Source organism: Stylophora pistillata, chromosome 3 (assembly GCF_964205215.1).
Source record: "Stylophora pistillata chromosome 3, jaStyPist1.2, whole genome shotgun sequence".
In the NCBI taxonomy this organism is placed as follows: Eukaryota; Metazoa; Cnidaria; class Anthozoa; order Scleractinia; family Pocilloporidae; genus Stylophora; species Stylophora pistillata.
In genome coordinates this window covers 29,697,155-29,767,595 of record NC_142521.1, presented here as the reverse complement: position 1 = coordinate 29,767,595, position 70,441 = coordinate 29,697,155, and the positions used below count along the sequence as shown (strand labels likewise).

At 38.0% G+C, this 70,441-nt stretch overlaps 4 protein-coding genes, 1 non-coding gene and 1 pseudogene across 12 annotated transcripts in view; 4 read left to right on the top strand and 2 right to left on the bottom strand.

Annotated features, from left to right (window-relative positions):
• The window catches only part of LOC148735514 (uncharacterized), a 13,408-nt pseudogene extending 5,464 nt beyond the window's left edge, over nt 1–7,944 (top strand). Inside the window, exon 2 of the transcript XR_015998242.1 lies at nt 2,428–7,944. The product of XR_015998242.1 is annotated as an uncharacterized LOC148735514 (transcript). The remainder of the gene's footprint in view (nt 1–2,427) is intronic.
• A 6,013-nt stretch (nt 7,945–13,957) lies between these two features.
• Nucleotides 13,958–23,932, top strand: LOC111343125 (uncharacterized). 4 transcript variants are annotated; one of them, XM_088751500.1, is made up of 8 exons: nt 13,958–14,062; nt 15,549–15,636; nt 17,288–17,963; nt 18,300–18,485; nt 18,856–18,924; nt 19,114–19,182; nt 19,349–19,417; nt 19,688–23,932. In XM_088751500.1, the coding sequence occupies exons 3-8, from the start codon at nt 17,303–17,305 to the stop codon at nt 23,791–23,793; spliced, it is 5,160 nt and encodes a 1,719-aa protein (XP_088607626.1). In that variant the 5' UTR covers nt 13,958–14,062; nt 15,549–15,636; nt 17,288–17,302; the 3' UTR covers nt 23,794–23,932. The 4 variants fall into 4 exon arrangements, with proteins under 4 accessions (XP_088607626.1, XP_088607627.1, XP_088607628.1 ...); XM_088751501.1 differs by lacking the exon at nt 18,856–18,924; XM_088751502.1 differs by lacking the exon at nt 19,349–19,417.
• A 3,616-nt stretch (nt 23,933–27,548) lies between these two features.
• Nucleotides 27,549–43,154, top strand: LOC111343121 (ubiquitin carboxyl-terminal hydrolase 39). Its single transcript, XM_088751523.1, has 22 exons — nt 27,549–27,688; nt 28,181–28,232; nt 28,850–28,944; nt 29,027–29,106; nt 30,856–30,912; nt 31,389–31,485; nt 32,357–32,412; nt 33,257–33,353; nt 33,889–33,971; nt 35,209–35,254; nt 35,672–35,749; nt 36,275–36,339; nt 36,693–36,738; nt 37,270–37,334; nt 37,536–37,565; nt 38,676–38,723; nt 38,802–38,882; nt 39,094–39,155; nt 39,866–39,978; nt 40,570–40,604; nt 40,704–40,790; nt 42,649–43,154. Exons 1-22 carry the CDS (start codon nt 27,589–27,591, stop codon nt 42,691–42,693), a joined length of 1,518 nt encoding a protein of 505 aa, XP_088607649.1. The 5' UTR covers nt 27,549–27,588; the 3' UTR covers nt 42,694–43,154.
• Nucleotides 34,613–34,685, bottom strand: Trnat-ggu (transfer RNA threonine (anticodon GGU)). The gene has a single exon. It is a non-coding gene; the product is annotated as a tRNA-Thr (tRNA).
• An 894-nt stretch (nt 43,155–44,048) lies between the features above and the next one.
• LOC111343129 (UPF0561 protein C2orf68 homolog) lies at nt 44,049–47,565 on the bottom strand. Of its 4 annotated transcripts, none has more exons than XM_022950277.2 (3): nt 47,255–47,565; nt 45,324–45,433; nt 44,049–44,826 (listed from the first exon to the last, which is right to left on the bottom strand). In XM_022950277.2, the coding sequence occupies exons 1-3, from the start codon at nt 47,523–47,525 to the stop codon at nt 44,710–44,712; spliced, it is 498 nt and encodes a 165-aa protein (XP_022806012.2). In that variant the 5' UTR covers nt 47,526–47,565; the 3' UTR covers nt 44,049–44,709. The 4 variants fall into 4 exon arrangements, with proteins under 4 accessions (XP_022806012.2, XP_022806010.2, XP_022806013.2 ...); XM_022950275.2 differs by having other exon boundaries at nt 47,228–47,564; XM_022950278.2 differs by having other exon boundaries at nt 45,324–45,430; nt 47,255–47,564.
• A 126-nt stretch (nt 47,566–47,691) lies between these two features.
• On the top strand, nt 47,692–69,350 carry LOC111343124 (piwi-like protein 1). The gene is made up of 27 exons (XM_022950268.2): nt 47,692–47,872; nt 48,864–48,911; nt 49,936–50,368; nt 51,042–51,161; nt 51,506–51,690; nt 51,786–51,838; nt 54,850–54,882; nt 57,787–57,861; nt 58,040–58,160; nt 58,483–58,598; nt 58,881–59,008; nt 59,086–59,152; nt 59,311–59,391; nt 59,672–59,779; nt 60,480–60,558; nt 60,857–60,949; nt 61,136–61,222; nt 61,512–61,565; nt 62,015–62,233; nt 63,164–63,343; nt 63,704–63,820; nt 65,027–65,221; nt 65,339–65,530; nt 65,921–65,997; nt 66,320–66,427; nt 67,095–67,164; nt 67,919–69,350. Exons 1-27 carry the CDS (start codon nt 47,834–47,836, stop codon nt 68,003–68,005), a joined length of 3,165 nt encoding a protein of 1,054 aa, XP_022806003.2. The 5' UTR covers nt 47,692–47,833; the 3' UTR covers nt 68,006–69,350.
• The last annotated feature ends 1,091 nt before the right edge of the window (nt 69,351–70,441 follow it).

Below are 70,441 nucleotides of genomic sequence, written 5' to 3'. Positions count from 1 at the left end.
ATGAAAGAATAGGTGTATAGACAAATGTGCTAAACTTTCTTCTCTGGTTCCTTGAGCTTTTCGAACTTTGTATTGGTATTCTGCCCAATTCACAATCACATCTATATACACAACAAGATTTACATTTATGCTTCTCTCGCTGTCTCTTGATGTTTCTCGATGAAAGGTTCACTCATGAATGTTTGCTTGTAGAGAGACATCCTAAAGCTTCATGGACTGACCCATTCCAAAAATGCTCCACATCTTCAAGCGTGGGATTACCGCAAACACTGTCCATATTTTGTATACATTTTGAGTGTACTATACACAGAATCTGAGCAGATTTTTCACTGCAAAAACTTATCCTCTTCTGTCAATTACACAATGCCATATGCTCATTGGTCAAAATGTCACACATGCATTAGGGTCAAAATGTTGCGCATGCATGTTAAGAACTTCACTGCAGTTTCTAACTAAACAAAAAAAAATAATTAAGCAGGAATTTCAATTTAGACATTTCCTTTGGGAAGCTAGAGGAACTATGATAGTGTTAAAAACAATTCTTTGAACTGGTATTGATATTGCAGGATTAATAAATTAACAGCTTAATCCAGATGATAAACAACGTATGGAACAAGTTCTAGAATTGTGTTGATTGTTTATTGTTTCATTAAGTGCTAGTGGGGAGGAGGTAAGTGAATATGGTTACTCAGGTTTAATTTTGCTGTGCATTCTAGCTCACAGACGTGGATAACTTACTTGCTCGTGATTCCTGCTTTTGTGACACACTCCAGTATAATTATCATTTTAATACAGTTTTCAGTTTGGAATAAAGGCTGATAGTTTCGAAAGAAACTGTTTGGGGCTGCATCGGCGGGAGTAACGAAATAATTTGGATATATCAACAAAGTTGAAATGGTAAATTGGCCACCGTAACGATTACAAAAGCTGACGTTTCGAACGTTAGCCCTTCGTCGGAGCCCTTCGTCATTCGCTCCGACGAAGAGCTAACGCTCGAAACGTCAGCTTGTGTAATCGTTACGGTGGCCAATTTACCATTTCGACTTTGTTGATATATCCAAATTATTCAGTTTGGAATGTCTTCTTAGTCTTGTGATCAAAGAGAAAAAAATTTTTATTTGGAATTATCACACACTTTAAATGACAGTAAACTTCAGGGATTGAAAACTGTGGAAGTCTAAAATCTGGAGGTGACTGATTTGGATCGTATTCCACAATTGGTTACCTTAATTTTTTATGCTGGTCAAAACATTATATTGCCATAGTTCTGCATTCTATGTTGATATAAAAGTAACGGGAGTCGAAAGGGCGACAGCATCCCTCTTCCCTTCTCCTCAGTAAGAGTTGTGATTGTTGTCATTTGATATATAAGGGAATGGGTTAGCAGTGCTTGAAATAACAGTTGATCAATAGACAATGTACATTCGGAAATAGGTTTTGTTCACTGAAATCCTTAGATGGCAGATTTCATCGTGTTATGTGTCACACGATGAGTGGGTCGGTGGTGTCAACTCTTTGAAAAAGCCTTCTGTTAACCAGTGATGGAATTTCAGCCAGCTTCAGCAGGCCGTCATAAGAGAGTGATTTATCGTTGAAAACTGCTCTCAAGGCCCTCTCCTGTAGTCTTTCAGCTTTACGTTTGTCTGAGGCTCTTCAGAAATGCCAGATGATACTGCAGTAGGTCAAGTGAGGTAAAATGGCGGCTTTATAAAGTTGTAGTTTAGCGTAAGTGGGTATTAGTTTTCTTAGACGACTTAAAACTCCTATCTGTTGACTTGCCTTCATTTGAAGGAAGGTTGACTACGGGTAAAGGAATCCTCAACGGCATATTATCAAGAGACAGCTTTGTGTCTGGCTTTGGGTACCAAGGCTTTCGACTGGTGTAATAATATGCAGCCCAGCTTGCAGCACAGGGTGGCAGGTATTATATTTTTCTAGTCCGGTAATTTCTTATATCAATTTTCTTCATTTCTCTTAAGATATTTTTATCTTCCTCCAGCGCTCTTTTCAATTCTTACTTGGTATCCAACAGATATTTGTAAAGTTTTTTTACTGATTACTACAGTTTGATTTTATTTTCCCTTTACAAACAATGTAGCCAGACAGGGGAGTGGTAACAGTGGTGATTCTTCTAACTATAAACGAAAAACAGTGGCAGGTAGTTTTTTTTCTATTACAGTGATTACCTATTTCCATTTTTTTTTCATGGTTCTTCATTTCAGAACATGGGTCGTCGGTGATACTGTCGATTGCATGTACCCTTTCACGCTTGTGATGAAAAACGTATTCTGTTGGCCTATCAAACTTCAGGGCTTCATTCAATGTTTTGACAAGTTCATTTGTCCCAAATTGCACTCGAAATCATGTGATTACCTATACAAATGCGGGCGAAACTGAAATTTCGGCTTTTTTGGTGTGTCTTAACAGAATATTCTCCTGAAGAAACCTTTGATGTAAAAACCTGTCGAGGTAAACTTGGAGAGCATTATAAAAGAACCGCCACGGTGCCCACTTCTGTGTGGTCCAAAGTTTGTCCCGTGAAGATTGACCAAATTTACACAAGGCTATCCGTGGTGAAAGAGGAACAAACCCCGTCTGGGTCATCACATTCAGAGCTAAATCATTACACTGAGGTTTTCATTGATGGCGAAGGAAACGCACAAAAGAGAATACTTGTTCAAGGGCAGACTGGAATTGGAAAGACCACCTTTGTGAAGAAAGTTGCTGTGGACTGGGCAGAACTTAATGACGAGAACACTGAACACGACATGAAGCTTGCAAAGAATCAAAATTATGAAGTGGAGTCAAATGACGGATCAGTTGAAGGCTTAGACGAAATTCAGAAGCAAGTCTTGAAAAAATTCGAACTTGTTCTTGTGGTTAATCTAAAGGAAGCTTCCAAATGCCAAACCCTCAGAGAAGTTATATGCCATTTCAATATTTTTCCTGAAGAAGACTCAGCTTTAGTGGATGAGATGCTAAGTTATATCGCGAAAAATCAAGAGAAAGTTTTGCTGGTGTTTGATAGCTACGACGAGTATGGTTGTGGACTCAACTCCGAAATTTACGACATATTTAGAAGAAAGAAACTGAGAAGTTGTTGCGTCTTGATAACAACTAGAATTTCCAAAGCGGACGAGCTTCGAGAGTTTAAGGATGTTCATGCCGAGATCACCGGATTCAGCAAATGGGATAGATTTTCTTTTATGTGCCCATTGCTTGGCAGTGAAACAGAAGCAAATGAGCTGGGAGTTCACCTATTTAAAGAGAATTTGCTAGGTTTAGCAAAAATTCCCCTCTTACTCCTCTTCTTTTGCACTTTGTGGAAGAAAGGAAAAGTGAAGACCTTCCCTGACACCAAAACGAACCTGTACCTGGAAATTGTCCAATGCATTGTGACTTATACTCAAGGAAAAAGTTCTCCTGCCCAGTTCAGCAAAGTAGAAGACTTTAAAGATATCCTAGCTGAGATAGGAAAGGTGGCGTTGGAGTGCCTCCTAAAGGACGACCATGCATTTGAGTATGATCAACTCTCCGTCGCCATCCGTTGTGAAGAAAGTCGCGGCATTGGTTTGCTTCAAGTTACCGAGTACGCAGAGAACCTTCGACCAGCTGGAATGGTGTCCTTTATCCACAAGAGTATACAAGAGTTTCTAGGAGCGTGGTATATCACCTACAGATGTATCCCTGAAAAATGTCTAGGGGGAATGGAGAAACATGCCCTCACTTTGGAGAGTTGTGCCACTTGGGAGAATGTTTTTCAGTTCATTTGCGGCTTGTCTAATGATGGAGTAGTCGTAGTCCTTGACCATTTCACCTCTGTCAGAATCGCTACACCAGATCTGGATTTATCGAAGACGGTTTTAGATATAGACAGCAATACAGACCCACCGTTTAATGACTTAACTTACAGGCAAGTCATGTTCAATAACCTGGTTTTTAATTCTCTTCAAGAGGTTCAGTCAAAAGGTGAACTCTTACAACGCTGTTCTTATTGTTTCGGGAGTGTCATCTTGGTTACCACATCACTTTCTCGCCTTCTACAAAAGATGGAAAGGGAGACTGTCGGAAGAGTTACAAATTTCACTGTTTTCGTTTACGAATCTTCCCTCCGGGTCCCAGTGTGGGCGCTTTATCAGTTGGTAAAAATTCTCCGTTGTCCGCAAAGTTTTGAGCTTCTGACAGTTGAAAACTTTTTACAAAAGTTAACAGAGGATCGAGATACAGTTACCTGCAGTAATTTCCGTTGTGAGCTTTTGTTCCGTAATGACGAGCTTCAGTTTTACTTAACGAGATTGACTGTAAAATGTAATGAGTTTGTAGAACTGTTCAATGCAAGTTTTGGGGCGTCTGCCTCATCTGGCTCGGAAGATACTGGTATAGAAAATTCAGTTGTGAAGTTTTTAAGATCCTTTCAGTGTAGCTGCATTCTGGAGGAGAAAGCAAGGGAGGCGCCGGGGCTGATAATCAGACACTGCAAAAGCTTGAAAAAGATTGGATTCGGAGGAAATGGATACCATGTCAGCGAAATTTTAAAACAGGTGCCAAACCCCAGTGAGTGTTTTGTGCAACTCGGCGCTACTCTTGATCCGTTCTTGGACGAACTGCAGTTGTCGACGGCAGAAATAGAAGAGCTTGCTAAGTTATTGCCAAGATTCCACAACATCATTACTCTTTGTGTGAAGTTTTTTCCATGGACTACAAAAGCAATAGACACATTAGTCACCAGTTTAACGCATCATTCTTTTGTAGTACTTATATTGAGAGGAATACAGCTGAGTTCTGCAGTGGTTAGAGCTCTCGGCCGGTCGCTTCTAGACATGTCATCCTTACAAGTTTTAGAACTAACCGGGTCGGGTCAAAGAATGTCGGAAGAGGAGGACATGGAGAGGTTGTTCGGTGGATTTTACAAAACGATGCCTTTGCGCATGTTCGCTTTTACTGGTTTTAGTATCGAAACCTGTATTGTCTCGATCAGCAAATGCTTCAGCTTCTTCCCTTTTTTGACGAGGCTGGACCTGGGAAATTTTTCTGATTTCAATCACGATGACTTTCAGCTTCTTCTATGGAACTTACGATGCAGTTCTGAACTAGAGAATGTGAGAGTACGCGTCCAACCACAGGATCCGCCTCACTGTTGGAAAGCAAAATTCAACAAAGGTGGTACTTTAGCACACAAAAATCTACGCGCACTGACATTAGAAGGAATGAGACTTACTCCTACAGCAGCTGCGATACTTGATCGGTCACTTTCAGAAATGCCGTTGTTGGAAGAATTAGAGATAACTTGTGGGGTGAATGAAGAAATTCTACAAGAGGAAGACATCGAGGCGCTTTTTGGTGGATTTAACAAGCCGGCACTACCTTTGCTGAAGCTTACTCTGAGTGGTTTCGAAGTGAGTTGTCTTCATCCACTTACCAAACGTTTCAAGTTCTTACCCAACATGGAAAAGATACACCTTGAAAAGGTAAACATGGATGAACGTGATTTAAGTTGTCTGCTTGAAAGCTTGAAGCTCAAAATTGATGTATTAAGTATTCAGGGCAACTCTCTGGGCTGTCCATTCTTTTGCAATCTACAATTCCACACAGATGCTTGGCCAAGTGCAAAAGAAACTGGATCTGAAGGAATTAAGCTTGACTCCAGCCGCAGCTGCAGCGCTTGGTCGGTCACTTCCTGAAATGCTGGTCTTAAAAGAACTGAGGCTTTCTGCAGGAAAAGAAAGTGATTTACAACCGGAAGAACTTGAGGCGCTGTTTGGCGGATTTCACAAAGCCCTGCCGCTTCTCAAGAACATAATCATTGGTTTCATGGTAAGAGGTAGTCTTGTTCCGCTCACAAATAGCCTTCGTTTCTTCCCGAATCTGAGGTGCTTATGCATAGCAGGGAACTTGGACGAACGTAACTCGTGCGATTTGCTGAAGAGTTTGAGATTTGTTCCTCATCTAGAATTGCTTGTCGTTAAGGGAAACCAGCTGAAATTCAATGATTGCTTCCTGAGAAGACCTGACTCAGAGGGAGTCACGCTCAACTTTCTTAAGAGACTGGAACTGGATGGAATAACCATGACATTGAGAGTAGCTAAGGTGCTTGGACTTTTACTTCCAGAAATGTCAGCATTAGAAACGCTAGCGTTAACTGGGGTGGAAGGTAGTATTTTAGAGGAGAATCATCTGGAGGCTCTGTTTTCTGGGCTCAACAATATAATGTCTTTGAGGAGTCTTTCTCTCCGCGGCTTCAGCATGACACGTTGTCTCATTCCTGTCTCCAAAAGATTGCACTACCTTTCTAGTGTAACCGAGATAACTTTTGACCAGTTGCTCATAGATGAGTGTAAATTATGTAGTTTCCTGAAAAGCTTAGGTCTGATTCCCTGTCTGCAGCATCTCAACTTAAAGATTCAGTCTCAAAGTACCGCCGATTGCTGCACAAGGGAAGCGAACAAATTCGATTGTTTGAAACTAACTTCCCTCCAACAATTGAATCTGAAGGGTGCATGCGTGACCCCATTGCTGGCGAGGCTTCTTGGGCGTTCCCTTCCAGAAATGCCTTCATTAAACACTTTGGAGATAATCGGGATGGATAGCATTTTGCGAGAAGAGGATTTGGAGTCATTGTTTGGCGGGTTTAACAAAACAATGTCTTTAACTTCCCTAACTTTCAACAATTTCAGTGTGAAAGGATGTCTCGCTCCTCTGACCAGAAAGTTGCGTTTCCTTCCCAGCCTGAAATATCTCGACCTCAAGATGCTAAACTTGGATTGTCTTGACCTCTGTAGTGCACTAGAAGCCCTTCGCGAGGCCCGTGGTTTACAAATACTGACGCTCTCAAGTGAACAGTTTGTTCATGAAGTGACACGTGTCGTACAACGCCTCTCCAATCTACTGACAGGGTGCTGGGTTGTCATTGATGGAACAACTTCTGAAGATGTTTTGAGGGAAGTTAGAGATGCCATTAAACAAACACGACCTGACGTTTACGTCCTAGCTAACGGACGTAGTATAAGATTTAAAGTTTTTCATCATTCCAATACGGCAGAACATCAAGCCAGTATGTAAATATCCCGTTATTCCTGAGTCTGTAGAAAAGATGCGAAGGGCAGTAAAAAACCTGCTGGGTTGATGGTAAGGACCGTGAAATCAGGATCAAGATCTACAGGTCCAAACCCTGGCTGCATTGTTTGTGTTGTGTTTTCTATCCCAGTACCTTTTATCGCCCAGGAGAAACGGTTTGCCTTGCCCATTCGGAATTGTCCAGATTGGTTACGGCAAAAGAAAAAGAATTTTTGAGGGCAGCGCACGTTGTGTATAACTTGTGGGCCCCTTTTTTTCTGAATTACAAAAGGTTTTTTCGAAATATTACAAATATGAAGGCGAAATAGGCAGAGATCACATATTCAAGACAGTCAAACTAATATTTAAATGGAACTGAAGCAAGAAGCTGAAAGAAAGGAACTCATTGTTCAGCGACAGAGACAACTCTAGAGTGACAAGTTATATTTTGTACCAAAGTGCTGCCTTAAGATACTTGCATAGACGAACATATTTAGGCAATGATCTCAATGATTTCTATTTTCTTACTGCAAGCGTCCGAAATCGTTAACAAAAACAGAATAAAACAGTTAACCGAAGTAAATGAAAAATACAGCTTCGAGGCAGCCAATGAGAAAATTTTCTGTAGTTTAAACAATACTAAGCATTAATCATGTGGTTTTTCATTTTGACAACGCTTTTATCGAAATACTGACTGATACCATTTCATCTGTCAGAGAAACTAAGAACTTGCGATCTTCTTGACACTGGTGAGATGTCAATGATATTTGTTTAATTCCAAGGCGACGGAGAGTTTTACATACACCCAGTGAAACGTTAACCATATTTCAAATTTTACAAAATAGGTTATGTGTAGTTTGTTGTTAAAAGCAAAAAATCTTTACAATCTTGTCCGTGTCTATCATTGTTGTTTGGCTGTGGTGGGAGATTTTGATATTACACGAGATGAGCGTCCGTTTCTGCATTGCAATGAAGCCAGTTGCTCAAGAAAAGTGGCATAACGTGATTTTAGCAAAGATTTCTGGGAAAAAAAACCAGATTGAATCTTTTGTAAATGTTGCTGGAGATAGCGTCCTCCTCGTTGAAACGGGAGGAAGTGGAACCCAGCCCCCCTCTCCTCCGCTCCTTAACTCAACTTTTCCATTGTTACAACGTCGCCTATGCCAGACCACGAATTCACCGAATCATTCTTAGATCCTATGTAATGCGAAACGTGCTTGAAGCCCCAAAACGAGTGGTGTTTGTGGGGATGTAACACAGACAGCTTGTTGTAATTTCAGTGTGTTTAAAGCCAAACACCTTAGTTACTTGCAAATCCATGATAGCGAATGGTTGATAAACCTCTCGGAATATATGTCGGCTTTGCGAATTCCCATCCTCGGAGACCCAATCCCGTGAAGTTATTTCGTCGCACGGTCCAAACAAACATAGTGAGCAACTGAGCTACTAGTATATGTCCGTGTTAAAACACACGAAAGGACTCTAAAGCACACTTCACTCTGATTGGGCAGAAAAACACAAAGATTTTCTGGAATCAATCAGATGGCAGAACGACTGCGACCGTTTGGAACTAGTCTTGTAAGATAATGTCCCCAGGGGCTCTTCGTGCCCTAACTTGAAATCGACCCTGGGTCTCCGAGGATGCGAATTCCCAGCCGTGATCAAGAAAACTTTACGCACAACAACAGGCTCTATTTGGATCTCTAAACCAGGATATTTAAATATGGAAAAATCGGTTTTAATCTAAGTACAGCGGAGTCCGTGTGGGGATATGCTGACCCATAAAGGCGAAAACATTAAGTTGTGACTTGTCTGTACGTCCATTCGTACGTACGCAATTTTGAAACTGTGTTGCATCACAAAGGAAGTTTCTTTCTATCCACTTAAACACTTTGATGCTTCAGATGAAAAGTAATTGTGTGACAAAACCTTCAAATTTCAAATTTCTTGAAGGAATTCATCAACGTCTAAGAGGAAACGAAATAAGTTTTCGACTTCATTTTTGCGAAATCTTGTTGGGAACTGTCTTCACAAGTTTATTACAAGTTTTAAAGAATGCAAAATAAGATGAACACTGCTCAAAGTTAGGTAGAGCTGATCGAGGCGGGCAGTTATTCAACGCAAACATAACATATAACCTTAATCTAGCAAAGTTACAATGATAAATGAAAAGTACCTTAAAATCAGCATAAAGCGATCTTTTACAGTTATTAAAATATCTGAACAATTAATGATTAACTTCAATTACAACGAGTAAGCGAGAAGAAAAGATAACTAACTATAGACCTTCACAAGAAAAGGAACGACTTTACTTTATCGATCGTAGCAGTATGCAGAACGTGCGTCATATTGAAAGTTGTTATTATATTGCTGGCTGCGGCCGAAGCGAAATGAAGTGAATCCTGTGTTCTGATTAGCTATCCGAGCGGGCAAGATGGGTCCCTCTTGCCCGCACGGGAGTGCCCGCTTTGATCCCGCTCAAGAAAAAAGGTGCGTGGAACAGACTTAAAGAATAAAGAGTTTAAAGAGATGTAATATCTATAGTAAAAAGAAACCTGTTTCACTATGAATATTGTATCTGTTTATCGTCATTCTCAATGGTGAGGGTCATCTAGCCCACAACATTTTTTTTTGATCAACGCACTGTTGAGGAGGCTAGTTCTGAAACACTACCTAACCTAGCCGAACTAATGCTTACACTCAGTTGTTTGTCATTTAGGGAACAACTATTTCAAACAAACTAATGGCGAAGCCATGGGTAGCAAAATGGGACCCAGCTATGTCAATCTTTTAGTAGGTTTCGGAGAACACCAACTTTTAAGTCATTACAAGGGTACCAAACTTTACTTGAATTCTACGGTCGCCAAACTGACGACTGTATGGGCGCTACCTCCTCTACCAGAGAGGAACTAACTCAATTTATCACCGCAGTCAATTTCTTCACCCGGCTTTTAAATGAATATACCGGAGAAGTTTCCAACAATTCTTCGTCCTGTTAGAGATTAAAGTTTGCATTTTAAGAAAAGGCCTATGCTCCATTGTGTATCCCAAATTTAGACTCACACAGATACAACAAACTTACTTGTTGTGTTTAACTTCGCATCCATCTCATGTCAAGAATTCCATTTTTTTTCTCAGTTCCTTAGACTTCGTCGTTTATGTAGAGATGACTCTGATTTTTTATGATAAATCAGAGGCAATGTAATAGTTTTTCCAAAAACGTGGTTATCCTGTTTCTGTCGTTTAAAGCGGGCCACCATGTGACTGTGCCCAACTTCTTGATCGACAGTCAGCACTACAAACGTCACAGAAGTAAAAAATTCCGACCGCATTCCATTCACTCTTACATTTTACCCTCACAACCACACAGTTAAAACCATTATTATCAAAACTTTAAGTAACTCCAAAACAATCCAGCGACTGGCACTATCTTTTCGCAACTTCCACCTGTTTCATTCAAACGCGACAGAAACATCGGCAATATTTTGATCAGTTCACTTCAAGCTAATGACTAACCCAGAACTTTCGAATGCGCTCGCGCACGATGCAAACTTGACCTTTTATTCACAACGTTGACAAAATATCGGGACCCAAACGATCCATTAAGTTTGTTGATCACTTCAAGTGCACATCCGCCGAGGTCATCGATTGCATAAATTGCACCTATCGCAAGAGGAGATACATCGGCAAAACATGAAGACGATTAGGTGCGCCGACCAATTCCGAGAACACTTGCGCGACGTAGAAAGGAATGACAAGGACGCATCAAAACCAGTCGCTAGACACTTTAATCTACCTGATCATATTAAGCCGCATATGACAGTCTGCTATCAACAAACGCTTTTCATTCTACTAATTTACTTTTCCTTTTTTCGTCACCATTTCCCCACCAATAGCAAAGCTCTACTTTGTGCATCTTAACACATACATAAGCCACAGTTCCTCCATTCGCTCTGACGAAGGGCTAACGCTAGAAACGTCGAGTTTTAAATCACACTGATTTACCGCTTGGGCAAGTAGCAAAGTAAGACAAAATATGATTGTTGAAACTTTTAACAAATTGAACATTTGTTGACTTAAATTAGGTGTCTTTGACTGGTTTTTGAATTTCCATATGTATTTAAACCATTTTTTAACTGAAAATTTAACGCTAATTCAAATAACTCAGTATCTTCCACTTAAAACTGATAATTCTTTGACAAGTGCAGGTTGTTTATATCTTACAGCCAAGGACTTACCGTCACATAAAAGAGCTACAACTACCGCGGGGAAAGTTCCATTTATGATTACACGAATGTCAGGCTTGTGCAAATGAAGTTTTAGCATTTTTAAATTTTCAACTCCGAATATTACATTTCTAGTGTTCTGATCGGTTCAGTCAATTCTAGTCTTATTCCGAGTCACCTTCTGTGACTTCTGTGATTTCTGTGGAAATGCATTGCACCGGAAAAAGGCTCTAAATACCCAACCGGTCAGGACTTAATGAAAATCAATAAGAAAGCTATTTCTTTCGCGGTTGTTGGATACGAGATAAGTTATAGCCAACTCAGCGATACTTACCTCGTTGGCTATTAGCCGTCTCGTATTCAACGTGCAGTCGTGAAATAATCGTTAAATATTCCGCCGAAGCAAATATATCTCATATTTTAAAGTGTTTCCGTTAGCCGCCCTGTCAACAAAATTAAAGAAAAATAATTTTCAGTTTACACGAAAATTACATGTAGATCATGGCAGTAACAGCTTGTTAATTGTTATTGATTCGCAAAATTTAATTTGCCTCAAGGGTTTCGATGCACCAAATAAGGAATCCAAGCTTTTCATCTTGCATTTTAAAATGCAGAAGAACACGTGTTAACTAAGAGATGTTACACCATCCGAGAGTCTTGAAAATTGAGATGAGTCAATTACAGCCACTCTCAGCTATCGACACCTATTTCGCAAAATGTTACCTGGGTACGGTTGGAATAGGTCCTTGATTTGCTAGTTTCGAATCTCAGCGAAAACTGGATACGCCTAAGGCATCGACATGAATTGGAGAAGAATAGGACAAGTCAATACCACACCTAACGTGGTGATCTTAAAATGGATGAAATCCAAACAATGATGAGAGATCACAAAGTACATTTGACTTCAGAGAGAGCTGAATTGAAAATGTTGTCGTCGACACGTAGTCGGACACAGACAAATGCGGAGAGGAGTCAGAGACATGAGGGAGGAATGCAAAAAAAGTGGTATAGGAAGTATATATGGGGAAAAAGGGGAACATGGCTGGAGAACGAGACTGGAAACATGAACTGCTTGAAAAAAAAAAAAAAAAAAAAAAAAAAAAACACTGACTCCACCTAATAAGCCATCTAAAATCACGTTCTTTTCGCAAGGTTTCCAAAAAGGTTTTTTGGTTGATCTTACCTTTTCAAAGCTATTGAAAGTCAGACATGTTCAAATTAGATTTATAACAGTATCAATACTGGTCGCTTAAGCGAGGGTAGTTCCAGTTTTCTTTGGGCGAAAATTGAACATTTTAATTTGCTCATGATACTTCCTTGTAATCATCAATTCGAAAAAAATACAAAGAATTACATTTCAGAAGTAAAACATTCAGTTCGAGTTTCCTAGACAAACTGTGCATGGTTGCGTGACACATGATTAATTCAGGTAAACAACGTTCTTTGTGACTTCCTAGCGGTAGACAAGAGAGGAGAACCAAGTTCTGTAGAGTCGTTTTGTCTATAAATATAATGTTTCACCTTTTTTTAGAATTCTTTTACAAGTTGCATATTTACGGTCATGGCGGCTTAGGCAAGTAAGGTGTCAAACTGAAAAATAGTTTTCAGTGTAAAAACACCGTTAAAATAGAAATACCTACGTTCTCACGATGGATCGATCTAAATATGCGAAGCAAAAAAAATTCCTCAAACGAGAGTTTTGAGAAAATACGAGTAATTCAATTTGTGGCATTTTTGATGATCGGCGCTGTTAAAAGCCGGCCTCTGAGCGTTGAAGCTATTTTTTGCCTGGAAAAAAATTATTTTATAATATTTTTGAAAAACCAAGGCGGTCTCGATTACTTTTAGACTAAGACAGATTCGCGGGCAAAGTTTAAAAGAAGTCGATGTTTTGAACCCAAATGCATCAGACTGCTTTTAAAGAGACTTCCTCTTAAAAATGCGCTAGAAAGGAGATACAACGTGTCAGTTTTCACTTACGTTCCAAGCTAACTTTGACTTTTTTTGCATCGCGGTTAAATTCACACTGCTTATCCATCTGCTTTTCTATGGAAAGTTTCCTTTTTTCCTTCGAGAAGCGCTTATGGCAGTTCCTGCTGAAACTGAATTGCCTTCCAAAGGACGTCGCTGATCTGGTGAAACTATTTCTGAGCTAAAGCTTGTCTATGTGCGCGAAGATAGTTCAAGGTGACAAAATAAGCACACTCGCTTACGGGCACTATAGCAAACAAAGAGGATAGACCTTCAGAGAAAAGGTTGAAGACAACGCATGGAAAAATGGAAAATGCGTAATTGAAGGAAGCTAAAGATACAAGGAGTGATGGTGGGTGAGATACTGAAGTAAGCGAAAGACACAGCGATTGGCTTAGAAAAATATGAGCCGCGGTCTGATTTGGTAAACTTGGGAAAGGAATGTGGTCCTGACTGAGGAAGCCGTTGGAGGGGAAGAGAACGTTGCGTGACGAGACCAAACAACGGCTTTAAGGGAGAATACTTGAAGCCATGCTGGCCTAAAAAGTAGTAAGCTACATCAGGAGCCCATTCTCCTGGCTACATAAAAAAATATCACCAAATGCTGCGATCGCGTGACTCACGTGACCTGGACGGCAAATAAATTTTATTAGTCACGCAGGTCATGCAATCAGTTTTTCTTTCCACTCGAAGGACCCTAGAGAGTCATGGGAAGGTGATGCTTCATTAAGCACTTTGATTGCAATGTGTCGTTATTTTACCCGCTTTTAGCGATAATTCTGTCACTTTCGCCTTATTTAACGCCCAAGAAGGTAAGAATCTTCTTTTTACTTCTTCTCTCCGATACATAACGTAATTAAAATACTCCGTGCGATTAAAGTCCTTCGTGCAAGAACTCTCTTAATGACATGCCGATTATGTGCATAATTCAAGTTTCAATAGTTTCGTGTACGTCTTTTGTGTTTACCCGTTTGTATAGCTTATTTTGTTCATTTTTGTATATCACTCTTGTACTTGTATATGAAGAAATCAGGTTATCAAAACCTTAGGTCTTCAATAGTAAAACGTTGTCTCTACTGTACAGCACTCTCCACAGAGTGGAGAGGCCACTGATCAACTCCAGAAATCTAAGTCATATCAATGCAAACTTTCTGATGTGAAATCATTGTCGCACATGTTACTTATAATTTGGTCAAATTTATTCATGCAAGTTACGATCGCTGAATTTGACTCATTCCATTTGATCTCTCTTCTTGGAATTAAAAAAGAGCAACTTGGAGAGAGTAATGTTTGCTGTGTGATAAGTGAATCGAAACCTTCCAGCTCCCTAAGCGTTCATTTCCCTCTGAGGGAAATCTATATCTCCAGGTCTAGCAAGTTAAGGCAGGGATCAATGAAGTCAAAGCACTAAATCAACTCTCTCTCTTTTGTTGCTTGAAACGAACACTTAACTAATATAAATTCCTCACAATAAGTTTTGAGCTTTTGGGTTATGATTTAACGGTTAGAGTAGATAAAGCTTTCTTTGTTTTGACATTACTTTTCATTCATGCTCATCAAAATAGGGGTTCTCAGTTAAGCACAAGGATCTACATAATCTACCCCCTCCAGTCTTTATTTGAAGTGGTGCCCTGGAACCTCATAAAATTCTGCCTTTTATTTACATCATTTTCTGGATTTTGGTTCTTCCTTTACTTTCAATGTCTTGAAATTTAAACCAAAATTTTGAGTTAAGAAGATTTTGTATGGGGAGATATTTTTTTTTTTTTTTTTTTTCGGAAACACAATTTGAAGTGTGCCAAAATGATCCAGATCAGGTATTTCAAGAGGACATATGTGCTCAAACAGTAGCAATCCTGTAATGGTGCACTCTAGATCAGGCACTGAGTATGGCTATTCTTCACACTGTTTTCTATACATTCCCTGAGGTGCTGACAAGGAGAAGTTGGTTAACAATCAACTGCAGATTTGTTTTTTTGTGCTCATGTGACTGCGTGTGCTTGTCCATCACGTCCTATTCAGGTTGAAATTTTCAACACATAGTGTTCATATCATGATAAAATGCTCATTGACTGAGTTTGGTCAAACTGGACTAGAAAATATTCAGCTCTCAGTCATGAGGCATGGACCCTGCTGCTCTGAGTCCATACGTCATAACCTAAGCCCAAGTGTTTTCCTGTCTGGCCCTCCCACTCAGTCGATGGGTATTTATTCATATGATAACTCAGGCAAATAATGTTTGCTAAACTTAGCTCCAACAGATTTCTCATGTGCTGGAAAATTTTTCTATTTGAACAGAATCAATCAGGCTGATAAGGATCACCTTTGTGATTGAGCTCAAGACACTCATGAAGATGAACTAATAGCAAGAAGTACATTTACACAGGTCAGTCAAATTTTCTGTCCGTAATTTTTGACATTGATAACAGATGCAGATAAGAAACTAAGTAAGCACTATCTTTGATACAATTGTAAGTAAGGACTGTTTTCACTCATTGTATCAAATGTAACATATCACTTAGAGATGCAATTTAAACCTGAAATGACACAAACTGAAGTTAAAAGAAATCTTAACCCTTGAACTCCCATGAGTGACCAAGACAGATTTTGTCCTTACAATAGCAGTACAATGTCAAGCAAACAAGTGATAAGAATGGAGAAAAATATCAATTAGGGGAGTATGAATTGATCCAATACCAAATTTTCCAAACTTATTTCATAAGAATTGTACAGCAGACAGATGTAAGGAAAATTACTAAAAAGATCTTGGGAGGAAAAAGAGTAAAGCACAGATTACTGTTTCAGATCCTGGACCTTAATGGAAAAATTTTTTGAGATGTACACATTTTGGTATTTCCACAACATTTTTGGGATGTCATGTAGCTAATGTGTATTTCCCAGTCACAACAAATGACTACATAGATTTCTGATCCAATAAAACTCACATAAACATGCTTGAGTTATGTCAACTGATGGAAGGCTTGTTGCATAACTATGTTATCAAATGTTATTACGGTATATACCACACTAGTGAAACATGGTTTTTGCATACATTGATTAATTAGTTCAGAAGTGAATAGCAAGTACTTTTCACCTCTGAACAGCCGATGAGTCAAAATCACAGGTCAAGAGTTGAATTTCTAATTTCACATTCAGCATTTTAGCACATTAGAGGAGGGTCTTCTACTGGTCAGGTTACTTTTGAGAATTAACAATCCTATCTTGGGTGTTAAAGTAGCCTACTGAATAGGCGTAATTTTGGTGAGCAAGTGCTCAGCTTTTCTCAGCAAAAATTATGGCAGTCATCTTTGATTTTAATGAAAGTGGAAGGCTAGGGAGATAAAGAAATTTGTACCACGGGGTGGGGGACAGTGAAAAAATTATAAGGAGGGGGTTGCGGGTGAGGAAGTGAATATTACTTTTTGCCCCTTCCTGCCTCCTCCACCAACTGTTGACTCTAGCTCCAAATTAAACGTGGCCAGTTGAAGAAATGATTGTGTGCTTCTGAAAGTTAACTAACAAGGCCCTCGTAAAGCACCTGCACTGCACTGCTGGCCAGAGTGAAAGGGTTGTTCTTTGTGCATTGCATTCCTTTATTGACTTCCAAGATACAATGAAAATCAAAATGAAGCTAAGGAAAAGAAATTAAAGCAGTTGTCATAAACAGATGAATTAGAAGTTAATACAATGAAATAAAGAAATTGACAAAATGAGAAAACAGAAATAAAGGACAGAAAATACACACACAAATGTTGAACAAGATCTGGAACAAATTGATGAATTGAAAAAAGATATAAAGGCAATCATCAAAGAGGTTTGAATGGTTTGAGAGATATATGCCCGTGAATATAATAACCCAAAAGAACAGAGGCAAATTATGCAGAAATAGTTACAGAATATTGAGGATCATTATAAGGGACTAAATAGAAATATGACAAAATCAGAGGAAAAAGTCCAAATTTCTTAATGAATGTTCTAAACAAATTAGTATCTAATTTCTTTTGTAATTTCTGGAAACATTTCACATACTTTCCTAGTTTGTGACTTATCTAATGGCAAAACCTGAAAGTGACAAGGGTGGCAGCATAGTGAACTGCAGTGATGACCCTCCACCTCTGAATATTGCACTGTGGGAGCTTAGCAGTCTGCCAAACAGGAGGAAACGTTGGAGTGCAGACCATCTTCCAGTTGACATTCTGCTGTTGACTGAGGAGGATTGTGAGTTCTTGGCTTGTTATTATTACCTGAGAGATTCCTTTAAAAGCTATGAGAAATCCATTGGATATGTGTACTTTGGAAAGATGGGTGAAGATGAAGATGAGTCACTGAGAGTTGCCTTAGTGAAGTGTTCTAAAGATTCCTCAGATCCTGGAGGTTCTCAAACTTCTGCTAAAAATGCCATCACACTCCTGAGACCCAAGGTTACTGCTTTGGTTGGTTTCTGCTACAGTCCCAGTCCTGAAAAAGCCCAGCTAGGAGATGTGGTGATATCCTCAAAACTTACAACAGATTGTCACCAAACCCCAGTGAGTAGAGATGTTGGTAAACTTGTCAAAACTGCGGCTTATGGATGGAAGGCACCATTAGAAAACCCACAAGCACAAGAAGTCAAGGTCAAAGAAGGAGAGATTTTAAGTTGCTCTGATATGAACGGTGCTGAACAGCAGTGTCAATCACACCCTGGGGCAATTGCAGTTGAAATGACAGGAAAAGGTGAGAATAACTATCAGGGTTACAGTAGCCTGGCATCTGCCTTCATTAAAGACAAGATTATTTTGCAATAAACCAGAATGGATTTTTGTCATGTTTAGTGAGAGTTAATGTAATACCAGGGTCACTCAGACAAGGCTGGCCCAACCCAATTTCATAAAAGGGTTCTAAAAACACCACATTCCTAAAACATCCTCCAATGACAAAGGAAAGTTAAAAGACTGAAAAGTGTTTACAGAAAAAAAAAAAGGGAAGCCTCTTGATTATCTTCTGGAAATATCATTGCTTCAATCCATTCCAATTGTTATTGCTTATCCTTTTTTAATTTTTCAACCTCAGGCCTTTTTGCAGCAGCTCATGACATGAAGATGGAGTGGCTTGTCGTTAAAGGTGTTTGTGACTTTGTACATGGCAGTGGATTTAGGAAGGATTCATGGAAGACTTTTGCTTGTGTAATGGCGGCCTCTGTTGTATCTAACATTTTTGGTGACTCTTCAGTGTTTGAAGTCTGGCCTCATTATGGAAGTATGTTTATGTTTATGATATACTACTCTGGTCTTGTCTTCTAAGACATCTAGGAAATTGAAAGTTTGCCTTTGTAAGAGATATCTTTATATCTCATACCTTTGCATGAGATATCTTTATAGAACATTAAATTAACAGTGAAATGACTGCTTGATTATGTTAAAAATGTATTCATACATGTATTCCTCCAAAAATATTTTAATTCTTCAAGTTGGTGAATTTCAATCTGTTCTTCTTTTAATTTTCTCACGATTGTGAGGTGCCATTTTTATCTTCTTCCAGTGCTCTTCTCAATTCTTACTTGTTACCCATTACAAATCTGTGAAGTTTATTTTACTTTTAAAACTTTGATTTAATATTCCTCTTACAGACAATTTAGCGAGAGAGGGGAGTGGGAATACTGATGATTCTTCTAATTGTGAAAGCAAAAGGGTGGCAGGTATTATATTTTTCTTTTGTGGTAATTTATTATTTTAATTGTTTTTTAAAGGTTTTTTCATTTCTCTTAAGATATTTTAATCTTCCTCCAGCACTCTTTTCAATTCTTACTTAGTATCCAATGCATATTTGTGAAGTTTTTTTTTTTTTTTACCTTTGAGTACAGTTTGATTTAATTTTCCCCTTACAGACAATGTAGCTAGAGAGGGGAGTGGCAACAGTGATGATTCTTCAAATTATAAACGCAAAAGGGTGGCAGGTATTTTATTTTTCTTTTTTTAGTAATTTCTTATTTTCGTTTTTTTTCACAGTTTCTTCATTTGTCTTAAGATATTTTGATCTTCCTCAAGCGTTCTTTTCAATTCTTACTTGGGGTCCAATTTATATTTGTGAAGTTTTTTTTTCACTTCATTTTCCCCTTACAGACAATATAGCCAGAGAGGGGACTGGGAACAGTGATGATTCTTCAAATTATAAACGCAAAAGGGCGGCAGGTATTTATTTTTCTATTATAGCGCTTTCTTATTTCCATTTTTTCTTCACGGTTTCTTCATTTCAGAACTTGGGTCTTCGGTGATATTGTCGATTCCATCTACTCTTTCACGCACGTGATAAAAAACTTGTTCTGTTGGCCTATCAAACTTTAGTGCTTCACTCAATGTTTTGAAATGCTAATTTGTCGCAAATTGCACTCGAAATCATGTGATTACCTGTACAAATGCGAGAGAAATTGAAATTTCAGCTTTTTTGTTGTGTCTTAACAGAATATTCTCCAGAAGAAACCTTTGATGTGAAATCCTGTAGAGGTAAACTTGCAGAGCATTATAAAAGAACCGCCACGGTGCCCACTTCTGTGTGGTCCAAAGCATGTCCCGTGAAGATTGACCAAATTTACACTAGACTCTCCGTGGTAAAAGAGGAACCAGCCCCGTCTGGGTCATCACACTCAAAGCTGAATCACTACACTGAGATTTTCATTGATGGCGAAGGAAACACACAAAAGAGAATACTTGTTCAAGGGCAGACTGGAATTGGAAAGACCACGTTTGTGAAGAAAGTTGCTGTAGACTGGGCAGAACTTAATGACGAGAACACTGAACTCGACGTGAAGCTTGCAGAGAGTCCAAACTACGAAGTCGAGTCAAATGACGGATCAGTTAAAGGCTTGGACGAAATTCAGAAGCAAGTCTTGAAAAGATTCGAACTTGTTCTTGTGGTTAATCTGAAGGAAGCTTCCAAATGCCAAACCCTCAAAGAAGTCTTGCATCATTGCAATATTTTTCCTGAAGAAGACTCAGCTTTGGTAGATGAGATGCTAAGTTATATCACGGAAAATCAAGAGAAAGTGTTGCTGATGTTTGATGGCTACGACGAGTATGGTTGTGGACTAAACTCCGAAATCTTCGACATATTTAGAAGAAAGAAACTGAGAAGTTGTTGTGTCTTGATAACAACTAGAATCTCCAAAGCGGATGAGCTTCGAGAGTTTAAGGATGTTTATGCCGAGGTCACCGGGTTCAGCTATCAGGAGAGATTTTCCTTTATGTGCCGATTTCTTGGCAGTGAAACAGAAGCAGAAGAGCTGTTGGGTCACCTATTTAGAAAAAATTTGACAGATTTAGCAAAAATTCCCCTCCTTCTCCTCTTCTTTTGCACTTTGTGGAAAAAAGGTAAAGTGAAGACCTTCCCTGATACCAAAACGAACCTGTACCTGGCGATTGTTCAATGCGTTGTGGATTATAATCAAGGAAAGAGTTCTCCTGCCCAGTTCAGCAAACTAGAAGACTTCCAAGATATCCTAGCTGAGATAGGAAAGGTGGCGTTGGAGTGTCTCTTAGAGGACGACCATGTATTTGAGTATGATCAACTCTCCTCTGCCATCCGTTGTGAAGAAAGTCGCATCATTGGTTTGCTTCAAGTTACCGAGTACGCAGAGAACCTTCGACCAGCAGGGTTGGTGTCCTTTATCCACAAGAGTATACAGGAGTTCCTAGCCGCGTGGTACATCACCTACAGATGTGTCCCTAAAAAGCATCTTGGTGGAATGGAGAAACATGCCCGCACTTGGGAGAGTTGTGCCGCTTGGGAGAATGTCTTTCAGTTCATTTGCGGTTTGTCTAATAATGGAGCAGTCATAGTTCTAGACCACCTTACTTCTGTCAGAATTGCTACACCGGACTTGGATTTATCGAAGAAAGTATCAGATGTAGACAACGATACGGAGGCACCATTAAATGACTTAACTGACAGGCACGTCAAGGTCAATGACTTCGTTCTTAATTTCCTTCTAGAGGCTCAGTCAAAAGATGAACTCTTACGACGCTATTTTGATTGTCTTGGAGGTATAATCTTGGTTACCACATCACTTTCTCGCCTTCTACAAAAGATGGAAAGGGAGACTATAGGAATAACTGCAAATTCGACTGTTTTCGTTTACGAATCGTCCCTTGACGTTCCAGTACAGGAGCTTTATCACTTGGTAAAAAATCTCCGTTGTCAGCAAAGTTCTGAGCCTTCGTCAGTTGAAAACTTTTTACGTAAGTTATCAAATGATCCCTGTCCACTTCCCGCTTGTAATTTCCGTTCTGTGCTCTTTTTCCGTGATCACAAGCTTCTGGTTTACTTAACGAGAGTGACTGTAAGATGTACTAAGTTTGCAGAACTGTTCAGTGTAAGTTTTGGAGAGTGCGTCCCATCTGGCTCGGAAGATACCCACCTAGGAAATTCATCTCTGAAGTTCTTAAGATCCTTTCATTGCAGCTGCACTTTTGAGGAGAAAACAAGCGAGACACTTCGGGTGATAATCAGGCACAGCAAAGGCTTGAAAAGGATTGGATTCGAAGGAAAAGGGTGCCACGTCTGCGAATTTTTGAAACAGGTGCCAAACCCCAGTGAATGTTGTGTGTCACTCGGCGCCACTCTTTATTCGTCCATCGACGAACTGGAATTGTCTACGGCAGAAATAGAAGAGCTAGCCAGGGTATTGCCAAGATTTAAAAACATTGTCGCTCTTTGTTTCAACTTTTCTCGATGCGCTAGAAAAGCAATAGACACATTAGTTACCAGTTTAACTCATCAATCTACTGTAATACTGAAATTTAGAGGAATACAGCTGACTTCTGCAGTGGTTGGAGCCCTCGGCCGGTTGCTTCCAAACATGTCATCCTTACAAGTTCTTGAGTTGACCGGGTCGGGACAAAGGATGTTGGAAGAGGAGGACATGGAGAGGTTATTTGGTGGATTCAACAAACCGGCACTACATTTGCTAAGGCTTACTTTCAGTGGTTTTAACGTGAGTTGTCTTCATCCGCTTACCGAACGTTTTCATTTTTTCGCCAACTTAGAAGAGTTACACTTTGAACGGTTGACCATGAATGAAGATGGTTTACGTTGCCTGCTAGAAGCCTTGAAGCTCAAGATCGATGCATTAAGTATTACGAGCCATTGTTCGGCTTCTCCATTCCTTTGCAATCTAGTGTCCTGGAAAAACCCCAAGAAGTTTGGAAGACCAGAGAACAACCTGACTCTGGAGGAATTAAGCTTGACTCCAGGTACAGCTGCAGTGCTGGGACGGTCACTTCCTGAAATGTCGGCCTTACAAAAACTGTCGCTGTGTAGATATAATAGAAAAAACAATGTGCAACCGAAAGTGTTAGAGGCGCTCTTTGGAGGATTTTACAAACCCCTGCCGCTGCGCGAGCTAATAATCTTTGGTTTCAAGTTAAGAGGTAGTCTTGTTCCACTCACAAAAAGCCTTCGTTTCTTCTCGAATCTGAGGCGGTTAATGCTTGAGGGGAACTTGGACGAGCGTAACTCGTGCGATTTGTTAAGGAGTTTGAGATTCACTCCTAGTCTAAAAGAGCTTGTCGTTGAGGGCAACCAGCTGGACTCCAATGATTGCTTCCTGGCGGAACCTGACTACTTATTCACTGAGAGAGTCACGCTCAACTTTCTTGAGAAACTGGTTCTGGATGGAGTAACCATGACCTTAACAGTGGCCAAGGTGCTTGGGCTTTTGCTTCCAAAAATGTCAGCATTAAAAACGCTAGCCTTAACTGGGGTGGAAGGTAGTACTTTAGAGGAAAATCATCTGGAGGCTCTGTTTTCTGGGCTCAGCAAAAAAATGTCTTTGGAGGTCCTTTCTCTCCGCGGCTTCAGCATCAGAAGTTGTCTTGTTCCTGTCTCCAAGAGATTTAACTACTTTTCTAGTTTAACCGAGATACTCTTTGGCCAGTTGCTCATGAATGAATGTAAATTATCTAGTTTCCTGGAGAGCTTAAGATTGATTCCTTGTCTGCAATGTCTTGAGAAACTGGTACTGGATGGAGTAACTATGACCTTAGCAGTGGCCAAGGTGCTTGGGCTTTTGCTTCCAGAAATGTCAGCATTAAAAACGCTTGAGTTAACCGGGGTGGAAGGTAATACTTTAGAGGAAAATCATCTGGAGGCTCTGTTTTCTGGGCTCAACAAAATAATGTCTTTGAAGGTCCTTTCTCTCCGGGGCTTCAGCATCAAAAGTTGTCTCGTTCCTGTCTCCAAAAGATTGCACTACCTTTCTAGTTTAACCGAGATGATTTTTGACCAGTTGCTCATAGATGAATGTAAATTATGTAGTTTTGTGGAAAGCTTGAGATTGAATCCTTGTCTGCAGCGTCTCAACTTAAAGATTCAGTCTCAAAGTACTACTGACTGCTGCACAACGGAAGCCGACAAAGTCGATTGTTTCAAACTAACTTCCCTCCAAGAACTGACACTGGAGGGTGCATGCGTGACCCCAATGATGGCAAGGGTGCTTGGGCGTTCCCTTCCAGAAATGTCTTTATTAAACACTTTAAAGATATTCGGGATGGATAGCATTTTGCGAGAATAGGATATGGAGGCACTGTTTGGCGGGTTGACCAAAACAATGTCTTTGCGCTCCCTAACTTTCAACAATTTTAGCGTGAAAGGATGTGTCGCTCCTCTAACCAGAAAGTTGCGTTTCTTTCCCAACTTGATGTATCTCGACCTCAAGATGCTAAACTTGGATAGTTTTGACCTCTGTAGTATACTAGAAGCCCTTCTCGAGGTCCGTGGTTTATCCGTAGTGACGCTTTCAAGTAAACAGTTTGTTCAGGAAGTAACACGTGTTGTACAACACCTCTTCAATCTACCGATAAGGTGTACAGGGTTCTGTGTTTTTATTGATCAAACAGCTTCTGAAGAAGTCGTGAGGGAAATTAGAGATGCCATCAAAGAAACACGACCTAACGTTTCCTTTATACCCGACGAACGTGATATAGTCTTCTATGTTTTTCATCCGACATTCTATTCCATTTTTGACACAAACCCAGTGAAACCGCAGTAAACCCTCAGTTAGTCAAATTTTCCAAAATGGGTTATGCGTAGTTTGTTGGCATAAGCAAACAATTTTGCAGTCCTGTCAGTGTTCGTCATTGTTGTTTGCCTGTGTAACGAAGTTTCCAGAACACAAGGGAACAATCTAGAACGTTGATTTACCGCATCGGGGCGGCTATTTTTAAGCTGTACTAGAACCTTCTCCGTATTCCAGAACATTCTATTGAGTTATTTTAAGGATGTGTCGTCATGAGCGTCTAGAGTGTTCCTGCTACTAAAAATATTATTTTAAATATAAGTATGATGTAATCGGTTACTATACATAAGGTTTTCAGAAGCTTAAGATTCCAGTAAAAAGTTAAGTCGCAGACCAATAAAGTGGAAAACAAGAATCTTCTAGCTTCGTGACAGCCTGTAAGCGGTTTTTGACATTACACAAGATTATGATCGTCCGTTCTTGCATTGCAAAAAAGGCAGTTGCTTAAAATAAAGTGGCATTACGTGAATTCGGGAGAAGCTTTAGTTGTGGGAAAAAAAAAAACAAGACTGAATCTTTTGTCAACGTTGCCGGAGATAGCCTCCAGCTCACTGAAACGGGGGGAGGTGGGACTTAGGTCCCCCCCTCCACTCAACTTTTTGATTGCTGCCTCACCGCCTATGCCAGACCACGATATCACCGCATCATTCTTCGATTCTATGTAATAATGTGAAGCGTGCTTGAATATAACGAAAGCTCTCAAATGCCTCAAAAATATGAGTGTTGTTAACGTTGATACCCCAAAGCGAGTGGTGTTTGTTCAGCTGTAACACAAAACTTTTAGCAATCTCGATCCTGAGAGCAAACGGTTGGTAAGCCTCTCAGAGTACATACCCGCTTTGCACATTCCCAGCCGTCATTGAAAATACTTTTTGAGCAATAAAAGGCCTTATTTGTATTTCTATAATATGATATTTAAATTTTGCAAAATCGCTTTGAATTCAAGTAGAGCGGAGCTCGTAAGGGAATATGACGACATATCAAGGTGAAAACACTTAGTATTGACTTGTCTATACGTCCGTTTATCCGTCTGTACTTACGCAATTTCGAAACTTTGTTTCATCACAAAAGAAGTTTCTCGATCCACTTCAACATTTGGGAGTTTCAGATGAAAAGTAATTGTGTTCAGTACAAAACTCTCAAATCTATGAAAGGAATACATCAAAATCTAAGGAGAAACGAAATGAGCTTTCGACTTTTAACTTTGCAAAACCCTATAGGAAAGTGTTTCATGTCATCACAAGTTTATACCCAGTTTCCAAGTTCGAAAAACGAAACAAGATGAACACTGCTCACAGTTAGGTAAAGCTAGTCTAGGCGAGCAGTAGCTTAAGGTAAAGTTAAAGAATCTCGTCCCACCAACGTATTGGCCAACGCGTCAGTCGACACACTACCGACACACCACAGACACATTACCAACGCCGGTCAGCCAACACGTACCGACGCGTTGGTAAGATCAACCGACGCGTCGACCGACACATTACTGACACAATACCAACGCAAACAGAATATTAATCCTTAATCTAGCAGGATTGCATCAATAAAGAATGAAAAATACATTACAGTAACTAACAAGTATCTTAAAACTGACAGGAAAGGTTCTTTTACGCTTGTCGTCGATTGCATACGTGACCGACCATAGACCTTTAAAAGCAAAAAAAAAAGACTTTACTTTATCGTTTGTGGTAGCATGCAGGACACGTGTCATATTTGGCCTTGCTCACCATAGAGCCCTCTGTAGCTCAGTGGTAGAGTATCGGAGCGCTGAACCCGATTGTCTGAGGTTTGACTCCTCATAATAATAATAAATAAATAATAAATAATTTAGCAGTGGACATTCCACTAGGTGGCTCTTCTTGTCCAGGTCTCTCATGGAGAGTCTTCAGTCTCACGCTCATGACATAACGAAAAAAACATCTTTATCGACATAAATTTAGTTTGTACCTCTCTCTAAGTAACTATGTGGTGTTGATATCATTGATATGTTCTTTAAACGGGATACAACTGAACAATATTCTTTTTAAGAGTTTAACTGAGGAGTTTTAAACTACACTGAGTTACGGCTTAGGAAAGCTTCTTGTATTGAGGAGCAAAGAAAGGCAAAATACGATTATTGAAAATTTTAACTTATTGAACATTCATTGCCTAAAATGAAGTGTCTTAACTGGTTTTTAGAGTTTCAAATGCATTTAAAAACATCGCTGAATGGAAAATTTAACAATAATTCAAATAGTTCGTATCTTCCATTCAAAACTGATCAATCTTTGACAGGTGCGGTTGGTTTATATTTTACAACCAAAGACTTATCGTCTTATAAAAGAGCTACAACTACCACCATAAAGCAAGTTCGTTTTACGATTGTACGACTACTAGGCTTGTGCAAATGAAGTTTAAGCATTTACTAAATTTTCGATTCTGAATATTGCGTTTCTAGTGTTCTGATTGGTTCACTCAACTCCAGTTATCAGCTCATATTCCGTTTTCATTAAAGTGAATTGCGCCGGAAAATATCCAACCATTCAGGATTTAATGAAAACTAATGATGAAGCTCTTCCATTTGAGATTGTTGGATAGGAGAGAGGTTATAGCCAACCCGGCGCTACGTACCTACCTTGTTGGCTATTTACTATCTCGTATTCAACGTGCGCTCCTGTAATCAATCCTGTAATCAATCCTGTAATCAAGTTTAATGTCTTTGCGTGGTGCATGGTTGCCCATATTGCCCGAGCCAGAGGCTCATATAATCGCAAGACAACACCCACCCATCCCACCCCAGGGGAGGACATCCATCACACAGTAATCTCGTGCGTGGGAAATTAACGTCTCCTACCCCTAACCCTGCAGGAGACGGGACCTCCATTTGTTCGTCCCTATCCGAGAAGACTAGAACATCTAAACCATTTCTTGATGTTATAGAAAGGCAGCATATTCTTCTCAATTATTTTAAGACCTTAAGTGTTGGTCCGGCCGGGGCTCGAACCCTCGACCTCCCGCACATCAGTCCAGCGCTCTGTTAATTGAGCTAACCAGGAGGCGCTCACGGAATAATTGTTAATGCAATGTGAATATTTTACCCGAAGAAAAAACCCCATCAGGTTCCAAAAGGAGGAAAGAGGAGAGGGGATGAATAAAGTAAGACTCAATTTTCAATAGTCGCCTCCTCCACTCCCTCTGTAGTGGCCCTCCTAGAAAACCATGTTATCGTCTCCAGAATCTCTCCGGCGAATCCAAAGAAACATTCCCGCCATATCTTACGGCGCGTAGAGCCTGGATTCTATTCTGAGATTCAAAATGGCGGAGGACGACGAGGTGGAAGTTCGAGGAATAAAAAGACCTCTTGTTGAAAACTACAGCGACGATGAGGAAGAAGAGGAAGCTCGAAGGAAACAAGGTACTGCTAGTAGACAAGGCTGGATAATGTAACTCGAAATGATGCGAAGGGCAGGATTGTTGAAGATTTGATCGTGATCCTCGTGTTATTATTTAATGAATTACTGCTACAATCTCCTGCTAAAACATTCCCCTTTGCTTCCTCCCTCGTCATAGTTGTTAACGGTAAAAGTTCCAGGAAGAAAAGACGCAACGTTAAGAGAGGGGAGCAAAATTTGACAACTATTGTAGTTCTCATCTGAGAGAGGTCACGTCTGTGATGGTTCTTTTTTCTCTTCACTTTGGTTTTGAGTTCTAGCTCGTTCCATTACAAATGGTACTTCCGATCCCTTCATCACTTTTTTCAGAAACGTTACCTGGCTTATTCACGCGATTAATATAAATTTATGATAAATAAAGTAGCTTTTACTTTCAAACCCTTTGTACAGAAAATACCCCTCTCGCTCCAAAAACAACCAAGTCAGATTTTATTCCCTTTTTTTTTTTTTTCCAGAACACAGTGCTTATCAGAGTAGACATTGTCCTTATCTTGACACCATAGACAGGTACTGTTGAATATTTACTGATCATGTACTTAAAAAAACTTCCACACAATTAAACAAGGAGAAACTTTTGTGAGTTTTGAAATTGAGTAGATTTTGCAAATTGACCCCCCAACCTCATAAAATTAGTTTCCTGCAGGAAAAAATATATGAAAAAAATTTAAATAAAGGGTAGGCTTGGGGAAGGAATAGTTTTTTTTTTGTTTGACCTTGTTGTTTGGGTCTTTCCTTCAAGGCAGCAAAGATTGAAGAGTTGTCACTAAAGTGTGATGTGATTCAGCAAGTAATCAAATTTGTTGCTGTTACATTTCCTTCTGTGTTAACTTTCTGCTCCTTGATCCCAGAATTACAAAAATTAGACCTCAGCAACACAAAAAAGCTGCAGTCTGCTAAGAAAAATGAGACAAAATGTTGCTTTTTGCTTCATCTAAATGTAGTGATAGCCTCTTTATAGAGTACCAGTAAGTCCTTGTATCATATTTCATAGAGACTTAATTTCATCATTATTTTACTTAACCTTCTCTCTCCTTTTAACATGATTGCCCCCAAGTTCTTTTTTCTTTTCATGTTTATTGTAACTGAGTGGCAGACATGCCCTAAATAACCCAATTTTCTTACAGGCATGTTCTTGATTTTGATTTTGAGAAGCTGTGTTCTGTGTCGTTATCTCACATCAATGTGTATGCCTGCTTGGTGTGTGGAAAGTATTTTCAAGGTGAGAATTATAAGATTTCTATGTCGTAGTGTTACCAAAAAGGGATGATAAAGTGTTTTATGATTTTTATTTTTTTCCACAGGCCGTGGACGGCGCTCTCATGCTTACACACATAGTGTACAAGTTGATCATCACGTTTTTCTTAATCTCCATACACTCAAGGTGAGACTGACTTGAAATACTTTGTCTTATGATTACAAGTAAAACTTGATTAATTTAATTCTATCTAATTTATTAGCTTCAATAAGTAGTATCTTAGAAATCGACTTTGAATAAAAGCTAGCGCTAAGAAGTCACGACGTTTCGACCTCTCTGAGGTTATTTTCAAGTGAGTAAGTTTTCCAAATCACCATAAATATGTTGAAGCAAGTTGAAGATGATAAAATGTGGCGAATGCTAAAATATGTGAAAAAGTGTAAACAATATACAATGGAAGAGAATAAAAGAATAAAAGATTAAAATAATCATAGCACGAATTGTTCTATAAAGAAATAGTTTGGCGCGAATTGAATAGCACTGTTTGTTTAGGGTTGGTTTCAGTTCTTTGATAAAAAACATTTCAAAAACAAGGCAGTCAAATTTGTTCTAACACTTCCTTAAGATTTGAAAATTCTGTGTGATGTCTTTTGGCTCCAAGTCCTGCTGATCCCTGAGGTGGTGTCCGATTGCCGATTCTTTGTGTTCTTCAATTCGTTGTTGTAAGTGTCGACACATGTAGCCGACACAGCCTGCATCACACAGGCCACACTGAAATGAATACACCACCCATTGTTGACTCACAAGAGGGGGTTTGTCTTCCCTGACCCTAATTTCATTCTTGATTATTTTATTATTTTATTCTTTTATTCTCTTCCATTGTATATTGTTTACACTTTTTCACATATTTTAGCGTTTGCCACATTTTATCGTCTTCAACTTGCTTCAACATATTTATGCTGATTTGGAAAACTTACTCACTTGATAATGACCTCAGAGAGGTTGAAACGTCGTGACTTCTTAGCACTATCTTTTATTTCAAAGTTTATTAGCTTTGCCGACAATACATACAATATAGAATGTGAATGAATTACATTAACGATAAGGGGCAGGCAACCACAACAGCGATAGCCAATTACTGTGGTCCCCAGTTGGTGACCCTTTATTAGTCTCCAAGTATCTGCGGTCTTTCCTTACACTTAGGTAGCACGGAAAGCCGTAAAAATCTTGAACAAAAGCTCATCTTTCAAACCGGCAGTCTAAATCCCACAGGGATCAACGAACGCTTTTCATTCCACTAATTTATTCTTGTTTTTTTCGTTGCCATATTCCCACCAATAACGTAGCTCCATTCTCTGCCTTTAAAAGCACACGCAACCCACAATTCCTCTATTCGCTCCGATGAAGGGCTAACGCTCGAAACGTCAGCTTTTGGAATCGTTACGGTGGCCAATTTACCACTTCAACTTTGTTGATATATCCAAATTATCTGATTATCAGTTCTCCCCTCAGGTCCTGCAGCAAACTTATTTCCTTGTAAACTAGTGGAGAGAATTTGATGTTACTGGTAGATCAAGAGAACAACTTCTATGTGATAAGTTTGGGTGACCTCATTACCTGCTTACTGAATAATGTAGAAATGGTTTTGAAAATGATTTCACTATCCCAAAGCATATGTTTTTGGGAGGGAAACCACTTCTTTTGGAAATTTTTTGATAAATTTGTCTCATGAAATTTCCAGACACTGCAGACAATAGATGAAATGTTCATAAAGCACCATTTCTTCATGCTATCAAAGTGCATTGAAATAGAATGAAACTCATACTAAACAACAAGTTTTTGACAAATCAGAGAATGTAGATTTGAAGGTAATTTATAATATATGAAATCATTATGATGATGATTAAAGAATAATGTTAAAACCATTTCTTTCAGTTTTACTGTTTACCTGATAACTATGAAGTTATTGACTCTTCTTTAGATGACATAAAGGTAAGTTTGAACAACTGAACTGAGGTTTGAGCTGTTTATATCTTCAATTAATGATCATACAAGTCAATTAATAGAAAACACTACTCATCTTGTAGTGTCAAAAAAAATGTTTGCACAAATGTAATTTCTATTATACCTTTTTTTTTATTGAAATTGTAATCAAATGTACATAAAAGTATTCATAACCTAATGGTTGTATTTGTCTATTCAATATTGAAGATTGAAATTATCACAAATATAACATTTGATGGGAAAAACTGAAGTTATTGCACAAGGATAATTACTTTTTGCAGGTTATCACTGTCTCAAACAAATTATTTGAGAAGTCTTTCATATGTACAATGAAAATGCTAACTGAAGGTAACAATGATACGGCATTCCTGACTTGATCTTCTCAGATCATTTTAAAGTATAAATTGTGGCAACAATACTGTAAGATATGGAAAGCAACTAAATAGATAACTGTTTCTTTTTAGTATGTCTTAAACCCAACGTTCACCAAAAATGACATTACGCTGTTGGATAAATCAGCAAAGCTGTCCAGGGCGTTTGATGGCACTACTTATCTACCTGGTAAATCTTAGTATTTTATTAGATTCAAGGAATAGTAAAGCCCCCCCCCCTTTTTTTTTTAAATTTGGTATCATGGTATTTTGCTGTGCTAGAAAAATAACATCATAACTGTGCTTATTGTGATCTGTCTCATTTTTGTCAAGGAGAGATCAAAATAACTTGTTTAGACACTGCCAGACACTTATTTAAATCTCTCAAAATCATTCTATGCTACATCATGGATATATCAACAAAGTTGAAATGGTAAATTGGCCACAGTAATGATTACAAAAGCTGACGTTTTGAGCGTTAGCCCTTCGCTCCGATGAAGGGCTAACGCTCGAAACGTCAGCTTTTGTAATCGTTACGGTGGCCAATTTGCCATTTCAACTTTGTTGATATATCCAAATTATTTCGTTACCCCCACCGACGCAGCCCCAAACAGTTTCTTTAGAAACTATCAGCCTTTATTCATATGCTACATATGGCTCTCTGTAGCTTTTCCTACATCTAGGCTGTTTGGTTTGTAGTAAAACTCTATTTAATTACAAAAATTTAACTTTTAAATCGGCTCCCTTGATCCCCATTTTACAAACAAACATTTTTCAAATAACTAATTCATTCTTGTTCTTAATGTTGTCATGTTCCCATGAATGATGAGGAGCTAAATTTTTCTGCATGCTAAGGACATACAACCCATTATTCATCTATTTCTTCTGACACAGGGCTAACACTTGATCAGCTTTAGAGGCTCTGTACAGTGGCTAATTCACATCATTAACTTAGTTGATAAAACCAAATTTTCCTGTAATATCACTACAGTTTCTTTACAAACTTATCCTCTATTTATTTGTCTTGTTTATTAGGCTTTTTATGTTGTATTCTTTTACAGGAATTGTTGGATTGAATAACATCAAAGCAAATGATTACCTGAATGTAGTATTACAGGTATGGAGTATGATAGCTCCTAACTCTTCACCTCCCATGATCTGATTCAGAATTCTCCCTACTGGCTGCCAAACATTTCTTTACTCATAAATAAAGAGAATTTAGTATCTTGTCAAAATAAGTTTGTCAATTCCTATCTCCAGTTTGATAGAATTAGTATTTTAAATATGAATTCTATTAAAAATCTTTATTAAAATAGTGATACTGTAAGAAGAAGTTTCTAATAATCAGGATTTTCACAGACATTATTGACACATCACTTACAAGAAAACTTTTTAAAAGAGCATTTTTCGTATATTATTCTTCTCAATATTAATTACTGTGAGTCTTTCCTTGATCTTGTGTTATCTATCATCTTTTGTTTATAACTTAATTCCTAATTTCCTTCCTTTAATTTGTTTTGTTTCATTTTAATGCATGGAAAAATGTAATTTGACTTATTATTAAACTTAAGGCATCTAATTAGCTGAACTACACTGTCCTTCTCCATGTTCTCTCTCTTTTTTGTATTCATTAAAATTTGAAATTTTTGAAATGGAGGAAAAACTTTAACAAAAGAGGACAACAACAAAAAACACAATAATTTAGCTTCATGTTTTACATCCTAATTGTCTGGGTGAGGTTGATTTTCTTGTGTGCCAGTTCAATGTTACAAGTCTGGTTCATGCATTGATTGGTTGATTTGTCTGTGATGTCATCAGCCTAACATCTTATTAAATACCACATTACCCGCTTGTATGCTGTTGACTGAACAGGACAATCTTACTTTTATATTATTGATGGATTAATTATGACTGATCTTACTGAGTCTTATAACCAGTAATGTCCTTATTTCAATCTTCAGGCATTGGCATTTGTTCCACCAATTCGGGATTTTTTCCTTCGAGAAGAAAACTATCAAAGCATCAAGCGTCCTCCTGGAGATATCATGTTTCCCCTAGGTAAGAACTGAAATCAATGCAAGAAGTAGCAAGAGCATTGTTCACTTGGGTGCATGGTCCAATTCCAATCTGATAGAGAAACGTTACAGGTCATGCTCCACAAATGATTTCGAGTCTTTGCATATAACATTTTTCTCTGTAAGTAGTATGAACCTACTGGGAGAGTAGTTTTACATATTCAAATGAAACACTTGTTAGTACCTCTATTTATTTAGTAAATGTTTAATCCTGAACTCCTGAGATCTGTTTGCTAATTCTCCCCTCTGGCTGTTACACATTTCCTTGAAAATTAGCAATGAGAATTTTATAAGGATTAAGATAACTTTTACTTACCATTAGTTTGAGTATTCTCATTAATTGTTTTCTGAATTAAGTATGGGTATCAAAGTCATATGTCAATAAGTTTGTTGTTCATCTCTTTACCCCTGTTACCATTCTTTACTACATGTCAAGTGTTTTTAATTAAATAGCATTTGTTGAATTTATTACTTTGTATGGTCATTGACTTCCTGTTTTGCACTTTTGTTATTAATAGTAAACAGGTTTGGAGAGCTAATAAGAAAAATTTGGAATCCACGTAACTTTAAAGCCCATGTCAGCCCTCATGAGATGTTGCAGGTAGGTGCACTACTCTATATTTTCATCAGAACTTTCCTCAGTAAAGCTTGTTCTTGTATATTTCAATTACCCACTGTTGTCAGTAATGATCTACATTAATTTTCTGATTGTTGATTCGAACGCAGAAAAAAAATCAACCTCTCCTTGTTAATTATTATGCTCAACACAGCGAATCTGCAAAGATTATGGATAAGCAGTCTCAGATCGAGTTTCAAAAAAAAAAATTAAACCAATTGGACCCAATTACAACTGTGAATTGGAGCAAAGGTGGACATCATCATGCAAGATCTCAAAGTAAAAACAGTCTAATTTTGTTAAATGTGGGAAAATGTGAGGGACCAAATCTCAATTTGTTTTAGTTTTGATTCTGATTGGTTGAGTTTCTGGATCAATCACAGAGCAAAGTCAAGCACAACCAAAGTAACCATGGCTTACTTACAACACTCAATTGAAAACTAATCTTGATAACAACCTGTTGGAAACTTGTGAAACACATTGCATAACTGGTTTTTTTTAAACATTTGTGAATATAGGAAATCATATATTTGAACTGCAGTTAAAGAAATGAGTATGAGAGTGATCTTCGCAGTAATCAACACTACTTAATAAGCAGTAGTGAAGATAAGACTTGAAAAATGTTCAGGCCCGTACGGGATTTGAACCCATGACCTCTGCAATACCAGTGCAGTGCTCTACCAACTGAACTAACAAGCCAACTGGGAGGTGGTCATTACCGTATGTTCATTTATAATAAACCCGTGAGGTGATGAGTCAACGTTTGTGAATATATGAAAATCATATAATGTGAACTGAGGTTGAAGAAGTGAGTTTGAGAGCAATCTTCGCAGTAATGAACACTACTTATTTAAGCAGTAGTGAAAATGGTCTTTTTAAATGGGTCGGTAACATTTGAGTAGGAAAGTCTTTCATGTATAAAGGCTAATACCACAACCTTTAAATCCTTAAATGCCTAAGAGTAATTAGCATCTAGTTTCTCCAAACAGTATCACCCCTGAATCAAAGAGTAAGGTCATGAGAATAGAAGGAATGATCACTAACCTAAGAGGCTCTTGATTGTTTAACAAATTCTCCTTGTCAGCCTATTAGGAAATGTATAGAGAACAGTATGGAGAATTTGCATACTGATGTTAGGGTGTGAAGAGTTAAAAAAAAAAGATTCAAACAGTTTCTCTTTCTTTACTGTGACTAAGGAGTACTTAATGAATTCTTTTTTAAGGCTGTGGTGCTTTGTAGCAAAAAGAGATTCCAGTTTACTGAACAAGGTAAATTTGGTAATTTCCTGTGTCTTTAACCTTCTCCTTAAATTGTTTTCCATAACCTTCTTGCTGGTGCATGTAAAAGTGGCGTAGTCAGCCAACAAAAAATGTGGTAAATGTTAGAATACTGAAACCTTTGGGGATCCCCTCAGGGACCCCTGAGTGACTTGCACGGGCACCCCGAAAATGGGAAGCCATGCACGTTGCGTTGTTGAACTTACGAGTCGGCGGGCATGTTAAAAACCTTGTTACTAGACAAGTTGTCAAGTTTATAATTATGCTTGATTGAATGATATTATTATAAAAGTAAACGATTGACTTCTCAGAAGAAAAGAATTCACCAGGGAGCTTGTTTGATGTTTGAAAATTCAATCAATAATTCCTTCAATGTCAGTACTGTAATAATTTAGTTTGGTTTATCAGGTGATCCAGTGGAGTTTTTATCATGGTTTCTTAACTCTCTGCATACAACTCTTGGTGGAACAAAGAAGGCAACAAGCAGTAAGTTGACCTGGGAGTGTTTGTGGAACATTGCCCCTTAAACTTCCTTGAATAAAATAATGTCAGTTTGCTGATAATTCAGAATTTAAAAGTCTCCTAAGATCTTTAAAACTTATTTAAGTAAAAACAGAAAACCTGCTTGAATCACAGGGAAATGCAAGTGATTAAGTTGAGATTTGTTTTACTATTGCATTTGATTGGATGGGGCACATGTTCTGGACCAATCACAGAGTGAAATGAAGTAAAACCAAAGCAATCCAGGATCCCTCTTCATTCTCAATTGAACACTGCTCTATGATGTCAATAAATGGAAACAAAATCCATAAAAGAACTTCCATCATGATGGCAGTGGTAAAATGGGAAGTCAAACCCATGCCCCAAACATCATGTGTTTCCAGACAAACTTTTGTTCAACACAACATTGCTAAGAATATTTCCGGTCTACTTAATTCGAAATTGCCAAACATCTCTTTCCTTTACAATAGTGAGATTTATCTTATATAGTTCCTTTTACTCCAACATTAGGTGTTATTTACAAAACTTTTCGAGGCAAGATGAAGGTGACGTCTCGAAAACTTCCCCAGACTGAGGTATGAAAAGAAACAACATTACCCTTAGTATTCTTAGTTACAAATTTTAAAGAGTCCTTTCGATATTACACAGTGGATAGCATTGACGGTGCACTCTAATTGGCTACTCAAACTCTGAATATCCTTTGCTATTCACCTCTGAGCAATGTGCATAGGATTTGCACCTGAAATTGTCAGCATAGGTGGTTAGCAGTGGATAAATACCTCACTGCTTTGTGGGTCAGTAAATATCCACTAATAGCTACCTTCACTTTGTAGAATAGTTATTATTAACAAGTTTATGATAAAATTATTCTTGAATTTCATGTCTACCATAATTGGGTTTTTTGCTTAAATTTCCATATCTGTCAAAGAATGAGGAAGAAATTAAGAAGGTTGTGGATGAAGAAGAATATAAAGGTAAGCAGTTGAACTTTTATTTTCGGTCAGAGAGGATGCAGTCAACTTTAAAGCTTTTTTCCCAGAAATAAAACAAGTTGAAAGATCAAGAATGGAATTGAGAATAAAGGAAGATAAGCTGCCCCTTGTGAGCCAACAATGTGTTGTTTATTTTTTTAGTGTGACCCGTGTGATGCATGTTATATTGGAGTGATAGGTTTAGATAATTTAATTTACTTAAAGTTATTATTTTAGACTCTTTTGAACTCAAATCCTTAAATTGGTTTTAATTGTTTGTAATTGTGTAATTTATAACACATCTTAAATGCTTGTTACATTTTCTTTAATTTTTGAAACTGTTGTTAGTAGTTCTGTACCAATAATTTATATTTTTCTAGAACTTGAAAATGACCCTGGAGAGTTCAAAATGTTGTTCTTTTTTATCACTAGTTTTTATCACAAAATCTATATCTAAGAATGTTCTTATAAAATTGTGAGAAAAACAGAAAATTCCCTGCTTGAATTTGATCTTTTTATTTTGTTTTTGTGCAGAAAAAATAACTGATTCACCCTACATGTACTTGATGTTGGATATTCCGCCATCACCACTTTACAAGGTATTATACTGTTTTTATCACAATGTGCAATGCTATGCTTTCCTGTTATTTGATAAAGACATTTGTAAGGAAACAATATATTAAAGTATTCAGTCAGTCTTCAATAATTTGATAAAAAACATTTAAGGGTATCGATGACTGTCAAGAAAGAAGCACTGTCATTTAAAGTGCTGTCTGCTAATTCAAATGTGTTCTCTTTAGGATGAATATCAGCAGAACATCATTCCACAGGTTAGTACTCCAGATTTTACTTGCTAAATGTACTTGGCTCAAAGTTGGCTAGTCAGAAGTTGAAATTTTTTTTTTTTTTACCCTTGAACCCTGAAGATCTGATTGTTAATTCTCCCCTCTAGCTGCTAGACATTTCCTTTTAAATTAGTTATGAGAATTTGGTATTAAATCAAGATAATTTCTGCCTGATAAGTTTGAGTTTTCTCATTACCTGTTTGTTAGGTTATAAGGAGAAGTTATATGTTTATCACTTCTAGGAGTTAAAGGGTTAAGATGAAATAATAAGATCAGTGTCAGTATCTGAGTAACTGCACCCCCACCCCTCCCCTAAGCTTGTTATCAGTTGTAACTGCACACCTACCCCTCCCCTAACCTTGTTATCAGTTGACTGTTGTTATGTTAAGGGAGTGGGGATGTGCAGTGCTTAGATAATGGCATTAATCCAACTATTGAGAACATATGATCTTTGCTTGAATCTATTAGCTTTGGGGTATGAACTGTTGGTGGGACTGCTGTAATTGGTCAGCAGTGTTGTGCATGCAAAGAAGCGCCTGTAATTGGTCAGCAGTGTTGTGCATGCAAAGAAGCGTCTGTGTGTTTGGTGTAGAAAGCATGGCTGACAGCCTGAGTAAAGTTTGCTCATTGTGTTAGTCCAGCTGTTCCTGTTCATGTCTGTGTCAGCCGGTCAACAAACAAACATAAATGAACAAAATTTTATAACATCTAAAACATTGTGGTTAAAATGTTTTCCTTTCCCCATTTCCAAGAGCTCGAAAATAACAATCTACAAATCAAAAGTTTACAAACTTAAGATATATGCAATTTTCAAAACTTGGACTATGTAGTTTCTAAATTTGTTGACAAGGAATTGTCATGTAAAGATGGTTTAAATAACAAATTAAGTAACAGTAGTTACTTAAAAATCTCATTGTTGTGTCAATATTTGCCATTTACTTGCAAAATAACCATTTTTACGAAAAACTTACATTTGTGTAGAAGGAAGCCCATCCATGATTTTAAGAGGCCTAAATTTTCTATTGTGATTCTTTAAAGTTGATGGAACAACTGGTTTACTTGCACTTAACCTTTTTTTTTTCTCTCTTCTATCAGGTGCCATTGTTCCAGCTTTTAAGTAAATTTGATGGCAAATCAGAAAAGGTATTTAGGAATTGTATTTTTTCTGCATCTGGATGTTAAAATATTAAAAGACATTCACATTATGCTTTTATTTAATAGGAATATAAAACATACAAGGAAACATTTGTCAAGAAGTTTGAACTCACAAAGTTACCAACCTATCTGATCATGTGTGTTAAGGTATGTCTTATTTGTAAACAATCAAATTTATTTTTTTCCTTAAAAAAAACAAACAAACAAACGAGGAAGGCAAAACTGATTTGGGATGCATGAATTATACAGAAGTGCAAGGGAGAATTCTTCGAAGTTTGATTTTTCTGGGTCTTGTTTTCATACATGTATGAAATTTAAATATTATTGTGACAGCATAATCTTTACTTCTGTTATGTAGAGATTTACAAAGAACATGTTCTTTGTGGAGAAGAATCCCACTGTTGTGAACTTTCCAGTCAAGTAAGTTGTAATATGACAATTTGATAATCTCTGATATTTATGTTAATCCTTTAGCTCCCATGAGTGACAAAGACAGAATGCCCTCCATCCAATATGTGCCCCCTCTCTTATAAGCACCCCCCGTAGAATTTGTTTTTGTTAATAAGCCCCCCCTATTGTAATAAGTACCCCTATTGGGTACGCATTCTCATTCCAATAAACATACCTTTCTAATTCAGTGGCAGCACTGTTGGAGTACATGTTTAAAGCCTCATAACACAAAATCAACAGTCTTTTGTCCCAATCTCTTCACTATTATGTCCATAGGAGTGCACAGTTCCTTCAATTAAATAATCTTGTTTCAAAATTTTGCAACTGGCGTGGTCATTCTAGCTAGGAAGGATCCAGGGATAACAAGTCTGTTTTCCATTCTTCTCAATTCTTTTCAAAATAAACATCAAAGCTTTTGGCATATTCCACTGTTTTTCAATAAAGAAGTAAGCACCATGTTTCCAACGAGTGACCTCACTCAAGGAGCCAGGTGTTAAATCAAATATTTCCGATAAGCGCATTGTATGCACCTTCCTACTTAATTAACAAACTACCCTTGAACCTTAAATTATCCTTGTGCTTACCTTTATATTTTTGCGTTAGTATTCATCCCTACCCCTTTCCTGTGCGTTTAGCATCATAGCAGATTAAATCATCATTACTTGTAAACATATTTTCAGGGGGGTGGACATGGCAGAGTTCCTAGTTTCAGACCCAAGTGTACAAGATGCTCATCCCCATACTCAATATGATCTGATTGCAAATGTTTGTCATGAAGGAGAGCCAAGCAAAGGTAGATTATTGCCCCCTTCTTTTCCCACCAACCACTTAAACTGTTTTATAGATTTATAAGATGTGAAAGATGTCAAGTCTGTATCAGATTGCAAATTGATAAACCAAGTTTAGTGTACTGTGCCCAAAACAAGGGCAGGACTTATTTTTGTTGAATCAGGTACAAGCTTTGCAGACCATTCTGTGACAAAGTTCCTTCAAAGACTCTGAGTTGTTTAGAACTACACAATTTTGCATCTGCTTGTGTCTGGGCCTTGATACTCAACCTAAGTCTATTGGTTTATTAAATACATTATATTTTTGGGTTGGTAAACCATGCAGTTGTCAAAATAGTCAAAATAAAACTGTTGTTGGTAGCTTTACTGCAAAAGAGGAGTTGTTGGAGAAGAGATGGGGGGGGGGGGGGTGCAGGAAGCAGAAAAATCTTTGCTTTATTATAAAGAGAGGTTGCTTGCATTCATTTACAAAGTGTTTGAAACACCTGAGGCCTTTTCTTGTGGCAAAGGAGCTTACAAATGTTAACAAAGAATTAATGTAAACATTCTGTAGACACCTTTCATGTAAAGTAATGTCATGTTGCTTCTTTTCACAGGAGCCGGAACTTTCAAAGTTCACATCCTACACAAAGTAAGATTCTGTGTTCTTGTCCTTTGTGTAATAAGTATTGTTATGTGTAAAGGAGTGACAATATTACTGAGGTTTATTTTGTCTGATATGTATGTTTAGGGTGCAAACAAGTGGTTTGAGCTTCAAGATCTTCATGTTAAAGAGATTTTGCCTCCAGTGATAACTCTCTCTGATTCATATATACAGGTATGTAGCATAAATAACTTTAATCAGTTTTGTTATTTTTGAACCTGGAAAAATTCGGGACACTTATTTTGGAATTTTCAATATTGAAATCAGAATTCAAAAGTCCTTCTAAGACTGGTAAACCCTGTCAAATAAGCTGTGTACCCTACACAGATTTTGGTGAAAAAATGTTGTTGAAGAAATAGAACACTGCATTTGATTGATTCAGGGGTTTTTATTTATTTTTGATTATTTATTTTATTTAATCTTTATTTAAACACGATCAATTCATCAGCCTATAAAAATACATATCACATACGCTAAGATATTTAAAATTAAAACTACATACTATAACGCTAAAGCTGTTTTCCGTGAAAGCCGTGCGTTAGACTTAAAGAATGTCATTGATCTTACGTTTAAATAACCCCAGAGACTCTGTGTTCCTTATATCGCGTGGTAGACTGTTCCGTAATGTGGCGTCATTGTAGCTAAAGCTTTTTCTGTAATAATTAGTGCACAGTATTGGAACATTAAGCTTATTTTCAGAATCCCTGAGGTCATAAGCAGAGTCACGCCACGTAAACTTTGAATAAAGATACCTTGGAGCTAGCCCGTGCAGACATCTAAACATTATGGTGGCTTTATGGATTTCCTGCTGGCGTGCAAGATTTTTCCACCCTAAAAACTCGAGTAGCTCAGTTGCATCAGCATCGTAGTTAGAGAATGTCAACACACGGGCTGCTCTGTTCTGCAATTTCTGCAGTTTGTCTTGTAGGGTTTTCCCACAGCTACCCCAAACAATGTCACAGTACTCAAAGTGAGGTTTTACTAAAGCTTGGTAAATGAGATTTAAGGTTGATGCTGGGATCAGGTGCCTAATTCGCTTTAGGGCCCCGATACTAGAGGCGATCTTTTTCGTTAGTTTTTCGATGTGACTATGCCAATTGAGTTTATCGTCTATTATTACACCAAGCGATTTTTTAGCTGTAACCCGGCTCACTTGAGTATTCATTCTAATTGTTGGTGAAGCTGTGAGAGTATTCAGTCTCTGCCTCGGCCCTATTAGCATGAATTCGGTTTTAGTCATGTTCAACATGAGTTTGTTCACTTGTAGCCAGTTGAAGACGTTTTCTAGGTCTTCATTTAGACAAAAATGAACGTTCTCAAGGTTGCTTCCCGCATATGTGAGGTGCGTGCGAGTGATGCCATTCTAAAACCGCACAAAGGAGGCAATATTGAGACAGATTTTTCAGCCTTTTGGTTGCTTAATTGATCCCACACGGCATTGATGGACAGCACATGATCTCATTCTAGGTGCAATTTAAAATTATTATAAAACTGCTCATTACCTTTAAAATTTAAGTGCAGTCCACCTTTGTTGAGTCCACTATGAGATATGTTCTCATGATGGATTAATTTCCATCCATTTTGATGGCAGAACTTCTTTAGATGCTTGTTACCATCTCAGTGGTCCCTAATGGCTGGGTTTTATCTTGGTTTCTATCAGCATGAAGCAAATTGGTGTATTGCTACTCCAAGTAAGGATATTGTAGTCCACCACAAGGAATCCCTCCCACAAACCCAATCCCCCTCCAAGCATTCTGTCAAGCTTTCTTGACGGTTTGCAGGTACTCATCCATACTCTGGGTTAAAACAGGCATTGCACAAGGAAAGTGGATTGCCACAGAACAAAATGCAACAATCTATTCAAAGCACTAAACAGTTGGGGTTTGAGTCTCTCACAGCTAAATTTGCATAACCAAGATTTTCGTGATCTCATTTGGGTAATCTAAATTAGGGCTCTCGATTGTTATTGTAAATTTCTTTGTTCATCTGTCAAAGAAAAATTGAAATCTTACTTTGTCTCTCTGTCGCACAGATTTATGAGTTACAAAAGGATAAAGCAGCGATGGATACTGTTTAGTCAGAAAGAGAAGAAAAAAGTGGAAAGGGATTAGGTCCCATGAGTGTGAACCTGAAATAAAAGTTACAACTTTACTGCTGTGGCTATGAAATTTCAAGACACTTTTCAGCTGAGGGAAACCAACTCAGTTCAATACAACTGATGAAAAGTCCAAATAAAGTTAACTGGCAAATCCAGACTTACCATTAAGCTTCCTTTTGGTCTCTATAGTGTTCTCCTAAAAGAGCCAGAATGGTGTGGCAATACTCTGTTTATTTTCACATTTAGCCTCAAAAAGAGCCTTTTCTTGTTGTTCAGTTATAAGCGCATTGTACATAGGTTGTATTTTTATGGAATAGAAACTTTTAATGAGTAGTCTTTTTTTTTATGGCACCTACTATTGGTGAGACTTGAGTTTGTTATACTCATCTGTAATTCCATTTCAATACATGCAATAAAAAGAGCTAAATCATTCATTGAAAGGTTCTAAAATTTTGTGGTAAAGAGATGTCAAAGAGGAAACTGTTTTATTGCATGGCTTTACAGAGCACATCTGGTCGAACGTGGGTACTGGCTCATTTCTTTCTTTGTAACATTGATGAGGACATAACACTGCTTATTAAACCCTAGATCATTGGATAATGCAATTCAGGACTTTTTATTGGCTTAGCCATAATGATATATCAGCCAATATACCATAATCTACAAATATGGTAAGGGTAGGTGTCAGCTTAAAATAATTTAATAATTTAATTCAATGCTTTTAATAAAACAATTATTCCACTTGCGCTTGTTGGATATGAGATGATTATAGCCAACTCATATCCAACACACGCTCATAGAATAATTGTTAAAAATACCAGCACTCCAAGGTTATCAGACAATCTTGCAGAAACAATGAAATTCCCCCCCCCTCCCCTTACGTACAGCTTCCCAAACTCTACATTAGGTTGTAATGGTAACCACAAGAAGGGAACTCAAATTGATAATATTTTTATCTCCACTAAAAGGAGTGATCAGCTGTTTTCATCCAAGGGCAGTTGTATTTTAGTGAAATATTACAGATGGTTATTTTTGAGTTTCAGTCAGGTTCGTCCATTTTAGCAAACACCAGTTTATAGAGCTAGTTGACGGACTTGGGAGAGGGTGCTAAGGGGCATGATCCCAAATTAAACACATCTCCAGATTACTGTAAGTCAGGCAGCAGTTGTACACCAGACAATTTTTTGGAATTTTATATTTTGTTAAGGTTCTTGGTGATCTTATTTCAACCTTCTCCTTTCAGTTATATATTCTGGGTTGTTTTGTATATTGATCAAACTGTCTTTGCCGGCTTACAAGCATGAGTGAGAAAAAAAAACCAAGATAATCAAACGATGCAACAGTAAAACCTTTAATAGAAACATCATTTATTTGATATAATTTATTATAAAAATATAACTCTGTACAACACAAGCATAATTCATCAAACCTCCAAGTCATAATCTTATCTGCATATTTACATATAAATACTTTCAAAAGACGACAATTTTATAAAATTTCCTCAACACAACTTATTCCAATTACATTCATAGATTATTCGAGATAATACACAAGCTCTCACTGAGCAATAGGTGTGTTAAGACAAGAGTGAGTAGGTGAACACGTTTTTGAGAAATGTTTCTAAAACCCTATAAAGGTATCTTGCCATTTATTTTAAAAAGCCTCATCAAATACTCAACTCAAATCATCAAGAGTGATAAAAACTTCTGACTGCCTCCAAGGTTTGCAACTGTTTTAACTTCTTCCAACCCACCCCCCTAAAACTTGGAGAAAGCTATTAGAAAAAAAAACCCTATTGATAAAGTCTAAACTTAATGTGTCATATGGAGACTATACAACAAAGATTAAGTATATTCATGTGTTGAGCTTCTGCATATCATATAATCAAACAAGCTGACTTTGTCAGAAAGTTTATGAACTTCAAAGTATGTATTAACGTAAAGTATCAGGAAGTTTATTCAATATGAATTGATTACTTTAGAGGTGTAACTGCCATTACACTGCTCTCTCCTTCAAAGCTGTGGAAACACAATGATACAGGGCATCTCTCAGTCGGGCATCTAGGCCATTGGCGCAGCCAAAACTGCCCACCACTTTCTTCAGATCTTCTCCCTGAAAGAAAAATGAAAGGTAAAATCAGTCAGGAACATGCTTAGCTGCACTGGATGTTCATTAGATATTGAAGATCAGATATTCTCTTACTCCTAAGCAGAATTTTGTGGCTGAAATTCAATGTCCTTTATATTTTTTATTCAGACCTGCCCTCACTTTCTCATCCACAATCCCTACCTCTAGACTTGAACAACAATCACACTCCAAAAAATATCTACACATCATGAAATCCACAAGATACATGTAGATGGCTGGTCAATAGATGTTTTGTGTGTGTCCGAATTTAAAGAATACGACTCAACACTAGAAATACATGGAGAGCTCTTTCAGTTGACTACAGGTGGTCAATTTAGCACCATATAACTTTCTACTGGTAGGATTTTTTTTTTTCCTGAGGGAATGTATTTGGCACATCATGGTAAAACTGCAAAATAAGCACAAATTAAAAACCAAACAAATGTTCATGCTATGTGGCACTGTAAAACTATAGTCCTTACCTCACATATGTCTAATTTGCATACTTTCCCATCCTGTCTAACAAATTCAAGCTTCATCTGGATCGAGGCAGGTTTTTCCTCTGTTTCCCAGTCCTCTGTTGTTGAAGCTGCTATGCAAATACATGCATGCATGTTGAATAACGCAAAATAATGGGAGTCACAGGGACATAATCAATGGTTATTGTGTTCCCAATACTTTGGGGTGACAGAACTTCATAGAGGGCTATGGAGCTTGGGGGAAGACCTGCAAGGGGGGAACATCACCTCATACAGGAGGGGGGTGAATAGGGGTATGCAAATCTGCCGATCTGCTACAATTTGATAACCTAATCCGTCAGTCTGTTAAAAAAAATTGTTAAATCCGAATCCGTTCACTACTTGTCTCGTAAAAAGGTGGAAAACGCACCTTGAGCTGTTGTGTGTTAGCTATGCAATGGCTTTCCCATCGAGCAAATCGCAATCAGTGGGGTACAGTGTCATGGATAAGAGCGCGAACACAGCAGACGTCCCAGTGCGTTACTATTTCCCTGATGCGTGACATGCAGAGAGTCTCGTCCGTAACAAAAAAATACACATACTCAGAAAACAATGCATTTCTGACAATCGTTCAGATCCATGATCCGAACTTCCTCACAAGCAAAATCCAAAATCTGAACCTAAAAATCAACGAAACCGCGAACCGTTGCAATTTCAGGATCCGCAAATCCATTAAAATTTTACTCTAAGTCCGAAATCCGGGAAAAATAATTCTCAGAATCCGCCGATCCGTTAGCCTATTCAGCCCCCTCTGACAGCCTGTTGGACTCCAGATTGGATTATCATGATTTAAGCCCTGGACAGCAAACTCCATAGCCAAGGAAATCTCTATGTTCTGGGCCCAGTTATTCAAAGGGCAGATAATACTATCCTACCAGTCAGCATTCAACAGATAAATAGAGTGACTAGAATCTTACTTCTTCTTACAAAGTCACTCCTGAATCAAGTATTAAAGCCACAAAAATAAAGGAGATAATTATTAATCAACAGAAGCCTTTGATTATTAAACAAACTCTCGTTGTAGGCACCTTAGGAAATTTAAAGAGAACACTATGGGGAGTATGCATGCTAATGTTAAGGTGTAAAGGGCCTGTTCTAATTCTCCATTTCAAAAACAAGTGGGGGAGTGGGTCAAGTTCACCGCGCAAGTTTATCTGGGATCGTTACTTGGGACACAAATCTATAGTAAATAATGATTTGTGTCGCGAGTAACGATCCCAGACAAACTTGAGCGGTGAACTTGACCCACTCCCCCACTCGTTTTTGAAATGGGAAATGACTACCAGAAAAATGTCAAGTAAAGCTGAAATAATAGTTGGAGAGGGGGTTACATGTAGTAGCCTAACATCCCTTAAAGGGGTAGAAACGTCACGCTGTAAAACCAGGGGTAAGCACGGGCAACTGAGCCTCGGAGACTTGGCTTTATTCTGCAATCTTCTTATATCTTAGCATTCTCAAAGTATGCGCAAGTTTTGAAAAAATTTATGAAAGGTTTGTACTTGAAGTTAGCTTCAAACAATTCGGGAACGATAAATATAACCAAGCGAACTCTCGCGAACAAGACAGGTCAACATGTGTCAACAACTATCTCAACTGCAGGCTTAAATTAAAAGGCTTCATTTAGTTGATCAGTTTATGAGCAAACATAATTCACAGGGATTGGGTACTTTTATCAAGAGAGTGCTGTCAAAAAGGTTAGTTAAGGTAGCTCTTGTTCAGCTCTAAATATATAGCAAACGACGTTGATGCTATGTGCTAAGACATCAGTTTGCAGTTACTATTCTCGCCACGATTCAACCATTCCCCATTTGAAATTTAGTGGATGATACAAACACAAAAGAGAGAATAAAACAGAGGCCAAAGCTCACCACTTGGAGAAGTTGATGTGAGCTTACTAGCATGCGCAGTTCCCTGTTCTTTCTCTTTCTGTGAGCCTTTCTGTCTCAAATGTGGAGGAACGTAAACTTGCATATCCGCTCTTTTCGGCCTTTCTCTTCGAGATGACCCGCTCGGCTTGTTTTGCAACTTTAAAAGCTTCTGTTCTTTGTCGTACTCATCTCTGTCTACTTGATTTCTTATTATAGATTGCATAAAACCGTGTTCCATGTTTAGCCTTGGAGTTTCGCGTCCTTTGGAGGACATCGCTTCGCAATCTTCTTTCTCCATGCTCGTATGACAACAGCTGAACGAAAGTTCTCGGCATATATCGAACGTAGTCGATCTATTTACGTAGTTTTACGATCCTTTATCGAATAACAATTCAGGCTTCTGATTGGTTAAATTAAGCGTCGGACTATTATGGTATGTTGCCGCCAGTTTATCATTCCCACTTCAGTATTTAGTTGCCTTTAGCACGAGGTTGTGATAACGATAATAAATTACCGCAACGCACGTACGCTTGGAGATTTTCGTAACTTTTTAAGTATTTTTAACATTTTAACAAATTTTAGCGTTTAAGTGTCTCCTGAAACGACATGGCAGGCCGTGGAGGGCGAGGCGCGGCGCTGTTACAGGTAAGCAAACTAACAAAACTTTTACACAATTGGATCTTTTATTACCCAAATTTTTGAAAACATTCAGTCTAAACAAGACTTTGCCTTGTGCTGTACCATTTAAAAAATTATTTTGAAGAAAATACCTGTAGTTTTACCGCCGCAAGCTTTAAAATGTATTTCCTGGCCATTTACGAGAGAATAAACAACAGTTTTTAATTTCGAATTGAGAAAGCGCACGTCGACGCTGAACCTCGTCAAAAGGTCACGTATGAGATATGATTGAGCATTCTCAGCTGGGACAGTGGGTTTGTTTGTGGTTTGAGTGTTATTGTTTTTCATTAGACCAATGGAGTATTTCTTGAGTAATCGTTTGATTGATCACAGTAGTTCCCTTTTTACCGGCACCGGTATTGGTGAGTGAATTTCGGTTGGCCAAGTGAATCGAGGATATCAGAAGGTGTCATTCGGTTACGGCTGACGTCACCGAAACTTCGGACACGTTCACAGATCGTTTTGAGAAGAAATCACTCTTCCCTTTCGATAGAGATATCTTGTGAATGTTACAAATTAGTAAAATTTCACCACGTCAAGGACAATTTGAATGACTTGTCTGGAAAACCTAAGACCTAGAAACCTAAGACCTAGAAACCGAAGACCTGGAAACTAAGACCTGGAAAACTAAGACCTGGAAAACTAAGACCTGGAAAACTAAGACCTGGAAAACTAAGACCTGGAAAACTAAGACCTGGAAAACTAACACCGGGAAAACTAAGACCAGGAAAACTGATGTTAGTTCTCACATATATCTCACGATTGTATTACTTACAATGACTATGAATGTATGCATGTTGGATTTGCTTTTTGGCCTAAACATTGATTTCATGAACACAAGCTTAGTGTGCAATAGCAAAGTCAGAGTTAAAGGATATATGTATATTCCAAAGTTTGTTTTATCCCTTCTAGTCAGGGTTGGTGGTTTTGAATGTTATCAACAGTCTTTGTATTTCAGGCATTAGAACAACCAGCCCGACCTCCAGGCCAAGGACAAAATGGATGGGTAAGTTATTAGCAAAATCTTTTCTACAAGTTTTGATGCAGTGGAGAAAAAATAAATGAGGAAAGTTAAGAGAGATGATGATAATATCATTTATTATCCAACTACACTTAGACGAGTACAAATAACGCCATAGACGAGTACAAATATCATGCGGTATTTGTACTCATCTATGGTAGAGTACCGGTTAAACAGGTTTTCTCGCATCGTGCAAGTGAAGAATTGGATTGTAGTTACAAAAAAAAAAAGTGGTGGACAATTTGAATCATATTTCGACAACGAAGAGTCAGAATGGTTGGCAAATATAGGTCAAAGTTTATTAGATGAATCGAACGAAGAAAAACCGCTTGATGACCAGAAAATTTCTTCATTTAATGAAGAAAATAGAAACAGCAACGCGCCAACTCCGTTCCACTTTGCATACTTCTGTCACGCACTCCCCGTAAGTAAATATCCACCGAAATTTGCCCGCACTGAAGTAACAGTTTGGTGTGTTGGATAATAAATAACTTATTAGATGTTTAGTTGTGTAGTATCACTGAGTATTTTTACTCGTTGTTTGTATTTCGACTCGCCCTACGGGCTCATCAAATTACGGCACAACTCGTAAAAATACTCTGCGATACTACACAACTAAACGTCTAAAAAGATATATATAGTAGAAAGTGTAACAGTTCTTGGAACAAAATGACTCAAGTAACTGTACTGCCCACAGCTAAAAACGTAGAGTAGTTTCCAGCAAGACAGTCACATCAGTCAAGTATTATTAAGAAAGTTATGGGTCATTACTGCTTTCCCTTTTTCTCCTTTTTTGTTAACTCAATCTGGTCAAAGTCAAGTGTACACTTTTGAGTTGGAAAGATTTAGTTCTCTTGATTGGAGGGTATTTCAATTTGTACTGCTGCTATATTATGTCATGGAGAGAATGGTCAAATGTGCCTTTGCCATAACAGTGTGAGGTTAAGGACAAGATGCAATCAGCTCATCCAGTTGCACCTGTTAATGATTTTCATTTCTGTCTTGATAGAATGGCCAGACACCACATCCTCAACAACCCTCTCATCAAGGGCCTCCACCACCAGGTCCTTCACATTATGGCCAGCGACAACCATACCCTCACCAGTATCAGCAGCAACAAGGTGGCTACCAACCACAATATTACGGACAGCAGCCACCTTACCAACATCAAGGCTTTAATCAGCAGCACCAGCAGCCACCTTACCAACAACTGCCTTATCAACAACAACAACCACCACCACCACCTTATTGGCAGGAACAACCACCTTACAGGCACCAGCAACCCTATCAGCAACAACACATGTATCCACAACAACAACAACAACAGCCATCACATCAGCAAGGACCACAGTATCACCAGCAACCACGTTACCCGTCAAATGTCCATCAAATTCCACAACAAAACCAGTCACAGATGCCTCAACAATATCAACGGGCCTCAGGTTTGGTTACTTTCCATATAAAGCATTCCTCATGTTAAAGTTGAATCTATATTCTTTTAATCTCAAGCAAGAAAATTAGATTGCCCTAAGACTTATTTTTGAATATTTACAGGTAGCAGTAGTGTGCAAGCTCTCTGCACTATTCTCTTAACATTACTTATGTTACTTACAGGAAGGACTTGGTCTGGCAATCAAGAATGTCTCAAGTTATTGATCACTTCCTTTATTCTTGTGACCTCTGTGTTTGATTCAGGGGGGAATGTTGTCAGTAGAAGTTAGATGCTTAACACTTTTGAGGGTTCAATGCTTAACTGAGTGATCAATTTGTTGAATGTTGATCTTTCCATGAAATCTTCAATATCTTTTGCATAGTGTTTGTGGACCAGTTGCCACTGTATAGATAGGGCATATAATTTTGGTGCACTTGCCGAAACTTCACAGGCGCTTATCACATGGTTGCATGTCAGTGATAAATTCAGACCTTGAGCTAAGAGGAGACCTGTTTTTGTGTGTGCGCATGTGTATGTGGGCATGTGTGTGCATGCTCCTGCTTCTTCCTTGCATTTTTTTTTTTTTTACCCAAAGTAAGGTCCCTCCCCTAGATTTGCCACTGCATGTATATCAGATGTGTTATCATGTCTCTGAACTGAGTAAAGATCTTTGCTTGTTTTAGGAGGGCGTGGTCAGTTGTATGGACACGGAGGACCAGCATATGGAGGTCCAGCACCCCCATATGGTCAGCTGCCTGCTTCAACAACCTTGGGTCAACAGCAAGCAGTATCTTATGGACGAGGTATCAGTTAACTTTCTTTTCAGGCACTTTAGTAGTAATAAGAATTGTAGATCTTTACTTCTTAACTTCCTGCCAACTCAAACTTAGACATTCACTTGTAAACCAGTTTTTCAAGAGGTATGCATGTTTCTTTCTTGATGGAATTCCTTCGATAGGAAATTAAATGCATCACAGTTGAGTATTCATTGAGGTTGAAGTCAGGACCCCACAAAATGTGTAAATATAGCATTATTATGTTTGGTACATAGGTGCTTGACTGGTTGGCAATCTCTATATATCTTCAAGCAGTGGTGCTAACTTATTGTACATCTTCTTTACTAGCAATTTTTTCTCATTTTCTGCAGGTGCCCAGGTGGCTACATCATACGGTAGAGGTGCCCCAGCACCATCTGTTCCTGCTTCATATGGGAGAGGTGGCACAACGGGGAACACTCCTCAGTCTCAACCCTTTGCAACACCAACTCCTGCACAACCCTCAGCTCCGTCAGAAAGATGCCTCTCTCCTCCTCAGCAGACTAAAGGACCTCAGGTAGGCTGGTGCATTTTAATTTTAAATTTGATTAGTCGGTGAAATTTTTTAGGGTCGTCTTTTTTCAATGAAATTCTTGCCTTAATTTGTTACAGGCACCAGTAGAGCAGATGGCAGGATTAAAAGTATCAGATGACATCATCAAGACGTAAGTGCTATCATGTCAGAAGATGTCTGTTAGAGTTGTTTGGTAATGTACCATGTTACTCGGCAGGCACTGTAAGGAGGGGTGATGAAGCAAATACTGTGTTATTGGGGATCCTATGTTTTTACTTGCTTGGAACTGCCTGCACAAATCTGTTGAGAATAATTTCTTGGGAAATTTCTGGAGTGATTAAGCCAGTAAATTAATTCTTAAGGAGGGACTTCTGTGGAGACAAGATGAATATTTTCTGGCAGTTTTTACAGCAGTGGAACTCAAAGCATGACTTGAATTTAGTTAAACTGTAGAAAACCTTTACAGGCTTCATGGATTCATTTTGCCAGAGTTAATAAAATGGGAGAATGTTCTCCTTGTCTAGATGAAAATGTGACCCTCCAGGATTTCCAGCATAATGGTGATAACACGAGCATGCGTGCGATGACACGCCACGCTAAGCATGATATGTGACACGCAAATTCCCATTTATTAACAAGGAAACAAAGAGTGTCACGGTAGCTTTTGTTTCTCACATCGTAACATGCTCAATCTTTTATTTTCAACAGCGTGTTATATGACACGCTTCATAGCGTGTTAAAGTCGTATATTATGGCACAGTACCGCGGAAAGAGTTGTTATGCAACCGAAGAGGTTAAGCAAGAAAGCCTTTAGTTTTAGAAGTTGCTCTGCACATTGAAAGAATGGTAGTGAAAAAGACGGCTTTATGTAAAAAGTTCTTCCTAGCACAAATGCTTTCACCGTACAGACTTCAAGCAGGGCCTAGCGACAGTTTGACGATTCGATGGCCCGGTAAATATTATGTTCAAGTAACAATGTGTTCAAAAAGTATTGTTTAATAGAGGATTTTGCTTCAAATCTAAGTTTTTTTCAGAATTTTCAGCGTAACGCTGCGCAATTTCTGGCCATGAAGGCAAGTAAACAACGCATGATTAAGCATGATGAATTTTACTGCATGGGCTTTGTACATGTAAGAAATTCATATGTTTTTCACTTATAACAGCAAATCAAATACTGTTTTGAATAAATCTGTTGTCCCGAAATATTTCTTTGCCATTTTAGTCTTGCTTCCTTATTACCGTATTTACCCGTGTATAAGTCGACCTTTTTTGACCAAATTTACACCCTAAAAATTCGACCTCGACTTATACACCGGGTATAAAAATCAACTTCAATTGATTGTTTACGCGTTGCTTATTGACGCTAAAATATCACAAGTCCATTCAATTGCTTTCAATAGGTGTGATATCACACCTTTCTGGTCTAATGTTGTCAGATTCAATAGAGCGGCTTTATAAACAATTTTCAGAACTACGAGCAACTCGCAACAATTATAAGTTATATCTCTTCAAACGATTCTCAACATGCCTAAACGAATGAAATACTCCGCTAAGTACAAGCTTTTAGTCATCAAATTTGCTGAAGAAACGAACAACTGTGCGGCCGCCAGGAAGTATAATGTGAACGAGAAGCTGGTTAGAGACTGGAGAAAGAATGCTGATAAGCTATCTCAAATGCCGAAGTCAAAATGTGCTGATCGAGGGAAAACCTGTCAGTGGCCTGGAATGAGAAGCAGGGGAGGTTGCTCAGCAAACAAAATGGCGGCACGCTCGATAACAAGTGAAGAATCTTTGCTGTTTTTTCCTCTCTCAGCCTTGACTTTCGCTCACATTTCATCCTAAAAGATACTTGATAATTCAAAAAAATTAGGGTCGACTTATACAAAGGATATACGATAAAATTGGCAATTTCTCAGGATTTTCGGGGGTCGACTTATACATCGAGTCGACTTATACACGGGTAAATACGGTAATAGATTCCATGGAACTTGAGATCTCTTCACTCACGGACAAATTTGCATATTCCCGTTTGAAATATGATCCACAGGCTCATTTGCACACATGCAAAAATATTTAGCGATTTTTATCTTTCATCTTGATTTTTGAGAGGAAATGAAATATGCACCTATTGCTTTTTTCGATGAAAATAAGTTCTTTAATTGGTCTTCTTTCACTGGAACTTGTTTTTTGGAAAATATGATTTTTAAAAATTTACTACACATTGTGTTTGGTTTCTCCAAAATTTTGACTTTTTGTTGGCACATATTAGATCAGGTTACATGGAAGCGTCAATGGGTTAAACTCGATCTTGCTATAAATTTCTGCGTTTTGAGAAAAGAAAAATAGGTTTCGTGTGACATTGTGATTTATTAGAAGATAACAGATGAAGTTTACAACATGAATCAGTGATTCAATGATGAAAATAAGTTACAAATGCAGGTTTTGCTTTAATTAATGGAGATAGTATAATTTTTGGCACATGCAATCTCTCACAGATGTTTTGATCTGACATGGGTATTATTTAACACGCCTGATATTTCGCACACCAGAGTGCAATATGACACGGCGTAACATGCCTTTTGTTTTCGCACCCTTTAACACGCTTCTTTGTTTAACCTGAACACGGTTCATTGTTTATATAGAAGAGAAGAAAATTTTAATCAGGAGTGCATCCTGACATGCTGCTACTGTGTTAATGAAAATTTCTTTTGTCTACCGTGCTAAAATAGTGTGGCTGTGTCATCACCATTATGCTGGGAGACCTGTGGAGGATCACAAATTATCTCGGGCTATCAAAATTTAACGGGACAATTCTGGGCAGTAGGTGAAGAACTCTCCATTCTCTGCTCTTAAACGAACACCTCACTATACTAGTGGCATCTGCAAGAAACACTCTGTGCCTCTAGATCACCCTATGATGTGGTTCAATTTTTACTCTTGCAACATTCTTACAGTTATCTCTTTCAGTCTAGATTTGATCTCAAAATTCTACGACTGATCATTACAACTGTAACATTGCTAAACAACTTGCTTTTAAAACTACTGTATGTATTATTAGCAACTGCATCATTATTACTGTTTTTGTTATCAGTTACGGCAGTTAAATATTACTCATGACCTCTTGTGATAACATAAAAATGATGTGGTTACTTACTTTTGCAGTCAAACAGGTGAAAAAGGATCTGCTGGAAAACAGTAAGTGTGTAACATTTCAGCAAAAAAAATTATCAGTAGAAGAGGACATGTAAATGAGACTAGTTGTAAAGTGAACCTAATTCTTGAAGGGAATCAAGGCCTTGCCCAGTGAGATGAATTTCCCCTTATTGTGTTAAGTACATTAGATGTTCAACAGTTTACTAGGGCCCAGTTGTATAAAGGACAAATAAAGCTATCCAATGGATAAATCACTTACCAGTGGAGAAGTGATAGCAATAGATAGGACATCATCTACCAGATAGAGATTATCCAGGGGATAGCATTATTGGACCCTGTAACAATCTAGGCTAGGTCTTAAACCCTCTAATCCTTAAGAGTGACTAAAATCTTATTTCTCCTTACAGTAACTCTCCTATATCACACATAATGGTCATGAGAATTAACAAAATTATCAACAACTAAAGAAGCTCTTAATTGTTAAACAAATTCTTCTTGTCAGATTTAGAAAAGAGTGAGGTGATCACAGCCCAATATTTATGAATTACTTTAAAAAGATAAAAATGTCACGGAGGGGAACTTTTGTCACAGAGGGGACATTACTGTCACAGAGGGGACATTACTGTCACAGAGGGGACATTACTGTTACAGAGGGGACATTGCTGTCACAGAGGGGATGTTACTGTCACAGAGAGGACATCACTGTCACAGAGGGGACATCACTGTAATGAAGAAAAATTAACTGTTACTGAAGATAAATGAAATGCAACAAACTATACTCTCCTCACTTAAAAGAGAAATTAATGTAACTATTGAGTTTAAAATTCAAATTAATTTACGTCAAAGGTGGATGTGAGTAGAACATTTTTACTGTCAAAAAAAGAGTTGCACATTTCATGACTAATACATGAACAAAAGTAAAGGATTCTGGGATTGTAGGCTCTGAGCATGATCACCACAGCACTGGCAGTTGCTTTAGAGCTGAAATGAGTTCTAAAGAGAGGACAAAGAAATACAGAGAAAGATTGAAAGAAAATGATGAAAATTATGAGATGGTTAAAGAGAAAGATTGAGACCGAATTTCAGGTTGATCATTCTTGTCTTTTTTCCCCTTCAATTCATCAAGAGCAAAAAACACTTTTTCTATATGAGTGCAGCTGGCAGTTTTGTCAAGCCCACCCACCAAAGAGCTGTCTGTAAGATGTGGAGTGCATTGCTTGTAGCAGATAATCAGCCTAGTCCAGGGGACTGGTCCTTTCATGTAAACAGTTCTACTGATATACAGCAACAAGAAACAGATTATGATTGTGGTGTGTTTGTTTGCATGTTTGCGAGAGCCCTTGCTCTTTCCTGTCCTCTTGTCCTTAACAAGGACATGGTGGATGTAAGTAAATCCATTATTCATGATCTCCATGTTCAACATCTCAGCCCAGTACCTTCTAAGGGGGTTGAGGTGGGGATGTACCTTGCTGTAGACTATGTCACAACTTTTTATTTTGGCCGGGTGATTTCTGTGGAAGATGGCTTTGTAGAATTCAAGTTCTAACACAGCATAAGCTGTGCCACCTATGACTGGCCAAGACGAGGCGACATGGACAGGGTACATTGCAGTTGTATTTTTTATGGTCCTGTAATGCTGGAAGGCAATCGCCCATTTACATTTTCAGTTCAAGGTGAAGTTGAGAAAGTGCACCTGTTTTTCAAAAAGCAGGACTAATTCTGAGCACAAGAAAGCCTATGATAACTGTCTGTCTTTTACAGCATTTATGAAAATGAGATTTGAGCTTTTTGGAGGTTTATTCACTTAAAGTGTACTGGATTTTAGACTACTTTAGTATGAACTGGATATTGTCAACAGTTAGCTGTACAGCTGTACATATACAAGTATTAAAACTTGTAAGTCATTATCACCTCTGAATCTGTGGCACTATTCAACATTCAGCTTATATAATTATTATATTTACATCTTGCATATCATACATGCATGCATATTTGCAGTCTACAATGCAGTTTTAAGCCTTTTTATTAAGAGACAGACAGAGAGACAAAACCTTGAAATATCTGAGTTGCTTACATTTTTAGTTATACATGTAAGTTTTAAAAATGTTGTATATGTTTTTGTATACACCAGGTCTTATTGAACCATTGGTGTTATCTTGAGTACTTTACATGAACCTAAAATTTCCAAATTAAAACTAAAAAAAGAAAAAACATGAAGGTTGTTTTAAGAAATGTGTTGTATCATATGAACAAACAGCATGACACAACTTTCCAGAATACTTTCCAGAATACTTGTCTTTAAAGGCTTGACGACAAGTACGACAGCCAACCTTTTTGATGTGGTCAAGCTTTAAAGAATATCTTGAAAAGAATTGAATTAAACTGGGGCTGTAAACTCATATTAAGGCTGGAAAATTGGTTCAAATTGATCACTGCTGCCTATTGGACAAAAGGTCCCCTCCATGACAATAACCACGAGCACTTACTGTTCCTGTTCAATGTAAGAGAGGAGGAACGCCTTTTCCATTTAAGGCAGTTTTATTGTTGATTAACATCTAAATAAACTATGTACTAAATTATTGTTGCTGCCATTATAGATTCACAGAAATCTGAGATTAAATTTTAACTTTCAGTTTTCGTAGTTTCTCTGGTCCCCTCCGTGACAATCTAAATAAATGACTAATTCCCCCCAAATGTGGAAGAAGTCATTTGGAAATAGTTTGATTTAAAACAATCATTAGCTGTTCTATCCATTAGAAGTCCACAGTGAACTGAATTATATTAAGCTGGGGAGCTATCCATGATATTCTCCTCTGAATTGTCCCCTCCGTGACATGCAAAATACTGTGGAATGGCCCCTATACATGTTTGTTAGTTTCTCAACTTCCATTCTATATGTATATTAAGTATTTGTATGTTGCTAACACTATCTTTTCCTGCTTTTAGGATGTCACTTTGTGCCAACTTCATACCTATCAGATTTATTGAACAAAAGATATATCAATACCATGTCAGTTACAGGTAAGACAGATTTTGTGTTGATATAGTTATTAGAGAGGTGGCAGGCAAATTACTTGTGGGCTGCAGTTCAATTTTAGCACATGACAGTGCAAACCGTTTTTGGAAACCAACAGATTGTAATAACATAGATTCTGTACAATAGTAACTCATTTATTTTCTTTGTCATTCATACATGTAGCCCAGAAATTGACAGCAAGAAAACAAGACATGGTCTCCTGAAGAGCCATAAGGAAGTTTTAGGACCAGCCAGTGCTTTTGATGGGGCTACTTTATTCCTTCCAAAACAGTTGGAAAGTCCAGTTAGTGATGATATTTTGTTAAGCATTGAGCACTTCACTGACTGATTGAATATAAACCAAGCTTTGTTGCTCCAAATGTTATCAATTTTAATCACGGATAGTTTGCATTTAGAAAGTTGGATTGTCAGCTGTTTATTGTGTGTCAAACAATTTTGCCCTGTGGTGTACAGGAAGATCTCTTAAAACCTCAAATTTCTGTTTTAATTTATTTTAACGTAACTTGTGACACCTCATTATTGGTTAAGAAAGTAATGGTTGTATAAAACAGATGTTTTGAGTCAAAAGTAATTCCTAATTTTGCTGGTTGATTTTCTCATTACAGACTGTACTGGAGTCTGAGAGAAGAACAGATGGAGAAAAAGTGACCATTGCTGTAACCTTCACAAGAGTTGTTCCACCTGATGACTGTTTACAGTTGCTAAACATTATATTTAGAAGGTAGTTTTCATTTTTGTGTCTGCAGGTTTATTTGACCTATACATTAGTTTTCATCAGTTATCATAAATAACTTTGGAATTTTGTAAATATAAAATCTTACAGAAATCATCTAATTTAACAAGTGATGAGTACCGAATTTTTTATCTGAGCTCACCTTGTAGGGCAACTTAGATGTTCAGAAGTAATTAAGATAAGACAAAAAATGAAAGGGCTCTGTCATTAAATTCTGGGTCAAATCTTATTACAGAGAGAACTGATCTTGAGAGTTCACTTTCCTTCCAGAGTTATGTCACGTCTTCACCTCACACAAGTTGGGCGATACTACTATGATCCCCACAGACCTGCCAGTATTCCTCAGCATAAGATTGAACTTTGGCCTGGTTACATCACTTCTATTCAATGTTATGAAGGTATGATGTTCATACAACAGCTAAATAGAAGACTTCCCTTTTTTTGCTCTCTAATTGGTTTTTTCCCCTTCTTTTAGGTGGAATGATGCTGTTATGTGATGTATCACACAGGCTTCTTAGAACAGAAACTTGTTACGATCTCATGTGAGTTATTGTTCATTTGGATATTCTAAGACATGAAGTTTGAATTACATAGATGTCTCGTTTTTGTTCTCTAAATAGATTTCTTTTTGCAACCTAAGTGTAAAAAATACAACAATTCACTTTCTTTGTAATCTTTATGCTGTCTCTTTACTCTCTAGGCATCAATTGTATTTAAAGCGCAAGGACCGCTTTCAAGAAGAATGCAAGAAACAGCTTGTAGGAAATATTGTATTGACAAGGTGATCAATTAACTAAGTACTTAGCTGTGTCTAGTACAGGGGTTTCAAAATGGTTTGAAGTAGGTGGCCGACTCTGGAAAAGTAGGCGGCTGTGATAACGCTGAGATTGTTTGTCACGAGCAGACTGTTATGACCAGAGTAGCCAGAGACATACAATCAAGTAGCTGGCAGAACTCCGGCGGTCACTGGCTTGTTTTGAAACCACTGCTAGTATGTGAAACACATGTGGCAACAGTCTTGATTGATTCTTGTTCCTCATTAAAAACTTATTACAACCTAGGTACAACAACAAGACATATAGAATTGATGATATAGCTTTCGATCAAAACCCAACAAGTACCTTTACATTCCATACTGGAGAGCAGATGTCTTATGTGGACTATTACAGGTATGACTGTCACTCTTGGATTTTCCTTTGGATTCTCTAGGGAAAGGGGACAGTTTTGCTGACATAATAGACAAAGAAAATATTGCTGTTTGCTATTTTTTCAGCACAGTTGTGTAGCAGATTTTTAAAAGTTTATGTTTTTGTCTATTTTGAAGTTGAGGATTTCCCACAGAATGGCTCATTGAAACTCAAATGAGCTACCCTCAATTAAAACTGATTCATTCTTAGGAGATTGTATATTGCTGCAAATCAAATTGTGACTGAACCTTACTCCTGGTTGAATAGTATAGATTCCACTTTTAATGTTTGTTGTATGCAGCAGTTCTCTGATGTGTTCATTTAGGATTCTCTTTAGCAAGTCTCCACTAACGATTAAAGCAAAGCATACAACAATTGTGCATCACTAGGGAAGGCTGCAGCTCAAACTTGAGCACAAGAGGAATGGAAGGTTTTGATATTCCTCTGCTGATGCTTACACCTACATGTAAGTGGCAGCTGTCCCCTCCAGCTTTCTAGCGCCTTATGCTCCTGCATCTACAGATGCCTTTTGTTTCTAGTGGGGATGTTTTCTGTTAGCCAAGCATAATCTACAAAGCTATTTATGGGGTATTTATTAAACACAATCAGTGTAGATTAGGATCATTTTGAAAATCACTGAAAATAGACTGTTTGCTTGTTGCCTTCAATTTCTGGTTTCTAGTAAAGTATATGGCATAGAGCTGCAAGATCTGGAGCAGCCCCTACTTATCCACCGACCAAAAGACAAAGAACAACAGAAAGTGAGTTGAAAATCCTCAGTTCAAGAGTTTTTGAGAACCCCATCTGTGTATTTCACCTAATAATTGGACATCTAACTGATAATGCACCTATTTTTGATAGGCAAAGAACCATACAAACTGTACCTATTACATTTGAAGTGATTCTTTGCTTGTCCTTTTAATATTATGCTTGATTAGTTGGGTTAGATTTTACATAATCAACTAGACTTTTAATAGCAATACTTAGTCCCTTTTTTACAAACCACTGATCACTGTCCAGAAAGTAGACTCATACAAGAGGTTGATGTTGTTATTTTAGGGTAGGAAACTAGGATTGGTTTGTCTGGTACCAGAACTCTGTAATATCACTGGGCTTACAGATGCTGTGAGACAAGACTTCAGAGTTATGAAGGTCAGTACAAATGGGAAAAGTGAAACACAGTTTGGTATGATTATTTTTAACATGGTTTGAAGAAAGGAAAATTGAATTTGACTTACAACACTTGATTGTAAACTGTTGTCAGTCTTCAATGGAAGGAAGGGTATACTTTGTAATTCAGAAACAAGTGGTAAATACAGCTACTGTTACACTTTGCAGGACATTGCTGCACACACTAGAGTCGGTCCCATGCAGAGGCAGCAAGCAATGTTAAAGTTCATTGACAACATCAACTCTTGTCCCGAGGTAAAGTTCTGCATGTTATACTAAACCTTTGATGTTGTTTGCCATGAAATCTTGAGTTTTTTTATGTTTGAGAAACCCTAGGAAATTAATCATAGATTATTAAAACCAGAGTGAAAAATTGCATTAATCTTTAAACCTCTCCATTAACACTTTCCAGAGTTTTATTGCAGATCTGAATTATTGGGAAAGAAAAACTAATCTAGCATCAAATTCTCAAAATCTATTCACTAATGATATAATTGGTCTTGTTAACTGATGTACATTTACTCTGTACATTTCCCTCTTTCAGGCCCTTCAAGAACTCACATCTTGGGGAGTGCAGCTTGATCAGACTATGCTTCAAGTAAGTCAGTTTGTGGAATATTTCGCTACATCCAAAACCTGTTACCCACAGAAGATCAATGAACTTGAGTACAAAACCTTTTTTTTCACGTCAGTAACCCCTAAAGCTGTTGTCAGATGCCAAATGTGAACCTAATGGTAAAGACAAGCATGACTTCGTCAATCTTAAACTTAAAGTTTGTAAGAGCAAACTAGCTTTTGTAGCAATACTGAAAAGGTAGTATCGGTGATGTTTACCTTCTCTGAAATAAATGTGAAATTGATACATTCAGATCTGACAAATTGGTGACACTTGAAAAGAGGGCTTTTCAAAACCTCTTGTAACAGTTATGTATGCCTTCATCAACTCCAATTTGATTGAGGAAACAATCAGCTTCAAGGTTACAGTAGTTACGGTAAATTAAGTTATAAACAGCTGATCAAAAGTCAACATTTTATTTTCCCTCCTAGACTGAAGGTCGTCTGCTTCCATTTGAGAAGATAATCCTTGGAAGCACATCATTTATTTCCAGCCCTCAGGCTGACTGGGGCCAGCAAGCTGTCAAGGAGCAAGTTATTACACCTGTTCCTCTGCGTAACTGGTTGGTGCTGTATGTCAACAGAGACAAGAGTAAAGCTGTGGAGTTTGTCAGCATGATGAACAAGGTGACACCAGCCATGGGTATTGAGGTGAGAGATCTGATGTTATCGTAACAATAATTGTAATTTGAGGAAGTCAAAACAGAATGAAATAGTGCAATTTTAATACACACATTGGAACTGGAAATGAACCATAGCAATGTATGAGAAAAAGATATTTTTTCAACCATGTCAGCCAGTTTTTCTGAGTATGATTTTCCTGTTTGTGAGTTTGGGTTTCCTCCCCAAAACTTGTACTACGAACTATTTCTGAGCCACTCGGCCCCTTTCAAATTATTATTTTGATAAAAATGTTTCTTCTACTCATGTTTGGTTACTGTTTTGTACACTGCTCGTCCTTACTGCCTTGATTTTTCCAATATAGCCTTGCATACCATTTTCAGAGTTCCTGCGCTCCTTTCATTGAATTTAATTTTTTGTTTTTAAGGAATGAAAACCCTTGAATTTAGACTCGGTCCTTGAAAATTTCTGAAAAGTCCTTGAAGATAAGTGCAGATGAATCAAAGTCGAAGTTTTCTTTTGTTTTCGGTGTTGAAAGTGTAGCACAAATCGCGAAAATGAGTTTTCCTTTCAAATCCCGCGTGCGATTATGATGTTTGACTTGATATTTGTATATTTTGTACCTGATTGGTGCTTTGAAAATAACCTTGGTTACTTAGCACATGATCACTCTGATGTGCAAGCTTGAAGTCACGTTCGTTGGACTTTTCGGCCGGTCCTGCATGCATTGTTTTTTAATTCTATTAGCTTCTATTTAATGCAGAAGGTCCTTGAATTTGAGAGCCAAGGTCCTTGAAAATGACCGAAAAAGTCCTTGAAAGTCCTTGAATTGAGTTCCCTGAAAAAGTGTAATAACCCTGCATTTTTGTTAATAATAAGATTAGCAAAAGGAAAATGGTTTATAATTTCAAACAGTTATGTTAACTAGCCTGTGATACCGTGATTATTTTTTTTTAACAGGTGCATCAACCTAATATGCTTGAGCTGAGAGATGATAGAACTGAGACATACCTACGTATGATCCGAGAACACCTCAACCCACAAACTCAAGTGGTTGTAGTCATCTTTCCCACTTCAAGAGACGATCGTTACTCTGCAGTGAAAAAGCTGTGCTGTGTAGAAAGTCCTGTTCCATCTCAGGTAACGTTGTTGGGCATCTTCCAGGGTCATGTAGTTTTTTTTAAGCATATTTCACTTTAGCTTGTTGCACCAAGGTTTTGTGTATATTTTGCTCGCAGAGCTCTCAGGGTACAAGTTAATGTTTTCTAGTAAAATTTATTTTCTTCGTTCCTTGGAAAAGTTTTGATCTTGGAATAACTTGTTTAGATTTTTAAACATTATTTGTTGTTCATTTGATTGCATTCTCATGAAGTGATACAAGAGGTTTTTCTTAGTTTAATTATTGCACGGTAGTCTTTCGTTTTTTTAATTTGACAACTTCAAAATGCTTGGTAGTTTTCTTATTTTTGTCAATGCTCTTCTTGTCTTTCTAACCTCCAGGTTATCAATGCCAAGACAATTTCACAGCAGAACAAACTACGGAGCGTCACGCAAAAGATCGCCCTGCAGATTAACTGCAAACTGGGTGGAGAACTATGGGCCCTAGACATTCCACTGGTCAGTATAATTATGGTTTGTTTGTCGCAGAAAGGAAGAACGGTACAACTGACAATTTTCATTACCTCAGCGTGACACAAATATTTTAAGAGTAAATTAAAGACTGTTTGTAACTTGTTCCTTGAAAGTGATACATGTTGTCTCATGACAACGATCTACTTTACGCTTTGCTTTTGGTATTTTAACTGACAACCTGCAGCATTGTTCTTCATATGATAAGCAGAATCCTACACGCATTTTGGTTAGTTCTTATTGTCGATTGGAGTACAGACATATAGAAGACGTCACTGTTTACCCTTCAATCCCTAACATTAGTTTGCATGTTCTCCATTCTGTACTGTATAAATTTTTAAGCTGCTGACAAGAATTCGTTTTTAACAGTCAAAAGGTTCTTTTTCGCTCCTGACCTTAATGTGTGATTCAGGGGTGATGCTGTAAGGAGAAATTAGATGCTCGTCACTCCTTAAAGTCCCTATTCACCCTCAGGGGTTTATATATATTTACATTCTTTGCGTTATCAGGATTACTCTCCGAAAAAAATTTTTTTGATTGATTAAATATTTCCCGAGATAATTATGCCGCCTCAAAGTTCGTCCTATGGCCACACCCTTCTGATTTGGCCGGGCTAAGTTAATACTGGTAACTAAAGGCCCTCGTGACGTCACAGCAAGAACGTCTTTCGATCGATGTCCCTACATTCATTTGAACATGCCTTTAGACGAATCTGGTGTATTTGAGCAATCAGCCACCACGCAACGAGTCGGCATTTTCACATCATTTTACAGCAATAGACACATGTTCTTATACAAGAAGTTAACATTCGTTCTTGCAGTGACGTCACTCGACCCAGTAATTCTCTCCCGGCCGAGTCAAAAGGGCGTGGCCAAAAGAGTAACTTTGAGGCGGCATATCTCGGGAAATATTAAATCAATCGCAAAAAATTTTTTTCGAGGTTAATCCTGATAACCCAAAGAATCGAAATATATCTAAACCTCTGAGGGTGAATAGGGACTTTAAGGGTTAAAGAGGTTGATAACATTTTACTATTAAATCGTAAAAAAAAAATAGTCAGCTGCGGTCATTTACTAAACAGACGCACGACAACATGGAATCTGTTTGTAAATCTGATAACATTTTTTTTGTGAATACTTCCCCATAAGACAACTTTTTCTCGCAACGTAACTATGGTGGCCATCTTGTCAACAGAAAAGCCTTATGGTAATTGGTATTGATGTGTATCATGATGCCTCTCGCGGTGGCCGATCAGTCTGTGGATTTGTAGCAAGCATGAATAAGAGTCTAACTCGGTGGAACTCCAGAGTGTGTTTCCAGTCACCTGGTCAGGAACTCATTGATGGGCTTAAAATGTGCTTGGTTTCTTCTCTGAAAAAGTACCACGAGGTAAGTAACTTGCTCGCTCTTTAAATCAGTGGGTTTTTCAAGGTCTGAATGAATTATCTGAGCGGTCTAAATAGTACTTGGTTTGTCAGTCAGGTTATTCCCTGTATTTTCTTGTAGATAAATCACACTTTGCCCGACCGTATAGTTGTTTACCGTGATGGCGTCGGTGATGGGCAATTGAAGACTGTGGCTGGGTATGAAGTGCAACAGCTCTCCGAGTGTTTTGTTCACTTTGGTGTTAACTATCACCCCAAGATGGCGGTGGTTATCGTGTCAAAGAGAATCAATGCAAGAATCTTTGCAGCTCAGGTTAGTGACACCAACTATGGCGGGATTCACACGTAGTCATTCGTGTGAATGGACGCGTATAAGTACCGCAAAGGAAACAGTGGTTGTCAGGAGTCCTTAATGAGCTTATGCAGAGCGCTCTACCCAAGAGAAGAGGGGGAGTAACGATCTTACTGAATGCTTACTATGTGGTTTGGTGTTAGGCTTGCAAGAGAGAAAAATGCTTTATCATGCAGTTCACAATATCTTTTGCGCCATAAGTTGGCATTGTGGAATGTGAAAAATCACGTACTTCTAGAGAAAGCTTTCTTTTTTTTTTTCTCAGTACGACATTTGTATTTAGTGTTCAGACAGTCAAAGGTGTGGAGTAGAAGCGAGTTAAGTGGAGCAATTTCAATGTTGTCATTGCAGGGAGGTGGGCCCAGGCCCAAACTTGATAACCCCGGTCCCGGCACCGTACTGGACCACACGATCACAAGGAAAGACTGGTATGTGGAAGGAGTAACCCTATTATCCTCAAATTGAACAGTGAGAAAGATTATGCGTGTTACTAGACTACGAATCTAACAAAAAATCCACGAACTCTCTTAAAGCCGCCTGAAATAGACCTCCACCCAGACGTTTTGTAGAGAATATAATTTCCCTTTTCTTGAAAACAAACGTGGTTTCTTTTGGAAATTACAACGGCCTATCTGGATTATGGCAACAAAATGTAGTTCCTTTTTGTCTTTCTCTCAAATCTTTTGCATTATCTAATTTACCATCGGCCGAGTTTGTAGCTAAAATTATTTTTTTATGTTGTATTTGCAGGTACGATTTTTTCCTCATCAGTCAGCATGTACGGCAAGGCACAGTCACCCCAACCCGCTACATTATTGTGCACGACAAGTCAGAGTTGAAACCAGATTACATGCAAAGGTAAACAGGACCGGGATCCTCTCTGTGTTGGGTGTTAGCATGCATCCTTTAGAACAAGCTCATATTGGCCATAACGTGATTCGAGCAATTCAATTAACCTCTTCGTGAAATATCGTTACAAAGGTAATCGTGCAAGTAATGGTACTGGGAAAGCATTTTTGGCCCAGATTTTTATTCTTTCCGGTCGCGGAGTTTAGCCATCGCATCAAACTATTTTTCAGAGATTTCTGCCCATTGAAAGGCGGGCTATTACGTGACAAAAATGTCTACATGTAATTGTAGACCATATTCTTCCCACCATTGTAAGCATGGTGTATTATGATTCGTTTTGTTTTATTGTGATCTGTTTTGGAAACATTGGTGCACTGGGTGGGAGTGGCCTAAATGTGGGGAATGGTCAGCGTATCCTTATGAATTCTTTTCGCGGTTTTTTCTCCAGCCATTTGGCGTATAAAATCGCAGAGAATTTTCTGTCGCGTTTTTTTTTTTATTTTTTATTTTTCTGCCGCAATGGAGCCCAATGAGAACACTTTTTTGTCCGGCATGTATCGGTTACGTAGCCCATACTTGTAACACGTTACTGACATGAGTTTCAACATTTCCCGTTTACGATATAAGTACCGCGTTTATAGAAGGTCAAAGTCTTTTATGACTTGTTACTTTACAGATTATCGTACAAGCTTACTCATCTTTATTACAACTGGCCTGGTACAGTGAGGGTGCCTGCTCCATGCCAGGTATGCTTTTTGAAGTATTTGTTAGGAATGAGTCAATCATTTACAATTATGGCTTTAAGATTTATTCTTTCCATGCGCGGAGTTTACCCATCGTATCAAGCTATTTTTCTGAGATTTCTGTTTATTGAAAGGGTGGCTGTTACGTGACAGATAGGTCTAGTTGTAGACAAGATTCTACCCATGACGACGTTCTTCCTCAAAAGAGATACAACTTCCCCTAGGATAATATGAACTTAGTGACTGAGTAGTGGCCGCATGGGAAAATATTTAGCTCGAAGTAATGACTTGCGTACTGACCATCATCTGACCATTAGGGGTGTCTATTCTCGAGACTTTTGTTTGAACCTGAGTACACTGACTTGCACACAAAAAAGGGGAATGGTTCTGCTGTAAAAACTTTTATTCTTTAAGTCAGAACAAGACACCCATAATTCATCGAGAAGCCCGATTGAATCCATAATTCAATCCACGTTCTTGAAAAAGGGAAAGATCCGTATAAGCGTCGTGACTCCGTCAAACCTTCCAGCCGAACACTTTCGTTATTATTTTCAATGAGATCGCGCGCGTGGGGCCGTACGGTCATAATAAACATCATTAGTAGCTGCCCCTAATAGCATTTTCTTTCCTTTACCGATTTATTTTAACTATTGCCTGTTGCAATTGTACCGTAAGAGTTCTCATATTCCATCTAAAGGAAATAACTCGGAGATGGGGTCCGATCATCTGATTTGTGTTACTTTTCTTTTGTTTTCAGTATGCCCACAAGTTAGCTTACCTTGTGGGTCAGAACATCCACAATGAACCGTCACATGATCTATCTGATCGTCTGTTCTTCCTTTAACCAGTTGGGTGGCGATAGAAGCGTTACGATGTCTTTCCCCGCAGTATTCGGACACAGAACATGTAGACCGGCGAGTGTCCATTCTTTGGACTACAAAAGCCAGTCTTCTGGACGGGCTATGATTTATAAAATATACTTTGTTACTTTTCATATTTATTTATTTTGATTATCAGACTACATATGTAAATATTCATCTGGCAAAATACGTTGATGAACAAAAACGATTTGAGAATCGTATCTCTAGAAGCAAGTTTTTAGTTTTTGTAATGCAAAGAATTAATTGAACAAACACAATCCCTTTGTAATAGTCGTGTACCCGTAGGTAATAAGGGTGACTTGTTTTAAAAGTCGAGGTTTCAGCTTAAATAATTATTTACAAAACAGTTGAGGTGAAGCCGAATAGAGTCTTACATTAGTTATGGAGTCGTTTATTGTTCATGTTCAGAGTTTGCCCTCGAATACGTTTGGTACTCACTTTCAGCGTTTTTCCACACTTTTTAAAATTAAAACTTCGAAATTAGAGACGGCTCTCGTTGAAATTGTATTCATATTAAAAAAAAAAAAATGTTCAGCTAACAACTACGAAATCGGTTGATTTATTGATATATGTTTAAGAAATTCCCATTTCGTGAAATGCTAGCTGAATTTTATTGTGCACGTGTCAAACCCACAGGACAATCAATTTTTTTTACGATATTAGGATTTAAATGTTTTTCAATGCACAAGTTTTACGACGGTAATGGACCTCACGTTTGATTGGACAATATTCGATGTGTCACGAATTTCACAACCGCGAAGGATTGCTTATGAGTGGATAGCTTTCTGTTTCTCTCCATTTGAAACTCGAGTTCACAAACTAGGAATACTGAGAATTACTGGCAACTGGACTTGAAAAGCTTGTTCTTTTCACTGAAAGATGCGATGCAGTTATCGTTTAGTTACGTCAAGGGGCATTCAGGTTGGAGTTCAAATTAAAGGCACCAAGAGTTCTGTGCGTATTCACCATACCTTGATCCTTTTATGATCTGGCCGGTAATTTTCCCTTATTTTAATATTGATTTTCTTGGACTTCCGACACTAGATCGAATTTTGATCTAAAATGTTAATCGAATGACATTAGATTTTGTTAGACATTTGAGAATAAATATTAGCGAGAAAAACACACAACGTTTCGATGACTCCATGTCATCATTCTCAAGTGAGAAGAGAATAAAAATAAATAGCTACTTTATACCGTACGAAGGTGACAAACGTAAAAAGTTAAAAATTTCTTTTAAAAATTTAAATACATAATTGCGCGTGTTGAGTTCATAAATGTAAACTATTAAATAAATAGTTTCGCGCATATGGAATCAGATTGTTTGTTCAAGGAGGGCTTCATCTTCTTTATGAAAAGCATTTCATGAACTAAACAGTCCAGTTTCCCGGTGCACTTTTTAAGTACGTTGAAATGCTTGGTCAGGTCGCCGATGGTTTGTAGGCCGTGGTCGTTCTTTAGATGTTTGCCGATGGCCGAATTACGGTGCTCATTAATACGTTGATGTAAATGCCGGCTGGTGTAAAAATGTCAATCACTGGTATTTGTGAGTCAACCCTTACGCCCTAACATCTGGGGTCAATTCAATAAAACTTTTACACTTGTAATTTACAAGTTGGACCGTTGTTTTTACAAGTGTAGGCGAAAACGAGTTTAATCAACATCGTTGCAAGTCCAAGTTTCAAGTGTCCGACTTGTAATTACAGGTGTAGCACTACACTTGTAGAATTCAGTAGATATCCATTTCAATAAACGTTTTACAATATTCGAACTCGTATTTCTGAGGTAATTCGACTTGTAAATTACAAGTCATAAGTCACTTGTAAAATTTATATACAATGATAAAAATTGTTCAGTATTGAGTAAAATCATACTTTCTTGCAGCGATGAAGAACTTAGAGAACATCAAATCTTTGGTCAGCCTCGAAATTTTAAGGAAAGACAGGCTGTTTGACATTACAAATCTACGATTTTATTTGGGTCACCTTAACGGTTCAATTATTCGCTTACAGGGTATTTGTTAACACGTTAATGAGTTGCAATATGATAACTTTTGCTTTATCGTTTTCTCGTGCAAGTAAATCTTTCCTTAGTTTTTCTATTTCCAGACCTAGTTCTGGGCACCCTGGTCGTAGTTTCTTTTTTTCAACCGCATAAGCTCTTCTACAGCCGGTTCTCCCGAGGCAGCTCTTATCCCTTTTGAGCCTTCTATGCTTGTTGTTCACTTTTAATTTGGGATGAGGAAGCATTCGCAAATGGCCTAGGCTGTGCCCCATTGAAGAGGATCGTGAGTCCTCTTCACTAGGCTCAGTTATTACTGCTATCGTCTCATCCAACTCCGGCATCCCTTGAATTTCTTCAGTTGGAGCGGCCCCACTAGTACCTGGCCCTTCTGCATT

Excerpts from the sequence above, each read along its gene's own strand:
- LOC111343121 (XM_088751523.1), top strand. The coding sequence starts at position 27,589 with ATGGCGGAGGACGACGAGGTGGAAGTTCGAGGAATAAAAAGACCTCTT. Across the intron at positions 33,972-35,208 it reads GCCCTCATGAGATGTTGCAG|GCTGTGGTGCTTTGTAGCAA; the intron begins GTAGGTGCACTA and ends TTCTTTTTTAAG. Across the intron at positions 38,883-39,093 it reads ATCTGATCATGTGTGTTAAG|AGATTTACAAAGAACATGTT; the intron begins GTATGTCTTATT and ends TCTGTTATGTAG.
- LOC111343129 (XM_022950275.2), bottom strand. The coding sequence starts at position 47,525 with ATGGAGAAAGAAGATTGCGAAGCGATGTCCTCCAAAGGACGCGAAACT. Across the intron at positions 45,434-47,227 it reads CACATCAACTTCTCCAAGTG|CAGCTTCAACAACAGAGGAC; the intron begins GTGAGCTTTGGC and ends GTATTTGCATAG. Across the intron at positions 44,827-45,323 it reads GCAAATTAGACATATGTGAG|GGAGAAGATCTGAAGAAAGT; the intron begins GTAAGGACTATA and ends TTTTTCTTTCAG.
- LOC111343124 (XM_022950268.2), top strand. The coding sequence starts at position 47,834 with ATGGCAGGCCGTGGAGGGCGAGGCGCGGCGCTGTTACAG. Across the intron at positions 57,862-58,039 it reads CAATACCATGTCAGTTACAG|CCCAGAAATTGACAGCAAGA; the intron begins GTAAGACAGATT and ends TCATACATGTAG. Across the intron at positions 66,428-67,094 it reads AAACCAGATTACATGCAAAG|ATTATCGTACAAGCTTACTC; the intron begins GTAAACAGGACC and ends GTTACTTTACAG.
- LOC111343125 (XM_088751500.1), top strand. The coding sequence starts at position 17,303 with ATGGCAAAACCTGAAAGTGACAAGGGTGGCAGCATAGTGAACTGCAGT. Across the intron at positions 17,964-18,299 it reads AGTTGAAATGACAGGAAAAG|GCCTTTTTGCAGCAGCTCAT; the intron begins GTGAGAATAACT and ends TTTCAACCTCAG. Across the intron at positions 19,418-19,687 it reads TAAACGCAAAAGGGCGGCAG|AATATTCTCCAGAAGAAACC; the intron begins GTATTTATTTTT and ends GTGTCTTAACAG.